At 49.1% G+C, this 71,257-nt stretch overlaps 1 protein-coding gene across 2 annotated transcripts; it reads right to left on the reverse strand.

Annotated features, from left to right (window-relative positions):
* Nucleotides 1-6,080: 6,080 nt before the first annotated feature.
* RSPO4 (R-spondin 4) lies at nucleotides 6,081-47,638 on the reverse strand. Of its 2 annotated transcripts, XM_025400437.1 has the most exons (5): nucleotides 47,482-47,560; nucleotides 14,043-14,231; nucleotides 13,269-13,409; nucleotides 10,126-10,311; nucleotides 6,181-6,290 (listed from the first exon to the last, which is right to left on the reverse strand). In XM_025400437.1, the coding sequence occupies exons 1-5, from the start codon at nucleotides 47,558-47,560 to the stop codon at nucleotides 6,181-6,183; spliced, it is 705 nt and encodes a 234-aa protein (XP_025256222.1). The 2 variants fall into 2 exon arrangements, with proteins under 2 accessions (XP_025256223.1, XP_025256222.1); XM_025400438.1 differs by lacking the exon at nucleotides 10,126-10,311 and having other exon boundaries at nucleotides 6,081-6,290; nucleotides 47,482-47,638.
* Nucleotides 47,639-71,257: the final 23,619 nt, after the last annotated feature.

Raw genomic sequence — 71,257 nt, forward strand, 5'->3', positions numbered from 1 at the left:
CTGAGGAAGGTAGGGGAGGGTGGCAGCTTATCCCCACCCAGCCAAGGCCCTGTGGTTTCATTTTCTTTGTTTTTCTTTCTTTTGTATTTTTTTTTCTTTTTGCCTCTTAGCCAATCAGATAGGTGGAAAATGGTAGCTCTGTGTGGCTTATTGTCATCTAATTTGAGTAAGGGTGAGTGACTGTTTGGAGTTCCTTTTCTGATGAAGCATGTTTGCCACACGGGGACAGTGTTGAGCTGATGACATGGCAGTGCCACTCTGGACACGCTGATTCCCCTTGACGCTCATCTTCTCGGGCTGAGTGGCACGTGTACCCGTGGAGGCCTGCTCATGGAGTGGTCGCCTGGTGGAGGGCAAGGTTTTTGAGTTCCCATTGCACTACTTACTTTCTGAGCCTCAGATTCCCCTTCTGTAAAAAAGTGGAAAGAATAATAGAACCCACTTCAGATGGCTCTGAGGAGGATGAATTTAAGTTTTTAATGTGAAATGCCTGGCACAGTTCCTGGCTCAGAGTTAGTGCTTAGGAAATGTTTGTTGAATGAAGAAATGAAAGAGATATAATCATCTTAAGAACTTTTATTGAGACCTTATTATGAAGGCTTTCTCATGTATTCATATATTTAAACCTCACAGTGACACCACGAGGGGTACTTTTCTTATCCTCCTTTAAAGATGAGAAAACTGAGGCACAGAGAAAGATACAGGATCTCGCCTAAAGGCTCATAGCTGGTCATTGGTGGCGACGGGACTTGTGATCTTCTTTCTGCTCTTACCCATCTCACTTCCCTGCCTCCCACTCTAGGAGAGAGGTACCACCGTAAACCCCATTCCAGCTGTCCATTGCACGAAACAACCTCCCCAACCTCAGAGGCATAAACAAACAACCATTTTATCATGTTCCTGGGTTCTGAGGATCAGGAGTTCAGACAGGATAAGGTGGGCAGCTTATCTCTGCTGGGCCTTAGATGGGAGAGCTCTGTGGCTGGGAGGATTCTGCAGTGGAGGGGGGGGGGGTAGGACAGCAAGGACTAGAAGATCCACTAATGTGAAGGCTTCTTCGGCTGCAAGTCTGGCTGCAGGATCCATTCCACCTTGGGGATGGTAGGTTGGCTATGGCTATGGGAGTCGTGGGGGGCTGAGTGGGAGCCATCAGACCCCGGGCTGAGTCCACATGTTCCAAGTCTGACAGTTTAGGAGACTTAGAAATTCCAGGGCTAGCGCCCCAATCAGTAGCTTCTCCAGAATTTTGCAAGTGCTGTTTGCTCCCCCTCCCTACCCATCTCATTAACACCTCGCACTCTTTAGTTCTCAGCTCGGCTATCTGGTCCTGGAGGAGGAGCTCCCTAACCCCTGTATGCCTTAGATGGAACATGCTAGATCCTGAACTCATGGAAGGTCTTATCACATTGTTGGGATTGACTGTCTGCAGATTGAATGCTTGGAGGACAAGGCAGGGTCTTTATCACCAGCACCCAGCACAGTACCAGGCACACAGTAGGCACTTGATGCATATTCACTGAATGAATGAATGGGTGAGACTGATGGATTTCGAATGACTTGAACTTGAGCCTGTTTTTCCTCCTAGAAGTTAGCTGGCAATGTAGCTGCGAAGGTGGCAGGAGATAGGTGGGAAATGCGAGGTTAGTAGGAGGAATTGGTAGAAAAATGGTAGTCATGATTTATGCTGAGGAGAGAAAAGCAAAGGAAAGTAGATACTGCACCTGAAATACTTAGCAATGTTTGGTGCATAATAGGTGCTCCATAAATATAAGATGATGTCATCATCCTCATCCTCATCATTACTATTATTTATATTATAAGAATGCACATTTCCTGAGTTAGAAGGTCCACATAGGATGGCTTGAAATATTCCTCTGGGCTGGGTGCGGTGGCTCACACCTGTCATCCCAGTACTTTGGGAGGCTGAAGCAGGAGGATCGCTTGAGCCCAGGAGTTCAAGACCAGTCTAAGCAACATAGCAAGACTCTGTCTCTACAAATAATTTTAAAAATAGCTGGGTGTTGTGGTGTGCATCTGTAGTCCCAGTTACTCGGGAGGCTGAGGTGGGAGGATCACCTGATCCCTGGATATCGAGGCTGCAGTGAGCCGGGATCATGTCACTGACCTCGTCTGGGCGACAGAGCTATTATCTATCTTAAAAAAAAAAAAAAAAAAAAAAAAAAGACAGAAAAAAGAAATTTTCTTCCAAGTGAAAATGGAGAGGTGTAATCTCCACAGGTCACCTGGGCCAGATGTCTGGGCAGGAGGTCATGTTGCGGTGACTCACTCGGGGATGCTGGGCTTGGGTCATCCTCTGAGCAAATTTCCCTTCTGTGCAAGGAAGGGCCTGAGACAGGGACCTGTGAGTCTGACACTCTCTACACAGCTGAGAAGGCAATTCAGCTGAAGTCCTCATTGCAACTATTGTCCTTCAGCCTGAGGCAGTCAGTCCTTCGGTCTGAGGCAGCCTGTCCCCCGCCCTCCGCTGCCCTCCACCCTGCTCCAGTCCTGCTAGGAGAGAACAGCAACAAGTCCCCCTTTCAGAAATGCGCTCCTTTACAAGCCTGGCTGCGACCTGTTCCTGATTGATTGGCGCCGTCCAGTGGCAGAATGTGGGAATGACATGCAGGGCTGGGGTGAGGGGTCAGGCAAGGATGAGGATGGAGTGAGCAGGTGGGGGGATCTGCAGAGAGGGCCCTAGTGTGGCCCAGTTGGAAGCGGTGACAGGAAGAACCCAGCAGGGATTCCTCATCTCTGGCCAAGGGGTTGTTCTCTCCCGCTGGCATAGCATCCGGAAGGTCCATAGCAGCGGAACCTCCCCCTGGGCTCTGCCCAGAATGCCTTTCTTTGGCTGTGTGACCCCACCCTGTTTCTGAGCTTCTCTGTGAACTTCTCCAAGCTTGGCTTGTAAGAAGGGAGTGGATGACGCCCACCTGACAGCAGGGTTTCCTTCCCAGAGAGGTGCCTCAATCCTCCAGAGAACGTGGGAGAGGCTGGGATTTGAAAGAATTGGAGCTGGGGGACAGGGACTGTCTAAGATGGAAAGGTTATAGGAGGGGCTTGGGCCCTGAAGATATTTCATCTTGTAATCTGAAAATATTAAAAAACCACCACAGCCCCCAGCTAAGGACAGAGGACCAGGCCCCCCGAGGGGAAAGAACATGGCCAGGGGATTGCAGGACTGGAAACTTCCACTCTTATCCTGGTCTTTTAGAATTGTGAAAATTAGAATGCTCAGCATCGTACAATTGGAATCTTAACAGGAAACACTATATAGTGTATGTATATGTGTGTGTGTGTGTGTGTGTATATATATATTTATTTATATATGGGCTGGACATGGTGGCTCATGCCTGTAATCCCAGCACTTTGGGAGGCTCAGGTGGGAAGATCATTTGAGGCCGGGAGTTCAAAACCAGCCTGGGCAACATATCGAGACCCCATCTCTACAAAAAAATTAAAAATTAGCTGAGTGTGGTGGTGTATGCCTGTAGTCCCAGCTACTTGGGAGGCTGACGCAGGAGGCTTGCTTGAGGCCAGGAGTTTGAGGCTACAGTGAGTTGTGATTGCACTACTGCACTCCAACCTGGGTGACAGACCAAGATCCTGCCTCAAAATAAAGATAAAAATTAAAAAATACATATACATACACACACACACATACACACTAAACTCTATAGCATCAGATCGTTGAGCCTTGAGGTCAGAATCAGAATTGCAGGCACAAATCTAGACTCAGCTCTCTGAGCTGGAAGTCATCTGAGAGCCACTTCTCCCCTCAGCTTGTCCTTGAATGAATGTTTGCTCCTAAACGTGTTCGCAATGAATAGATCTGGGGGAGGGCCCTAAAATCTGAATTTCCAAAAAGCTCTCCAGGGGATGCTGTTGCTGGGTCTTCCAGATTTTGGCAACAGATTCAATTTAATCATGCTTCCTCTTCAACACATGGGGAAACTGAGGCCCGGGAAGTGGAAGTGACTTGACCTAGACCCTACCAGATAGCTGGTGACAGGCTGGAGCTCCCAACTGTGCCTCCCAATGCCAAGGCCACTCTCACTAGCAGCCCAGGGTGTTTAGATGGCCCCGTGGGACTGTCAACCTCCTAGGTGCCCCTGGTCCCTGAGACATGTGGCTCGTGAGACTGCGAGGTTCTGGGGCTCGAGGTGTTACCCTCTTCTGCCTCTGGCTGAACCTGCTTCTTGAGAGTGGCCTGGAGGGGCTAAGGGCCCGTCCTCTTTTGTCAGCTCCCCCCAAGCTGAAACCCCACCCCATCCCCAATACACCCTGACCCCTCTCAGCCCCAAGCATTCCTGCAAAAACCACTGCACATGTTTTAAATTCTGCTACTCCAAACTCATCAGTATCATGGTTTTGCAACACTCTCTTGATGCTCAAGAAGCATTTGCAAATTTCTTTTCCCTTTATTAAAAAAATTTAAAAAAAATGTTAGGGTCTTGAAACAATAACAACAGAGCATTTCAGAGGCACAAACTGTTGCAGAAGAGAAGCCGGTGGCCTGGCCAGGCGAAGGAGGGGCTCTAACTATTCTCAGGGAGGTGAGAGGAGGGAAGTCACAGAGAGGGTGGGCCTGGGGAGGGTCAGCCAGGGGCTCCCCAGCTGCCAGGTGGAGGGCAGGTTTGAGGGTGGGTGCTCTCTTGGGGTAGGGGATGTAATATTTAGCCACCTAGAGCCTCTCCCCCAGCCTGCTGACCACCTTCCTTCCCCAGGCCACTCCTGGGCCCCTTGGAGCTCCGACTCTGGCTTCTCCTGCCCATTCCTGTCCCAGCCACAGAGCCCTATGTGTTCAGGCCAGCCAGTCACAGCAAATACAAATCCCCTTTCTGAAGATTCCGGGCAGCAGAGCAGGAAGGGGGTGTTATGATGGCAGAGGGACAGGCAGGGAGGACAGACTTGCTTCCAAGCTGGGTCTGACCTGGAGACTCCTCCCAGCCTCGTTCCTGACTAGGGCGAGGGGCATCACAGTGAAGCACAGATGCTCAAGTCACTGGTGATGGGTGCGGGCGAGTGCGGTGGTGGGTGTGGGCGAGTGCGGTGGTGGTGGTGGGTATGGGTGAGTGTGCGGATTTTGCCTTGCTCCCAACCCACAATTTCCTATATTCCCCCCTCAAATGACCTCCAAAGTCTCCTCTCGGCCGTGAATGTGCTGAGCAGAGCCGTCAAGTAGAAGCAGAGCCTGAAGGCTTCCTGTGTGACCCTGGGCAAGCCCCTTCCTTCTCAGGCCTGTTTCCCCATATGGGCAGGAGGTGCTGAAGTGGGGAACGGAGCTGCTGGATAATCTCAGCTTTCCTTTCCATTTCAATGGCCTCTTCTGGGCTGGGCAGGTGGATCCCCCAGCAGTGACAGTTCACCTGATCCAGCTTAGGAGAAAGGGGCATGGGACCCATGAGAGGGAGGCCTGTGGGGGAGTGCTGATGAGGGTGGCAGGCAGCGTGCAGAGGATGACCTGGCTGGCCCAGGGCTGGCAGCCCAGCCAGAGGCCAGGTCGTGGCCCCCATGGCCAGCTGGGGGAAGTGTCCAGGCCAGGCCTCTGGAAGCCCTGGAGCCTTGCCCAGCCAGTTCCTCGGGGTGGCTGGTGGCTGAGGGCTGTGGAAACTGTCCAGAGAACCAGGTGCTCACAGCTCAGGGTCCTGGAGCCTCCCCCAGAGCAGAAGCAAGGCCCTCAGGACTCACCCTTGCTGTGCCCCAGCTTTGCCCTCTGGAAACCCTTTCTCTGCAAAGATGGGGTCAGGGAAAGTCCTGGGAAAAGATGTTTGCTTTCTTTAAGTTGTAGTTAGAGAGAGCTGCAGGGGAGGGCACAGGCTCATGGTCCCTCTTAAAGTGTGTGTGAGAGGGAGAGAAGAGGAGGGAGAGAGAGAAGAACGTGGTGGAGGACAGGAAGAAACACAGGAAGAAAAAGAAACATAAAAGATAAGTGAGAAAGAAGAGGAAAGACGGGAAGGAGGGAGGGAGAAAGGAGAGGAGAATGCAGGTGGAAGAAATAAAGTAAATAAAAAAGAAAAAGAAAGGGAAGGTAGATTGACAGAAAAATGATAGAAGGGTGGAAAGAAAGAGAGGACAAATGGAGGAGACGGAGGAGGAAGGGTAAGAGGAGAGGAGGAGGAGCAGGAGGAGGTGTGCAGGGGCCGAGGACTAGGACCAGAGAGCCGGGAGAGCCGGCGGTCAGGGCTGCAGGCCGGGCTGGCGCGGCCTCACGTCCAGCCTGCGGTCCAGCTTCCTGTCCTTGCGTGGGCGCCGGTCCTTCCTGCCCTTCTTCTGGTCGGAGCTCCTCTCTGCAACGAGAGCACAGGGCCTGGTGACCAAGGCTGCAGGGCCAGTTAGGTCCTGGGAGCCTCCTCAGTCCTCAAAGACAAGGGTGCCCCACTCACTCCTCAACAACGAGGCTCAGAAGAACATTTAGGCACTGACCTTGCAGTCCCTCCTGTTGAGAGTTTGGACCGCGGGCTAAGTTACCCCAAACTGAACCTTTCTCTCTAGTTCTTCAGGGAGTGCTGAGGACCACTAACTTGCTCAGGGCCCTTTTGTGCTGGAGATCTGGCTTGGCCAGGCCTGCAGGTTCACCTGGGGCCCCCCAGTCAGCACGTAGGGTGGCCTCACGGGAGTCCCATGGCTTTCCCCAGCACACTCCTTCCATAGCCAACCAGGCTCTGTGCTGGACACTGGGCACCTTTCATCTGTGTCCCTGCACCAACTTCTCCATAACACTGTGGCAAAAATACTTGAGCATTTAGCAAATGCTCACCGTATGCAGGTCACAGCCCCAAGCACTTTATGTATATGAAACTCACAACAGCCGGGAGAGGCAGGCAGGGTCTGAGCCGCACCCAGTCCCGTCTTCTACAATTGTCCTCTCTTTCTCTCCACCCTTCTATCATTTTTCTGTGCCAGTCTACCTTTCCTTTCTTCTTCTTCTTTATTTCCTTTATTCCTTCCACCTCCATTCTGGCTGTGCCTGCTGCCCGGGGAGTTCTTCTGAGCAGTTGCTTGTCATTGTTTTTTTTTTTTTTTTTTTGAGACGGAGTCTCGCTCTGTCGCCCAGGCTGGAGTGCAGTGGCCGGATCTCAGCTCACTGCAAGCTCCGCCTCCCGGGTTCACGCCATTCTCCTGCCTCAGCCTCCCGAGCAGCTGGGACTACAGGCGCCCGCCACCTCGCCCGGCTAGTTTTTTGTATTTTTAGTAGAGACGGGGTTTCACCATGTTAGCCAGGATGGTCTCGATCTCCTGACCTAGTGATCCGCCCGTCTCGGCCTCCCAAAGTGCTGGGATTACAGGCTTGAGCCACCGCGCCCGGCCGTTTGTCATTGTTATTGACAGGTGAGAAGACCGCAGCATGGTTGGGAGCAAGGTCAGCCCTAAGTTTCTGCTTTACAAAGTGTCTCCACACCCAGGACATTCTTCTACATTGCTTGGGCCCCCTTCAGTTCCCCGCAAGGAGCTGTGTGTCCATTTGAACACGATGAACCTGAGGCTCCACAAGTCACTTTCTGAAGGTGTGCAGCTAGGCCGCTAGAGACCCTCCCAGCCTAGTGGCAAGGGAAGGGCAGTTTTATTCCTTAGGTGTCAACTGTGTACCTGTCTCCCCAAGAGTCAGGACTGTGGCTCCAGTCCTGGCTCCTTCCTCTACAGAGCAGAGTCAAGGAGCTAAGGCCAGGCTGCCCACTTTCGGGACTCCCCATGCCCACTCTGAGCCTTTGGGGAGCACTGAAGCCAACTCCCATTCTGCGCTGCGGAGCTGACTCTGCAGGCCTCGGGTAGGACTGCATCTGGAGATGGGGTGTGGGTGCTGCCTGAGTGGCCCTGCCAGCTCTGATGTGGGGGTGTGGGGGCCAGTGGCTTTGTGTCCCTACCCCTTCCCTAGGCCTGCCTGACAGCTGCTCATGTGCCCATACAGTCACCCACCCATCCCTCCACTTATTTACCCACCTACCCGATTGCCATCCACTGAATTGCCGTCCACCTGTTAACTCATCTGCTTACCTCCATATCCACCTCCATACCCAATGACCCATCCATCCACCTAGGCACCCATCCATCACCCATCCATCCACCTGTTCACCTACCGACCTACCTACCCACCCACCTAATCATCCACCTACCTACTCATCCACCCATCTACCCTCCCATCTACCCTCCTATCCACCCATCTACCTACCCACTCAGCCACCTGTGCACTCAGCCATCTACCCTCCCACCCACCCATCCATCCACTCATCCAACAAGTATTAACTGGACACCGACTATGTGCCAGACTCTGTTAGAGGCACTAGATAGACAGTTGTGAATAAGGCAGACAAAGCCCTTGCCCTCACTGGAGATCACACTCTAGGAAGGAAAACAACCACTGAACAAAGCAAACGCGAGAATGAGCAGGCTCGTTTCAGAAGGGTGCAAGTGCTACCATGTGATACGATGGAAAATGACTCCTGGGAGGGGGACTCATGGGAAGCCTCTCTGAGGAGGAGCCGCTGCAGCCAAGACCCGGATGATGCAGGGAGCTACAGTGGGGTTGTTGCAAGGATTAGAGTCACGTCTTACAGCACTGAGCACAGCCAGCACATAGTAGGTGCTTTACGAATGTTTGCTGTTGTTGCGATTATTATTATCCGGGGGAAGAGTTTTCCCCTCATGACCCCCCCACAGCCATTCACCCCCAGCTCTTGGAGCCATGAGAGGTGCGACGTGGTAATGAGTGCAGGAGAACTGTCTGCCTCCTGTGTGAGTGCTTCCCTGGCTCTGGGGTCCCTTAGGTTCTCTGGTTCCATCTCAACCTCACTCCGTCCTCACCTGCCCAGTATGACTCCCAAAGGCTCCCATCTCTGCTATCTGCACTCCCAACCCAAACAGCACAAGTCCTTCTGAAAGAGGAGTGTCCCTGAGTTCAAATCCTGGCTCCACTACATCCCACCTGGGTGCCCCGGGTGGCCTGGCTCCAGGTCCCTCATCCTTCATCATGACTTTAGATTCCTGTTTGCATGACAAGTTATGTTTGAATTCTAGGTCCACAGCTCCCTGGCTTTGTGACCCTTAGGTGAATGACTCAACCTCTCTGGGCCTCAGTCCCCTCATCTGTAAAATGGGGATAATGTTAGTAACACCTACCGCACAGCATCATTGTGAAGATTACGTGAGTTAACGATTATAGAGAATTTGGCACAGTGCCCAGTCAACACTGCCAATTCCGCGTAATTACTACTCACCATTCACATCTTACCAGACACACCCTGTGGCTTCTCTTCTATGTAAATCAGTGGTCCTTAATAGCTCCCAGACATTTCGGAAATACGTGTAGTGGTCTTGGATGCCACAGTGAAGGGGGTTCCTGTGGCATTCAGTGGACAGCAATCGGGATGCAGTGTGGGACAGTCCCCCGCAAAGACGAGTTGTCCCCCATTCCATCCAGTTCTCTCACACCGTGCCCCACCCTCATGTAGCTGAAAAGTCTGCTTGCTGGGAGCTGAATTCTGTTTTACTCATGACTGCCAAGTGATTTCGAACACTTGCATTCACTGAAGACTCTAGGGCACTGTGAGTGTGGTGTCAATCAGAGATCAATTTGGTTGGACCTTACTAACGCTTGGTCACTTTTGGGAAATCGCATCTCTGATGGCAATGCGGCCACGCACTTGGGGCGCTGACCACGGCTGCGGTCTTCGTTGGGATTGTGCTTCCCTAAGTGTCTGCTGGTATGTTGGGCCAAGCGCTTCCATCATGAAATTTCTTTTCTTTCTCCTCTATATTACAGTTAGGGCACTATACTGATAAAAAAATTTACCTTTGCAAGTAGGCTACATTCTCCATGAACTTCATTAAGAATGGTATAGAAGGTATTCCCAAATCCTTCTTATTAAAAGGGGGGTGTTCAGTTTGAGAGGGTTGGGAACTCCTGGCCAGCTCAATTTCCCTAATGTATTTGGGACTGAACCCAGCAAGGAAGGTCCTCCTTTGAAAGGACACCAGGGGAGACGATGTGTACTCCGCATGATGGCATGGCTAATGGTGGCCTTTCAGGCAGTCTCATAGGTACTATTTGTGGGGCAGTGTCCTGAGTCCACTCTGTCCCTGTGGGCCTTTCCCACCACAGCCTCATGTGCCTGTCCTGGGGCTCACCTCCTGGGCAGGGCCTCTGGATGGGACATTTCCTTGACTCAGAAAGCACCTGGCAGGTGGTTGTCTCCTCATGCCCAGCCCGGCCAGCCTCTCGTACCCGGGTCTCCAGGCCCCAAGCTGAGCCGCAGGTCTTTCCATTGTACGCGCAGGGGCTCCAGCCGCCCCAGGGACCCGGTTCACACTGCCCTGTGGAGTGAAAGGAGAGACAGACAGACAGGGTCAGCCGGCAGTGAGGGTCCTTCAGTAGGCACAGAATAAGGGCAGGGTTTGAGGGGTTCAGCTCTCTGAAGACTGAAGACACCACTTCCACCTGCTAGGAGCAGAGGGGGGACATTTAAAAGTTATTTATAAGAGCCTGGAATGAGAGCTAAACTAATGCATGCACAGACTAATATGGGCCTGAAGACAGAGTGGCCGACTGCCTAGCTTTAAAGGGGAAGGCTTCCTGGAGGAGGTGATGTATGAGTGAAAGGGAGAGAGGGGAGCTCATCAGGTGAGAAGAAGGAAGCCCATTCCAGGCAAGTATGTAAAGCCATGGGAGCCTGGCCCACCATGTTTGGGAGATGGGGCAGCATGAGTTGGCAGTGAAGTCTCAGAAAGTGGGGGCAGGAGAGGAGGCTGGAAGGTCACCTGGGAAGTCCTCAGGACCCAGACACAGGTTTTAAACTTGATCATGTGTCTTTAATCAACTTTGGAAGGAGGAAAAAGGAGGCCATGGACATAAAAGTTCTTCATAGGGGGTAATTAAAATACACACACACACACACACACACACACACACACACACATATATATGTGTGTGTGTGTGTGTGTGTATACTTTGATTATTTTAAAAGTCCATGAGAAGTAGGCACAGAATATGAGTAGCTGTGAATACTCCTATTTTGTAGATCTGGACACTGAGGCCTAGAGCAGGGATTTGCTAAGGGAACGCAGCAAGAGGCTCACACAGCAGACACAGCAAGTTGAAGACGCAGTGGGGCCCAGACCTTGTTAGATGCACACATTTGACAAGTAAAGACTGAGCACCCAGTGTGTGCTAGGCGCTATTCTGAGTGCTGAGGGAGCAGCAGCAGACAAGACAGACCAGGGTCTGCAGGCCTCCTGGAATTCACCATCTGGACACCGCCGTGATGAGGGAAGCGCAGGCACTGTGGGAGCCCAGAGGCGGCATGGGTTGGGTTGTAGGGGAGGAAACTCCTGGACTGGGTCTTGAAGTGGGGGTGGGATGGCAGGGAAGGGGAGCCTAGTCAGGCTCAGGGAGGGACAGGAGGTGCTCTGGGTGAAGGCATAACCCCAGCACAGTCCCCAAGATGATTTGGCCCGGAACTGGGCAGGCCAGAGAATGAGCTCAAATGGAGGAGGAAAAAAATGTTGGGGGTGGAAAGACTGGCAGATGGGACAGATTGCCCAGGTCCTGGGTGAACTCCGCCCGAGGGCAGTGGGAGCCACTGAAGGGTCCTGGGAGGAAAAGAAATTGAGTAGACTGTCATTTTGAAATACTCCCTCTGCTGTTGAGTGGAGAGTGGGTTGGAGGGACTGAGAGCTGAGGCAGGAGACGGGCAGGAGCTGTGGCCAGAATCCTGGCGATAGGCAGGGGGTGGTGAGAAGGCGGGAAGAGCGGGGCACAGAGGAGAGAAACAAATGGGTGGGGCTGGGGTGGGGAGAAAGGGATGAGCTGGATGGTGTGGGTTTGGGAGCTTTGTGCTGCTTCTTTTCCCCCCCAAAGTTCCTCCTGCCACCCGAAATATTATGCATTTGTTCTCGGGTGTCGCTTCTGTCTCTCCACTGAAATGCCAAGTCCATGAGTGCAGAGGCTTTGTTTGGTTCTCTAACATGTCTCCAGCACCTAGGAAAGTGCCTGGCCATAGCAGATGCTCCAGTAGATATTTTCAGAGTGAATAAATGAACAGACTGGACTGAATAGAGGGTGAGGGAGACAGAAGAGTCAACAGTGATGTCTGCATCTCAGGCATGGCCACCCAGGGATCAGGGAGCTGGTTATTGAAACCCAGAGGAAACCCAGAGGAAGCGTTAGGCGGTGGACGGTGGCGGTGGGAGTGGAAAGAAGGAACCCAGGGGGCAGTGGAGGTAAGGGTCTGCTGCTCAGGGAGGCTGGAGACACGGAGTCAGGGGCCATCAGCAGCTGGAATGACCATGAATGTGAGCCCGGAGGGAATGCGTGGGCAGAGATGCACAGTTTAGATGAGAATGCCAAGGAGCAGCCTAGTGCAGGGACAGAAGAGGGCTCACAGGCAGGAGTATGACAAGGAGCTGTCAGGAAATAATCAGAGCAGTAATAACACTGATACTGACATGTACTGAGCACCTACTGTGTGCTGGCTGCTGTACTGAGCACTTTAAATTGTACTAATTCACTTAATCCTCATAACAATTCCTCCCCACGAGGTAGGCTCTATGTTCTATTGTCTTTTTTTTTTTTTTTTTAACGTTTGGAGAAACTGAAGGACAGAGAGCTGAGGTGGTTTGCTTAAGATCACTAAAGGGTAAGGTTTAGAGCTAGGATTGGACCCCAGGCCCGTCCTTTTCCAAAATCAGTGCTCAGCCAGTGTGGTGGCTCATACCTGTACTCCCAGTGCTTTGGGAGACTGAGGTGGGAAGACTGCTTGAGTCCCAGGGGCAGCCTGAGCAACATAGCAAGAGCCTGTCTTTGCAAAAACATAAACGCATCACCAGCTGTTGTGGTACATGCCTGTGGTCCCAGTTACTCGGGAGGCTGAGGCAGGAGGATTCCCTGAGCCTAGGAGTTTGGGGCTTCAGTGAGCTATGATCATGCCACTGCACTCCAGCTGGGCGACAGAGCAAGACCCTATCTCAAACAAAACAAGCAAACAAAGAAACAAACAAAAATCAGTGCTCTTCTTCTGCACTCTGCTGATTTCCTTGGCATTAACAACGGTGCCAGTGTTGGCTGCAGTAGTAATCATAGTAATGGTGGTTACGTTGGCTCTAGTGTAACACAGTTACTAGGTGTAGGTATCTGGTGTACCTGACACGGTGGTGCTCGGCCTCCCCTAACCATATGGCATTCTACTGGGATTTCTTCCAGGCCCCCAACACCTCTCACCAAGCCCCCACTCCAGGGAGGTGGGGGGCAGGGTCAGGGCGGGGAGGTCACTCACCCTGGCATTCCCGTGTGTTCTGGTGGGCCAAAGTGCCTGGCGGGCAGGTGGGCAGACACTTCCCCTTGTACAAGTAAAATCGCCTCTTGCACCGGATGCAGAAGTCCTGGCTGAAGCAGCTCTCACAAGTGGCCCCACATTCTGTAACAGAGCCAGGGATACCCTGGGTGAGGGAGATTGCCAAGGATGGGGCCCACTGGGTCTGCCCGAGGTGGGAGGGCCTCTGGGTAGTTCCAGGCTTGGTAGCATTTGTGTCAGGACTCAGTATCTCCTTTGAAGCCCAGACTTGGCCAAGGTCAAACTGGGCTGTATGTGAAGAGAACTCGCTTTCTCATTTGAGGGGAGGCTCAGAGAGAGTGAGTGACTTGCTTGAAGTCACCGGTAAACCAGGGCTGGAGTGAGGACTCCCTGCTTCTTTTTCACATCAGAAATAGTGATGATTTGCCCAAAGTTACAGCAAAAATTAGAGCCTGGAATTAGGACTCCTTTTCCTATTTGGGCTAGGACCAGAGAAGGTGAGTTACATGACTAAGGCCACACTACAAACTAGGGTAGAAGTGAAAGTTCCCCGCTCTATTAGTGCTAATTAAGGCTGAGAGGGGACAGACTTGCCTTAGGCTGCAGAGCCAGCCTGGATGCAGGCACGTATCTCAGCGTCTGGGCTTAAACATGCATCTACTTCCCTGCTGTCTGTGTTGAGATGAGAGGGCGGGATCTAAGCCGGCGGTGTCTAGGAGCCCAGCACTAGCATAGAACAAGGGAGAAGCCACGTACTTTTGCACCTGTTGACCTCCTGGCCGCGGATGCCGAAGTAGCCAGGGGGACAGTCGTGCAGGCACTTGCCATACTGGCGGATGCCTTCTCGGCGGATGAACAGGAAGAGCCTCTGCTGGCAGGTGGAACAGCCATTCTCCTCTGAGCAGATGATACAGCCTGTGCAGTTGCCCCCCAGGCCAGTGCCCACTGCCCGCCAGACCAGGACAGAAGGAGGGAGAAAGGGAGAGAGAGATGGTCAAACCATATATATGAACAGCTGAGATGGTCTCATTGGGATAGCAACTGGGCACACGGCCACCCAAACAAAAGACTACATTTCCCAGCTTCCCTTACAACTAAATATGGTCATGTGACAAAAATCTGGCCCATCAGATGTAAGGTAAAGTAGCATGTGCCACTTCAAGAAAGCTGCCTTAAAGGGCAGGGGTGTGCCCCTTGTCATCCCCTCATCCTTTCTGTTGGGTGGAATGTGAACAATGACTGGAGCACAAGCAGCCATTTTAGATCATGAGGTGGAAACTGTGTCCTGTGAGGCGGTGGAAAAATCAGATAAAAAACACCTGGGTCCCTGAGGAAGGCAGAACTGCTGTACTAGCCCTAGCCGGCCTGTGTAGACTGTTACATGAGAGAGAAATCAACATCTACCTTGCTTAAATCACTGTTATTTGGAGTTTTCCATTACTCACAAGCAAACTTAACCTTTACCAAAGTAAAGTGTGAGTGTGTGTGGGTGCACATGCATGAGCGGGGTGGGGTGAGACCCTCACCCTCTTGCTGGATTCCTGAACAATACTCAACAATACTCCATTTCTCACTGTCACCATCAGCAAGGGCTCCCACTATCATCAGGAATAGCAATGGGATAAATGTATTTAAGGAGAAAAATTTTTGTTGTCCCAGAATTGGTACTCAGGAGCCAAAGCTGGGGAAAAAGAGGTGGAAAGTGCTCTAGAATCTTAAGTGAGCCTTTCCCAGGCTCATAAGGAGTCTCTGTAACCCTGACCATCACCCCAGGACGCTGATTAAGCTGAACACTTGCAGGGAGGAACTCATGGGAGTTAGGAATTGACAGCCCGGCCAGGCACAGTGGCTCATGCCTGTAACCCCAGCACTTTGGGAGGCCAAGGTGGGAGGATTGCTTGAGTCTAGGAGTTTGAGACCAGCCTGGGCAATATGGCGAGACCCTGTCTCTACAAGAAAAATACAAAAATTAGCCAGGTATGGTGGCACACACCTGTAGTCCTAGCTACTTGGGAGGCTAAGGTAGGAGGATCACTTGAGCTGGGAAGGCCGCAGTGAGCTGTGTTTGTGCAACTGTACTCGAGTCTGAGAGACAGAATGAAGCCATGCTTCCAAAAAAGAAGAAAATAAAAAGAAGTGAGCTGTGGTGCTGTGACTTTTCCTCTGTTCCCAACCCTCCCAATGAAGTGAGGAGATGCCAGAGAAACTTACAAAGACAAGAGGTGCTAGCGAGAAGGTGCCAGCATCTCGTGTCTTGCTTGGACATAAACTCATGTCCATAGTCCTGTCAATCTGCCCCCTTCCCATTCCTCTTTGAGCAGACAAAGGAGACCGGGAGACAGAAGGGCAGAGCTGAGGGGGAGAGTGTGGTAGAAGAGGCTGCACATCCTTCCCGGCACGCGTGAGGGGTTTCTCAGTGGTAAGGGGCACCTTGGGAGTAGCCGGGCTTAGGTGGTATTCCTGCTGCCTGGCACAAGAGGGCTGGTTGCTGGGACGTGCCCCAGCAGTATGAGGCATCAGGGGAGACCACTGGGAGTAGGAGGTGGGGGAGAGTTAGAAAATGACCAGGTGTCATTAAGTGACAGGAAAGGATAGTGCAGCTTTTGAGAGGTGGCAATTGGGGAAACAGTAAATGGTTTCATGTTTATATGTCATTAGGGTCAGACTGGTTAATAATCCGGTTAGTGCCTTGATTCATCTGAGCCCCAAGACCACCCAGCAGGAAACATTCTTAGCTCTCCAGCTCCCAGGTGCTCCCCTCTTCCTATTGGTGCCCCATCTCCCTTTTAGAGGAATTCCCCATTGTGCGAGGTCCTGATGGGGAACGCATCCTGGCACCTTCCCCTGGAACAGAAACCAAAAGAGGTCTGGCCTTTCTTTAAGTTGGCAGCAGGTGAGAGCTAGCGAAAGCCTGGCCAGATACACATTCTGGTGACTCCAGTCCTGGGAGTGGGACTCAAGAGTGAGGGTCACACAGAAATGGGGTTCATGGTGGAGGCAGAGCAGGCTCTCTGCCTAGCCCTGGCTGAGGCCTTTCTCTCACCCTCCCATCCCTCAGTCCCTCTGTTCCTTCCTTCCTGCTCCAGCTCTCGGATGAGTACTGCTACGTCCCCAAACCTCATCTTCCGTTCCTTGGATTCGGGGAGGCCCCATATTTCTGTGGCTTATAACTCAGGAGCCTGACTGATCCAGGGTACTAACGTGTACCCTGGGATCCTGTTCCCAGCCAAAGTTGGCAATGCCCTCAATTTTCTTGCCCTGGGATGAGAAACTGCAACAGGAAAGCAGAATAAAGATTTTTGTGTTCTGGAGCTGCACACCTGGCAGGCACCTGAGGGCAGACAGCAAGTGTGATGTTGTAAGGGGGATTCCCAGAGTCAGAGAGAGAAGAACATCCACTGAGAATTTAGCAGAGTCCAGACTTCTCACTCAGCAAAAGATTCAGATTCTGATACTACCAAGAGCTGGCAAGAATGAGAGGAAACCTTCACCTTTTCACCTTAGATAAGAGTGTCAACTTTGGGGAAAAATCTAGCAGTATCTAATAAATCTGAAGATGTCTCTTTTCTTTTTTGTGTTAAATTATTATTATTATTATTATTTTTTGACAGGATCTCGCTGTGTCACCCAGGCTCCAGTGCAGTGGCATGATCCTAGCTCACTGCAGCCTCAAACTCCTGGACTCAAGCAATCTTCCTGCCTCAGCCTCCTAAGTAGCTAGGACTACAGGCATGTGCCACCACACCCAGATAATTTAAAAAATTTTTTGTACAGATGATCTCTCTCTGTTTCCCAGGTTGGTCTTGAAATCTGGCCCCAAGTGATCTTCCTGCCTCAGGGTCCCAAAGTGTTGGGATTATAGATGTGAGCCACGACGCCTGGCCTAATGTCTCTTTTCTAAATGTAGCAAATTAGCTTCTGGTGTATACCCTAGAGCAGCAGTTCTCAAACTCTGGTGCACAACAGCAGCTCCTAGAGAGCTTGTTGGAGTATAGGTCACTGCGTTCCACCACTGGTACGTCTGATTCAGTAGGTCTGAGAATTTGTATTTCTAACAGGTTCCCAGGTGATATTGATGCTGCTGGTCCAGGGATCACGCTCTCAGAACCACTGACCTAGAGAAACCCTTGTATATGTGTAGAAAGAGACAAAGATATTTATTGCAGCATTATTTAATAGCAAACAACTGCAAAAAGCTAACGCTCTGCCAAAGGAATAAATACATTGTGGTATATTCATACACCACTGCCAGATACCACATACACAATCCAGCCATGATAAATGACTGAGGTAGCTACAGTTATCATTGTGGACACAGCTCAAAGATGGGGCTGAGAGGAAAAAAGCAAGGTGCGCGGTGAATCATATAGTAAGAGCCATTTATATAAAGTTCAAGGACCTGCAAAGCAATATTTTGTAGCATTTGTTACTTGTAAATATGTATTCAGAGCAGAAGACATGAGACTAACCAACACTGAATTCAGGATCGTGGCACACAAATGTTTATTGTATTATTTTAAATTCTTGACTTTAGGTTTGAAATAGTTCACCCTAAAAATGCATAAAGAACAAAAGAATTTAGCCTCTACTGTGTCCTGGGGCAGGAGGAGGTCTACATTCTTTCTTCTCCTTCTCCACTAGCTCCCCTCCCAAGCCCTGTCCCATCTTCAAGCTGAGGTCTTGAGCAGGGGAAGGTGACAAATTCTGAAGACAGGGGACTTGGGTTCCAAGAGCATTGGAGACTCGTGCCTCTGCACACTTTGTTAGTCATCCCCTCGTCCACTCTCCCCTCGTCCTCAGTAGTGGAACCCTGATTTTTATTTTATTTTTTGAGGCAAGGTCTTGCTCTGTTCCCCAGGCTGGAGTGCAGTAGCGCGACCTTGGTTCACTGAAGCCTGGACTTCCCGGGCTCAAGCAATCCTCCCTCCTCAGTCTCCCTAGTAGCTAGGACTACAGGTGTGCATCACCATGCCCGGCTAATTTGCATATTTTTTTGGTAGAGAAATGGTTTCGCCATGTTTCCCAGGTTGGTCTCAAACTCCCGGGCTCAAGCAATCCTCCTGTCTGAGGCTCCCAAAGTGCTGGGATTACAGGCCTGAGCCACAGCGCCTGGCCAGAACCCTGATATTAAGCGGAGTTTACGTCCTCTAAGACTACATTTCCCAGGCCCTTTGCAGCTATATGTGGTCATGTGCCTATGCTCTGACCAATGGGATGTGAGCGGGCATGCCCTGCGTAGCCCCTTGGGAAATGCTGGCACTGTTCTCCTCCCATTTTCCCTTCCACCTGCAGGACTGCAGGCTTGAGAGTGGAGCCATGGCAGATCCAGGAGGCAGAGGGATCTTACAGAAAGATAGCTTGGTGTGGCTGTATTAACCCAGGACTGCCCACCGCTGAGATTCTTTCCTGGGGAAGGAAGGAAAGCATTGCCCATTTGTTTAGGTCACTGGGCCTTGCTGACGCACACACTGACTGATGATGTCAGGTCTTCTGCCACGCAAGTCAGCACAGAGTCACATCAGTGGAGACCAAGGTGCCCTGCTCTGTGCCTCGGCACTGTGGAAGCCCACTGGACCTGAGATGCGACCCCACTACCAAAGAGCAAGGGGACCCTCAGTTGACTTGCGGTGATCTCTACCACCTGACAGAATAGGACTTCAAATTACAAATTTTGTTAAATTACAGAAAAACAAAGTAGCATTTCCTGCAAAATGAATCTGTGGACAGAGACTCACACCCTGACATGGTGTTGCCGCCCATTTTGCAGCTGAGAAAAACCAAGAATCAAGGAGGTGAAATGACATGTCCAGGGTCACACAGAATCGGCAGGGGTGGACCCACATCACTCTGCCCCACGCTGCCCTCTTAGAGCAACTGTCCAGGGCCTCCTGTGTCAGGCAGAGCCTGGGGCCATGGGGGTGAGCCACACATGGTCCCTACCCCTATAGGACAAACAGCCTGGTGGGAGGAATTGAAGTCCACAGAAGTGACAGCAAAGCAGGATGAGATAACGGGTCAAGATGGAGACAAAGCAAAGCTCTTACTGCTCTTAGAAGAGCTTAGAGGTCACTCAGCATGACTCCTGCAGTTTCAACTGGGGACACTGAGGCCAGAAGGGGTGGAGATTTCCCCAAAGGCAGGCAGCCAAACTGCAAAGAAGCCTCAGTCCTCTGTTAGAGTTACAGTACTATTTGTTTTTGTTGTTGTTGTTTGTTTGTTTGTTTGTTTTTGAGCTGGAATCTCACTCTGTTGCCCAGACTGGAGTGTAGTGGTACGATCTCAGCTCATTGCAAACTCCGTCTCCCAGGTTCAAATGATTCTTGTGCCTCAGCCTCCCGAGTAGCTGGAATTACAGGCACCCGCCACCAAGTCCAGCTAATTTTTTTTTTTTGTATTTTTAGTAGAGATGGGGTTTCACCACGTTGGCCAGGCTGGTCTCGAACTCCTGACCTCAAAAAGCTTGGGTATATGCTGAAGGCCAAAGAACCCAACAAAGACCCTCCCAGACCTCAAAGAGTGTTGGCTCGCAGGATGGTGTTTAGCATCCTTCAACACCCCAGTCTTTGAAGGGCAGTGGCTCTTTCCGGCCTCATCCTTGACCCTGGCAGTTGGCTAGGATGCCCTCTTGTGCCTCTATGTTGTAATGGCACCTCTTGCTTTTCGACTTCTGACAGCCTGTCTGGTGTTTCATCATGTCTCTGTAACTCATTAGAAAAGCAGTGCTATTGCCTCTCTCTACCCCCTACCCTAAAGTCATGGGTGTAGGCACTTGAATGTTCACTTTGTGAATCATCAGTGATGACAAGAGTCTGTACAGCGTTGCTCTAGAAAGATCCAAACGATGGTTCTTAAACTTGACTGTGCATAACGATCTCCAGAGAGGCTTGTAAAGTGTCTGCTTTGGGCCAGGAATGTGCACTTTAACAAGTCCAAAATAAATGTAACAGGAATTTTGGAAGTGTCTTCCCTGTTCACAGTCTCCTTTCCCTGAGAACTGGCCCCAGTAATCATGTTTGTAGGGCATGACTCTGACCCTAGCCAATGGCTGTCTTTTCCAGGATGGACCAATTAGACCTTCCCTCTCCTGGCTGATGGACAATGGTCTGGGCTGGCCTTGACCTAAGGCTATCTGCAGGTGGGAGGGTAGTGTGTTCCGATGCATATGTGTGACAAGCCTTGGTAGGCACTAGCTAACAGAGGCCCCACTCCTCTGCACTGTCTGGCTTTGAGGTTCATGTGTTGCCATCTCCACCCAGATGCACTTAACCTGGGCTTGGACAATCAGAGCATCAGGTCCCCTTGACTACAGTGGTTGTAGGTTCAGACACAGGTGCGCATCCCCACGAGAGCTAGTCTTGGGGTTTTTGCTGAGGTCAACAGATGTGTGTGGAGATGTGTGTTTTCCTTTCCTATCTTTGGATCTAGGAGGATATAGATCAGAGCTGGTGGGTGCCACATGAGGGAAGAGCTTCTGGAGAATGGAGACCACACAGCAGAAGCAGAGCCAGGAGACACAGACAAAGACCAAAAAGAGTCATCTGTGCATGTGGATCCACCCTGGGGATCCATAAATTCTCTTCTTTTCTCAAGTCACATTGAGTTAGGTTTTCCGTCACTTGCAACCAAATGATTCCCGACTAATATAGAAGTAGAGAGAGACAAATAAATCAGATGCAGAGAGAGAAGCGGCAACCAGAACCTCATGGGCTCCTTAAGACAGAAAAAGTTTCTCACTGCCTCCCAGTCCTTCCCAAAGCTTGGCTGGTCCCATAGCTCCAAATAAAGTGACTTTTTCACTTGAGCTAGTTTTCTTCTGTCAAACTACAATAAAAATGGATGTAGCTCACTAGATAGCAAACAGATCACGGTAGAGCAGCTCTGCTTTGGCACGAATGAGGAGCCTGGAGCACCACCTACCCAACCTGATCACCCTGGTGCTCCAGGGGACACTGAGGCTCCAGGAAGCACACTTTGAAACCCCCTGGGTCCTTCTACACATCTCGGCCTCCATCGCTGTCCTCTCCCAGCCGAGATGCACATTTTAAAAGCATTTAAGCTCTAATTGCAACCTCCCCAAGTTTTCTTGGGACATCACAGTGGATGGCAGGCACCCCATGTAATTTCCATTAACAAACGTCTCCCATAATCAAGACCATCCTCCCTCAGTCAAAACACCAGTAGGCCACAAAAGCATGGCCCTGTGTTGCTCCAGCAGCTGGAGAGGCTTAGAATGAAATCTGAGTCACTCCATGTTTCCCCAAGCACCCGAGGGATAAGTCCAGACTTAGATGTCCATTTTATGGAGAATGACAGTGGAATCAAACACACCAGATTTGACAGTTTGCAAAGTGATAAAGGCTTATGACAACTCTGAATGCATGCATTAACCCATGGTTCAGTGATCCATTCATTCATTCACTCATTCATTCAACAAACAATTACTGAACCCCTATTCTGGGTCAGGTCCATTGCTGGGACTCAATGGTTATGAGCTTTGGGGGAGCTGTGTGACATTGGGCAAGGTACTTTACCTCTACAAGTCTCAGTTTTTCCAGCTGTAAATGGGAATAATAATGCCTATTTTGCAGGGCTGTTGTGATTAAAGGAGATGGTACATGAAAAACTGTTAGCTCAGACCACCTGCAGCAGGCATCTCATAAATAATACCATTATTATATTGAGAATGATGTGTTTTCTGCCCTCACGGGACTTAAAAATCTAAAGATGTGTAATGATGCAGGTTCCCAGATTGATATCCTGGCCCCATCACTCATTGAACAAGTCCCCTCCTCTCTGTGGGACTCAGTTTCCCCATCTGAAAAATTGTGGCAGCAATTCCTACCTCCACGTGACTTGTTATGAGGGATGTGCAAACCAGCAAGTGCTGGCACATAGTAGGTGCTCCTCTGTAAACCTAGGTTCCCTCCCCGTTCCCTCACCATCGTGACACATAGTGGGACTGTCAACCAACATCTGGACCCTTCTCCTCTTTCCCAGGTGAGCAAAAAGAAGGCAGAGATGTTGGTGAGGCTGGAAGGAGGCCAGCAGGCTCCAGGGACATGGTCTTTTGCCCTCTGGATGGTGACGTGCTCAGGGCAGAGATATTAGCCAGCAGCTTTGGTCCTAGGTGAAGGGCAGGCTTATTCTTTCTTTTGGGAACAGGGAATAACCTGTGTTCTTCAAACAAGGGTCCCTAAGCTCAGAGTCACCCATATCCTCAAAACTGCCCTAAGCACCTTGTTTCAACAGGAGTCAATGGCTCAACATGTGCAAGTGATTGCTGTATTTTTTTTTCCATTTCAGGGTTTTGAGTGAATTTAGGGTCATCTCTGCCATATCATATCTTCCATCTGCCTTCACTCTGCAGAACTTCCCTGAGGGGGTCAAAAAGTGCAGGGTGACATCTGGGGCCCTGAAAATGTCACGTTCTCCTATGCAAGCTCGTGTCCTCAGCAGCCCACAGTGTGACTCTCATTGAAATTTCCTTAATACCCAAGCCAGAAACTCTAGCCCCATACATTTTTAAAAACAAGACTAATTTGGATAGATTTCTAGCATTTAAAAAAATCAAGAGATTTCACATTAAAAAGCGGGAATTTGAACTTCCTTGGAAAAAGTCAGAACATCTGCCAACGCTGGGTCTGCTGTCACAGGGCAGCGAGTGGTTAGAGGTACATCAATAAGGCACATGCTCCCCAGGTTACTGCAGACCCTACCCCTCTCCATTGTATTCCAGATAGTGAGGGCAAAGGTCAGCTGCCCTGCGTTCTCTTCCTTGAGCTACCTCTTAACACCCACTTCCCTCACTCACAGTAGAACACAATGTAGAGCAGGGGTTCTCAAACTTGGACATGCATCAGATTCACCTAGAGGGCCTGTTAAAAACACAGGCTGCTGGGCCTTACCTTAGAGTTGCTGATTGAGTAGGTCTAGGCAGGGCCTGAGAATCCACATTGCTAACAGGTTCCCAGGTGATGCTGACCTTTGCTGGCCCTGGGCCCACACTTTGAGAACTACTAGTGTGAAATAGCGTTAAGAGCCAGACTGGTTGGATTGAAATTTCAGCTTTGCCCCTTACCCTTGCCATGTGACCTTGAACCAGTGCCTTAACCTCTCTGTGCTTCAGTTTTCTCATCTGTAAAACAGGAATCCTCCTGGCTGACCTCCCAGATGTGCTGTGGGGGCCTGGGCAGGGCTGACACTCAAGCGGGTCTCCATGACATCACTGTTACTACCATTATGATCACCACCCACCCTGCCTGTGTTGGCATTTGTGATCCTGGAACTGCTTTGACAATCAGTGCAGAGCTTTTGGTTTTGATGCCAACATTTTTGGGGGTAGAGTTTCTTCATAATTGGGGTGTGCCCCGGGAAGTATGTCTTGCATGAGAACATCATGTCATGGTGAACTAAGGATTTAATACAGCTGTCCTGGAGGACTCCCGGGGCGTAAGAAGGATGGGGAAGGACAGCAAGACACCACTGCCCCCTGCCCCAAGGCAGTGAGACTGAGGCGGGCCAGACCCTGCTGAGGACCCTGCTCTGTCCTTGGGAAGGACCCAGAACCATGCAGGAGGGCCCCACACAGACAGTGCTGGGCAGTTCATCCTCTGATGCCCGCCTGGCAGTGCAGGATGCATGTTACCGATGACCAAGGGAAATAAACAACATCTGGGCACCCGCCTGCCCACTCAGGCCTCCACATATGGGAGGCAATCGCCACCACTGGAGGCTTGCTCAGAAGATCCCCCAGCACATTTCTGCCTGGGGGTGGATTGCACCATCCCTAGCAAGGGGGTGGGCCGTGGAGATGACTCCCAGCTTAGAGACTCCCTGGGATCAGGGCTAGAGGTTGCTAGCCCACTGGACCCTTCTCAGCACTCAGGAGGTGGGGGGACCAGCAGGGCCGAGCATTCAGCTGAATGTTGTGGTTGCCTTGGCTTTGGGGCCGGACAAACCACCACTTCCTAGCTGGGTGATATTGGGCCAGTGGCTTTACTATTCTGAGCTTTGGTCTTCTCTTCTGTGAAATGGGGACAATAGTAGCAACCACCTCCCAGGCAGTTGTGGGGATGCCATGAACTCATCCATGCAAAGTGCTTAGCACAGCTCACAGCAGATGAACGAGCACTCCGTTACTACTTGATTCATGCGAGATGCTCCCTTGAGAGCTGGGCCCAGCTTGCCTTGCTCACCTTTAAATTCCCACAGCCCTGCACATTGTAGGTGCCCATTAACTACCCATTTGTGATTATACCCATTATGCCTATTCATTATTTCTTAAATGAATGAATGAATGGTGGCTCAATAAAGGTTCTCAAAAACTGCTCTTAGGGTGCTCACAGCCTATTTGGGAGGACCAGGCCCATACAAATGTGGAGAAAGCCAATGACCTCCACCGAGCAGGGCTCAGAGCCAAGTGAAGGACCCAGGCAGGGTGGGAGTGAGAGTCCAGAGACTGGAGACATCAGGGGTGGTTTTCTAGGCAGGCAGATGTAGGGACAGAAGCTGAGACCAGGGGCGGGACTGGTTTGTGTAGACGGAGGAAAGGTTTCTAAGAGAGGTGAGTACAAGATGACATTGTACTCAATTGGTAGAAAGGGCGGGGCTTGAGCAAGGAGCAGACGGCAAATCCCTGCTAAGGTGCCAATACAGGACAACTAAGGGGCTGATAGATAAGACTCTCAAAATACAGTAAGAATAGGCACACATCCAATATGGAAACTTTTCATCCTTTGCCCTCCAAACCTGCTTCTCCTGTCCATTTCAGTCAGTGGCTACTCTACTCAGGGCTGAAGACTTCAGTGGCATCCTTGTCTCTTCTCTCTTCTTCATATCCTACTATTGGCACATCAGGAATCCGGTCAGTTCTACTTCTGAAATATGTCCGGGAATACTTCTCTCCACCCTCCCTGCCCCCACCCCCTTCCCTGCTCCTGCCCTCTTTCCCCACCACTCACCTTCTCTGGCTATGCTGGCCTCATCCTCCATGTTCCCCATCTGCCAAGACCACTCCCACCACAGGGCCTTTGCACTTGCTCTTCCTTTTGTCTGGAAGGCCCTTCCCACATTCACCCACAAAGCTCCCTTCCTCAAATGTCTCCTTGTGGGGACAAGAGTGATTCCTTCTTAGATGCTAATCTGCCACGTCGACTCTTGACTAACCTTGAGTCCAGTAATGCCTCCAAGATGTCTAGCTGAAGCATTAGTCTGTATGCAGAAACACTTATTTGCTGCGGGTTTCACTTTTCCTCCAAAACAAACCTTGATGCCGCTGCAGGAATCATAGGCTACGACGCCCATAGCACAGTGCCAGTTACCTGTGCACTCCTCTCAGAGCACGCAGACCTTTCTCCCCAAGATATATAAGCCCTGGGTCTGGGGGGTTATAGCTCGGAGATCTACCTATCTTGAGGCTGCCCAAGATCTTGCTCTGTTCATAAGTTCCCCAACTAATAACCCTTTACCAACAAATTGGAATTGTCTGCCTCATTCTTTGGTTTCTCAGCTCCTTCTGCATTTGGGGTCACCTTACGTATACAGCCCTTTCACAGAACACCCCTTCCCTGTGATCCCCCCAGACCTCCTGCCTGCAGCAGCATCACACCCACACCCCACTCCTCTCCTACGTTGCTATGTTCTTCATGCCATTTATCCCCACCTGATAGGGTCTACATTTGGCAAGTGCTGTTGTCTCTTTCCCACCAGTGAAAGATGAGTTCCAGGAAGGCAGAGATGAGCCACGGCACACAGGACCAAGTATGCAGCTCCTGCCTTCTCACTTAAGCAATTATTTCTTTTATAGCTGCTTACCATTCCGCATAGAGGGGCTGCAAAACTGGTTCAAGCACTATTATCACACCCATTTCAGAGAGGAGGAAACTGAGGTTCAGAGTAATTATGCTGCTTGCCTGAGGTCACTTAATAAGAAGTGGAGCAGATATTCAAACCCAGGCAGTGTGACTCTGAACCTGAGGGTTATCCTTGAGGCTACACTGCAGTCTGGATACTCGACATATCCCCGTGCGCCTCCTCAGTCCTCCATGCAGAGTCCCTTATCTACTGAGGCCTTGCTAAGTTGCCAGTGCTGTGCTGAGGCCTTCTTCAGCGTCCACTTGACCTCACCTGAGACAGGAAATTGGCCAAATGGTGGCAGTGCAGGCTGCCCCAGGACTGACCCTGCCCCCTCTGCATTCCTCATCCATCCTCCCCTCACACCCAATAGACAGTGAGCAGATCAATAGGTGTGTGTTCAATCAGGGGATGAAATGCCCACTCCATCTCTCAAATTCTTCAGGAGTGAGTCTCTTGCCTCACAACTGGGACTTGGGGAGGATGTAGAAAAATTACCTGCTAAGTTGCAGCCACTGCTGGACATTCTGGCCAGAATCCTCTTTAGACATTGACCTATATGGGCTGGTCGCAGGGGTGGAGAGCGTGGTGGTAAAACCGGGGTTCAAACTCACATTTGTTGATTTCATGGCCAGTGGTGATCTCAGATTTCAACCCACATCAGAATCACCTGAGGCTGCTTATGAAAAACAAGAGGTGCTGTCGCCTCTCGACACATGCAGTTGTTTTAACGTGAATGGTGTGCCCAGGGTTGTACGTGCATGAACTCGGAGATCTTCAAAAACTGCCCTGTGAGGTCAGCCAGGGCTTCCCAAACTGTAATATGCACACAAAGGGATTTAACTCAGGGATCTTGGGTTAAAATGTGGATTTTGATGCTAAAGTTCTGGAATGGGGCCGGGGTGCTGGCCCAAGAACTCACTTTAAGAAGCGAGGAGGGAGATGCTGTTATCATTCCTCATTTTACAGCTCAGGAAGCGAAGGCTCAGAGACCAACAACTCTAAGTGGTGGAGTTAGATTTAAAACCACAGCTGATGAAGACCCCAGACTCATTCTACTGTGTCACACTGCCTTACCCTGTTGGTCTGATGGTGAACGTGGAGGGGGACAATGGGAGTGATACTCAAAAGGGGCAACCTGACTGGGCACAGTGGCTCACGCCTGTAATCCCAGCACTTTGGGAGGCTAAGGCAGGTAGATCATAGGAGGGTCAGAGTTCGAGACCAGTCTGGCCAACATGGCAAAACCCCATCTCTACTAAAAATACAAAAATTAGCTGGGCATGGTGGTGCACACCTGTAATCCCAGCTACTCAGGAGGCTGAGGCTTGAGAATCACTTGAATCCAGGAGGCGGAGGTTGCATAAGCCAAGATTGCACCACTGCACTCCAGCCTGGGCGACAGAGTTGGACTCTGTCTCAAAAAAGATAAGATAAAATAAAATAAATAAAAAATAAAATAAAATAAAATATCAAAGGGGCAACCTGACTCCTTTCGCCATGCATAGGAGGGGCATTTCCCCAAGTAGCCTGAGTTAGGGACAGTCCCGCCAGGCCCAGCATGACAGAAAAAAAGGGGCTGGGTTTGTGTGTGTGTGATGTGTGTGATTGGGGGACAGGGGCAAGTGTGTGCTGACGCATGAGACCCCTGTCTAAAGGGGTTTGCCTGTCCCCAGGTTAAAGCATGGAGAAGGCCCGAGCCCCTGCTCCATGCTGGTCCTGCAGGGCTCAGCTGGGGCCCAAATCGGGGGTTGACACAGTGGAACAGGCTGCTTGTGCCTGGCATTCCCCACTTCCTGACCCATATCAACCAAATCTCTGCTTCCCCATCCTTATGGACCTGCCCTGGACCACATTTATTCTGCCCTCCATTAGCTACTCATTAAGAGAAATTGCATTTGTGTTTTTGGTGGGAGCCCTGGGGGTGCTGAGCAACCCAGAGCAACCACTAGTGACCTTCAGAAAAATAATATTAAAGAAAAAAGGGTTGTTTTTGGATTCCTCATCATTCGGCAAGCTGCGCTGAGGGTAGAGCAGCCAGCTGAGTTCGGGACCGGGGCAGAGAGTTTACCCTCCAGCTGGCTTCTCCAGACCCATCGGTCCAGAACTAGTGCCATTAGCTGTGAACACAGAACTGTCACAAAGCTGTCCTGAGCATGAAACTGTTACCAACCAATCTGTCTGTGGAGTTGTTACAAAACTGTCTTGTGTGTGAATGTGTCACAATGTTGTCAAGTATGTGACTTTGTATAAGAAATGGTCGTGCAGTTGTCCTCTAGGTAAAACTGCCAAGAAGTTGTCAAGTATACGCAGTTGCCGCTCATTTGAAAAACTACTGGGAAAAAGTTTCTTTTCTTTTCATGTATGAGGGACAGGTTGCTGTATGTGTGACCTTGAGCAACTTGCCGACAGGCACTGTGCGTGGCTGCTGCTTCTGCAATAACACTGCCTGGCACACAGTAGGTGCTCAATGAGTACTTGCCAAATGTCTCCTCAGGGCTGCAAAGTGGACTCAGATAGGTTCTGGTTCTTTCAGGTGCCGGCTTTGTCCCACAGTGGAATGGGCTGGGTGCCTCGGGTAGGTCTGCTGCCTTTTGCATCCTCTCTGAGCCTGCTTGGGTTGTTGTAAAGTGCAGAGGCCTGTGTATGACGTGCCCAGCAATACTGGGGAAAATAAATGCTGGCTGCTAATTCCCTCTCTCCCTCTTGTGGGGGGTTTATGATTCCTCAGGGCTCTTCAGGGTAGCAGAGGCCTCTCGTGGCTCTTTGGGAGGCTGTGGAAGCTTCAGCTTTGGCTGAGTAGGACATTTGCTGTGGTTAGGACTCTGGCAGGACACCTCCAGTCAATCAGGATGCTCAGTGTCACAAGGATTGGGGGCAATGCCCACTGCTCCAAACCCAGGAGGCCTCCTCTGGGGAGGATGTGAGCTCCAGGATTCCAGGAAGGGTGGGAGGAAACCTAAGGAGAGCTGAAAGCTCGTAATTCCTAAGATAAGGCCGAGTGAGAAAGGTACCAGCTTTTGAAGTTTGTTCTGCAAACGACCTTCTTCACTTTTTTGCGTTGAAGCCCTGCAATCAGCAGAGCTCAGGGCTAGGAATTAGGGCCTTTACTCCTGTCCCAGCTTGGACTCAGATTCATTGTATGACCATTGGCAGGGCACCTCATTGCCCCCTGCCTCAGTTTCCCTATCGGAAAAACAGAGGCTTGGTCTTAATAAAGAACTTTTGAACTTTTTCTTAGCCAAAGGAGCCTTCTTTTTTCCAAGATGAAATGTGATATGAGAGATCGATTCCTAAAATGAATGAGTTGAACTGTTTTGGCTGAGGCCAGGATGGGGGTGAGGGTGAGGATCTCGAGCTGTCTTTTCGGTTTCCTTTGCCTACTTCTAGAGGCAGGCTCTGAGGGCTTGGATACTCCTTAAGGACCCTTTGAACCCCAGACTTCCACAGGGCTAATGGCTGTAAGGAAGGTGATATAACTTTGTGGGACTCTGGAGCCTGGGTTCACTCCCACACTAGCTTCTCTGAGCATTAGTTTTCCCATCTGTAAATGGGGATAATGACTATGCTCACATGTTGTTGTGACAGTTCAGTAAGCTGGTTTTGTGTGTGGCATGCCAAAACAGGGTTTGGCTGACATGGGTTGCACAGCAAAGCGGGAGCTGCTAGCAGTTGTGGATCTCTTCTCTCACAAGCGAGACTGCCTCAACAACTCTGCAATAATGGGTAGCGTTATCTGGTCTTGCAGACAAGGAAGCTAAGGCACAGAGAAGGTAAGTAAGTTGCCCAGATCACATAGCTGGTGAGTGGCAAACTCAAAGCCAGGCAGTCTTAGTAACAGATAGTTACTGTTATTTTAAGTACTGGGGAGAGACTAGGCCCCAGAATAGGTCCAAAATAAATACCCTCCTCACCTCATATAATTAAGCCCTAAGAAAGCTTAGAAATAGGCCAGGCATGGTGGTTCATGCCTGCAGTCCCAGCATTTTGGGAGGCTGAGGCGGGTGGATCACGAGGTCAGAGTTCAAGACCAGCCTGACCAAGATGGTGAAACCCTGTCTCTACTAAAAATACAAAACACCTGCACTGGGTGCGGTGGCAGGCACCTGTAATCCCATTACTTGTGAGGCTAAGGCAGGAGAATCGCGTGAACCTGGGCAGCAGAGGTTGCAGTGAGCCGAGATCGTGCCACTGCACTCCACCCTGGGTGACAGAGTGAGACTCTGTCTCAGAAAAAAAGAAAGCTTAGAAATATAACCAGCTCCCAGTGCTGAGAAGACTTGGGGCCCTGCTGCCAGTGAGCATCAGGAAAGGGGGCAGGTCTAAAAGTCAGGGCTGACTGAGGCAGGCCCTTGGTCAATGTGTCCCTGCCAGTGTTCCTGGGACAGCCCCAGTTCTTCTCAGCCAGCAACCTGGGTACCTGGAGCTTCCAAGAGCTGGCGGAGAGTTGGGAATGCAGTTTGGGCCTCCAGCCACCTGGCACAAAGTAAGCATCTTCAGGGACCCTATTCTGGGTTTGGTCTCTCCCCATGGGCCTTCTTCAACACTCAAATCCTAGTACAAGGGAGAGAGCCCCAGATGTGGACTCTTGTCTAGTTCTGCAAGTCCTCAGGCAAGTGTCTCTGTCTCTGGGCTTCAGTTTCTCCATCTGTTAAATGGATGTTTAAACTCGGTGTTTCTAAAGGCCCACTGTTCACCCATCCATCCACCCGCCCACCCACCTACCCATCCGCCTACCCATCTGCCCACCCATCTATCCATCCATCCATTCATCCATCCTTCCACCCACCCACCCATCTATCCATTCATCCATCCACTCACCCACCCATCTATCCATCCATCCATCCACCCACCCACTCATCTATCCATTCATCCATCTATCCATCCACCCACCCATCATCCACCCAACCATCTATCCATCCATCCATCCATTCAGCAGATATTTCTTGAATACCATCTATGTGCCAGGATCCTTTATTTATTAAAGTTAAAAGACAAATCACAGACCTGTAGAAACATTTTAGGAAGACACACAAAATCATACTGGATTGGAAATGTAAATTTCCCAGACCCTTTTATTCACCAGTGACTCTCCAGCGCCATGCATAGGGCCACATGTCTACTAGGTGCTCTGTAAAATACTTGTTGGATGTAAGAATGAATAGGACATATTTTGCTGTTCTAAAGAGAGCTGCCTCCTGAATCTGAGAGTGGAGTCAGACATCCTCTCTAGGACTTATTAATAGCTGAAAGTTACCAGAAAGCTTTGAGATCTGCCCAAAGTTATTAAGGATTGGAGTTTAAAAATATGACTGTGTATTGGGGGTGGGGGATCGGGGATGTGTGGAAAGCATGTCATGTTTGTAACCCTCTGTTACAACTTCAGTATCATCATTAAGCCAGTTACACACAAAGTAGCCAAGAATATCCTTAATATACAAAGAGCTCCTATAAATCAATAAGAAAAAGGGGAATTATCCAAGTGTGTTGAGGGAGAATGGGCAAAGACATTACAAGTAATTTAAAAAAGGAAGACAAACGGGACAATAACCATATGCAAAGCTGTTCTACTTCCCTAAGAATTTTCAAATTGAAGATGAGAACAAGAATGAAATACTACCATGACCTACAAGATACGGAAACTGTAAAAGACTCTGGTACCTTATTTTGAGAAGGCAATTTAGGCAGAGTCTATTATCTGTAGCATGAGGTAGTAACAGCATTTGACAGGCAGTGTCCTGAGTTCAGAGACGGGTAGGCACTTGTTAGGAGCCACACAGTGAGTCATGGGAGGGGAGGAGCTAGAACTCAGACCTCTGAATGGGCACCTTTGACTCTTTATCTCCAGCCAGTTGGTCCTCTCTATCTGGGCTAGTGTACAGCCTGGCCCCTGGCCCCTGACTGGGTAGCCCGGGTCTGCTATATCCATTGCTGCACCCTGCTCTGGGCCTGAGGATGGCTGGGACACTGCTATTCCAAATGACACGTCTCTCATGGTTACCCTGTCCTTCCCAGAGATGAATCTTTCAATTAGTCCTGCTGGGCAGCAGCCTTAGAGGGTAGAGGTAGGACTCCAAGTCTGGGGATGAGATAAACCTGTTCTCAAATCCCAGCCCTACCTTTACTCCCTGGGACAGTTACTTAACCTCAGTTTGCTCATTTGTAAAATAAACACTGTCCAGGTGTGGTGGCTGACACCTGTAATCCCAGCACTTTGGGAGGCTGAGGTGGGAAGATCACTTAAGGCCAGGAATTTGAGACCAGCCTGGGCAACACAGTGAGACCCTTATCTCTATGAAAATAAAATTTAAAACAATTAGCCAGGCATGGTGATGCATACCGATAGTCCCGACTACACAGGAGGCTGAGGTGGGAGGATTGCTTGAGCCCTAGAGGTCAAGGCTGCAATGAGCTATGATCATGCTACTGTCTTCCAGTCTGGGTGACAGAGAGAGACCCTTTCTCAAAAACAAACAAACAAGATTAAAATGAACACAATCACCCACCCACTGAAAAGCTTGTTCCTTCTAGCCAGGCACTTTTCAAGGCACTGCGGATACATCAGTGAATGAGACAGACCTTCCCCTTATGAAGTTTACATCCTAAGTGGGAGAGGGAGATCATTTCAGAGAATGACAGGGAATTGAATTTGGGTACACAGAGTGGCAGGAGGGAGGGCCTGGGTGGCCTAGAAGGGCATCTCTGAGATATACAAGAAAGCACTCTTGGTGGAGGGACCAGTGGGTACAAAAGCCCAGAAGCAGGAAAGAACGTGGTGTGGAAGAGAGCAGCGAGGCCAGAGTGCAGTGACCGAGGGGAGAGTGGTGGTTGGTGAGGTCTGGAGGCAGAGGGGCCAGACCCTCAGGACACATGGACGAGTTTGGATGGTGCTGGGTTTTCTGGGAATTGAGTCAGGAAACACTGTGGGTTGCAAGCCGAGGAGTGTCTGCCACCTTGAAAGTTTCTCTGGTGCTGAGGGGAATGGACTGTGGGGCAGGAGTAGAAGCTGGGAGCTCAGGGTGTAGGGGTTCTGGTCATTCTAATGGCCTAGACGAGGCTGGCAGCTATGAGAAGCGGGTGGATCCAGGGAGGATGGACAGACAAGCTCTGCTCATGGGTTATTATGAAAATTAAAGGGTAAGTGACTTAGTCCACAGTGCAGCACATAGCACATGCTAGACAGATCTTAGTTTTTTTATTTATATATTTATTTATTTTTGAGACAGAGTCTTGCTATGTCACTCAGGCTGGAGTGCAGTGGTGTGATCTCAACTCACTGCAACCTCCGCCTCCCAGGTTCAAGCAATTCTCCTGCCTCAGCCTCCCTAGTAGCTGGGATTACAGGTGCCCGCCACCATGCCTGGCTAGTTTTCATAATTTTAGTAGAGATCGGGTTTCACCATGTTGGTCAGGCTGGTCTCGAACTCCTGACCTCAAGTGATCCACCTGACTCAGCCTCCCAAAGTGCTCGGATTACAGGTGAGAGCCACTATGCCCAGGCAGATCTCAGCTTTTAAGAGACCTAGACCTAGAATCTGAGACATACAAGAAATCACTCTTGGCGGAGGGACTAGTGGGTACAAAAGCCCAGAAGCAGGAGAGAACGTGGTGCCTCCTCCATAAATGTCCCAAATCGCTTCTGCCTCTCCTGGTCATTGGTTCAAATTGTGATTCCTTGACCTCTTGTTGCCTCTTGACTTTTGCAGCCTGCTGGGATGAGGTACTTGTTCGGAGTTCCTCTAGTTGTTATTCTAAGCAGACTGAATATCCTCCGGCCCCCATCTCCCAAGCTGGTGCAAAACCCAAGGCAGTATCTGGGTGGCTCCCTAAGTCATTTTCCAAGTTGAGAATAGGTAGTAAAGTCACCTATTCTCAGAACCGTGACATCCACCCAGTCCAGGTTCCCAGACTAACTGACCAGCCCCCAGAAGTAGAGAGATGGGAGGCAGTGCCAGGCAGGAGGGAACCCAGGTTGCATACACAGGTTTGAGTCCCAGCTCTGCCACCTTGGCCCTAGGAAAGCCCTCTGAACTCTCTGAGTCTCTGCACCTCATCTGCAAAATAGGAATGATGTTATTAAAGGATTGCTTGCAGGGTAAAGTGAGGTAATAACCTGCAGAGCACCTGGCTGTGTGCCTAGCTCATACGGCAAATGCTCACCAGGTAGGATCCTAAGGTTGTGGGCAATGCATACAAAGCCTCTGGTGCATTGTAGGTGCTCAGTAAATAGTAGGATGCCAGTAGGGAGGAGTTGAATGAAAGAAGGGGAAAGAGACCCAGTGCATGGTGGGGGAGGCAGGAACACAGGGAGTTGGGGGCTCCACCTTGGAAACCTCTCCTGGCCCTGGGGGCACTGTTTCCACCAAATCCAAATCCAGGCAGCTAGAGGGACCTGGGCCTACACAGGCATGGAAATTCGGCACTCACTATTAGTGGATCTCGGTTTCCTCATCTGCGAAGTGGGAACCATAACCCTTCTTACCCAGTTATAACCTAGATTCTGGGCTGGAAACAAGATGAGCAGCTACAACCTGTCCTACACCACCCCCAGCTGGAGCTGCGGGCCTCTGGGAGCTCTGGCCGATTTTCAAAGGGACTAGAACTGCAAAGAGCAGAACCAAGCTAATGTGGCTGAGTGTTCACAGTGTGCCAGGACCTGTGCTACTCAGCTCCTTGTACTAAATCATTAAAACTTGCCATAACCCCACAAGGGGGGGACTACTCTTACTCCATTTGCAGGGATGAGAAAACTGAGGCTCAGAGAGGTGAAGGGGTTGGCCCAAGCATTCACAGGAGGTGCCAGGTGGAATGCAAACCTGAGCCCAGCTCCTAACCACTGGGGAGGAGCCTGCCTTGTGGCCTGTCACCCCTCCTTGCCGACTCCTGCCAGCTGGGCCTCCAAAGGCCAACAAATGCCATTTAAAGCCATACCTCTCTCAGGGCACACCAGGGATGAGCCCCAAACTGTGGGGGCAGACAGGAGGAGTTATATCAGCCAAGTGAAGGCAGGAGGGAGAGGGCTACTCCAAGTGCCTTTATTCTGGAACTGTTTGCATTGCAGGGATGGAGCCCTTAGCAGCAACCCCTAGACCATCAAAAAAGCTGGCTATGCACACAAACGTCCTGAGCGTATGTTTCCCTTCATTCTCTCTCTTTCTCTTTTCTCCTTCCTTCCTTCCTTCCTTCCTTCCTTCTTTCCTTCCTTCCTTCCTTCCTTCCTTCCTTCCTTCCTTCCTTCCTTCCTTCCTTCCTTCCTTCCTTCCTTCTCTCCCTCCCTCCTTCCTTTCTTCCTTTCTCTCTCTCTCTTTTTCAATCTCTCTCTCTCTTTCTTTCTCTCTCTCTCTCTTTCTTCCTGGTGTGGGGAGTTGTTGATGCAAGAGAATAAGATGATCCACAAACTGAACTGATTCAGCCAAAGCAGCCCTCAGCCAGAGGCAAGCGGGAAGTGTAATCTGTTGGCTGGGGATACTCCTTGTGGGGGACTTTGAACCCCTGTGGAGTGTTGTTCAAGCCAATGTCACTCGCCTTCAACGGCAGGAAGTCTCCAGCTGATGTCTCTTTTACAAGAAAACTCACTGCTGCTGAGGCTACTACCTCCATCAGAGTAGCGGGGAGGGGGACCCCAAGGACAGGGTCTGGTTTGCAGCATATGCGTGCCAACTGCAGGCAGTGATCCAAGGGCACAGTCAGGAAGGAGGGTGGACAGAGGAGCATCACCGCAATTGAGCGTCCCAGTAGCGTGCTCAGGAAGGCCTGAGGGCTGCTGCAGCAGCACTAACACTTGTCGGAAGAATCCCTCGCAGGAAGGGTGGTCCAATGGCGAGCCGTAGTGGATCCAAGCTCACACTTTGAAGTGTGACTTTGCTTGTTTATTTTAAGAGAAGGGGTCTCACTGCGTTGCCCAGGATGGCCTCAGACTCCTGGACTCAAGCCATCCTCCCTCTTCAGCTCTGTGAGTAGCTGGGATTTCAGGTGAGAGTCAATGCACCTGGCTCTGGAGTGTGACTTCTTGTAAGACCTTCTTATACAGACTTTTTTGTTATTGTTTTTGAGACGGAGTCTCACTCTGTCACCGTTGGAGTGCAGTGGCACGATCTTGGCTCACTGCAAGCTCCACCTCCCAGGTTCATGCCATTCTCCTGCCTCAGCCTCCCAAGCAGCTGGGACTATAGGCGCCTGCCACCATGCCTGGCTAATTTTTTGTATTTTTTAGTAGAGATGAGGTTTCGCTGTGTTAGCCAGGATAGTCTCGATCTCCTGACCTCGTGATCCGCCCACCTCGGCCTCCCAAAGTGCTGGGATTACAGGCGTGAGACATTGAGCCCGGCCCAGACTTTTTAATAAGATCAGAAAACCCAGACCATAAGGCAGAACAATCCCCCTCTCCCCTGTCAAAAACCAGTGGATTTGACCACATTGACAGCATGGTAAGTAATGGTTTCTACTCTCCGAAGGTGAGGACTCTACAAAGTCAGATTTAAAAAGGTATTCTTTGTGTCAAAATCAACACAGGATTGATATCTAGGTAATACAAGGAAGCCCTATAAGTTGACAAGGAAACTTCAGGAAATCCAATTTTAAAAGTGGGAAAAATAAAAATAAAATGTTTAAAAAGTGAAAAAATAAAATTTAAAATTAAAAATCAGGTGAATAAGAACTACATAATTAAAACAAATAAAAAAGTGAAAATAACATTCAAAAATAAAATTAAATAACAAAATAAAAATTTAAAAATAAGGTATAAAAATAAAGTGTAAAAATCCATTCAAACAAAAAATACATTTGTAAAATAATTTAAATGCATTAAAGTTAATAAAAACAAAATATTAAGAATAAAAGTAACACGTTTAAGTGAAATAAAATTTAAAAATGTAAAAATACATGAAAGAATTTTTACAAGTAAAATTAAAAATCAGCTATTTTTAACAATATAAAGAATAAAGAAAAAAAATAGAAACGTCAAAGGAGAGCAAGGTCTTGCTAGACTGATGCTGATGATGTGCTGTGAATTAAAGAGTCTGATTGGCTCAAATGCCTGCAGGGAGGCGGGGGAAGTGAATGAGGAGGGTGGTGTAGGGGTGAGAGGGGAGGAGGAAGGAAAAGCATGCCCTTAGGCAGCATCTGACTCGGTTTTTCCAGCCTGCTGTGGGCAGAGGGCAGGATGTCAGGCCTCACCATGGCCTCACCCCAAAATAGCCATCACATCATTTATGCATTGGTAATGTGCTGGCAACACACACACACACACACATACACACACGCATGCATGTTACATCATCCCATTCTCACTGCCGTCCTCTGAGGTCCACTTTCATAGAGGAGTGAACAGAGACTCAGAGAGGATGGGTCACTGTGCCACAGTCACATAGCACTTAGGACCACCCTATCCTCTGAATCTGGCATCCTCAACACGACCTTCTTTGGATGAGTTAGGTCTGCTGAGGACTTTCAAACAGAGGCAGGGCCATCTCTGACATCAGGCTTGAACTTCTGTACGCTAGGAAGAGCCCACCCCCCATGACGCATGACAGTTATCACCATTAAAGAAGCACTGACTGTCTTCCAGGGGGTCACATGCATAGTCATCTTGACAACCATATGAGGTAGATGCTCTTATTGTCCCCATTGTATTGACAGACAACATAGAGATTCAGGAGTCAGATACTGTCACCCAAGCACAGCAGTAACAGAACTGGGAGCTGAGCCCAAGACTGTCACAGCCCAAATCTCACACTCCCTGCATGTCACCAGGCCCTTTTAACCATCACTGATGAGCACTCCCTATATGCTAGCAATGTGTTTGTCTATGTTTCATGCCTCATTTTGCAAATTAGCCAACAGGAGCACAGAAGGGAGAGATGACCTGCCCAAGGTCACTCAGCCAGTAAGTGGTAGAGCCCACAGCCTTCGTGACAGCCTGCCAAGCCCCCAGTGCTCATCTGAGACTTGCTAGAGACAGCGGTGCCCACTGGCCAACCCCAGAGCAGGCTCAGACGGGCAGCTGTGACATTCCTTCTCTTCATGTCTCCACCCTGGCGGATGTGGGCTCTGCCATCGGGCTCCAGGGAAAGTGGAGATTTCCAGCGAAAGGGAGTGGTTTTCCCAAGTGGCCTGGGTCCTCTGGGCTTGGGAATGCCTCTGTTTTGAGTTGGTGAAACAGAACCTCCCACCCTGTGCGCAATGGCACATCAGAGCCCCCACTATGGGCCACAGGGCAAGGGCCCTATGAATCATGTTGTTACTGCAAGAAATCATTCCAGGGCAGGCAGTGGCGGCCCAGCATGGGACAGCAGTGTCCGGGTGGAGCTGGCGTCACCCATCCGGAGATGGGAAGCAGACTATTCCCGACGGGATCTGGAAGAAACTCCGAGGGCGGGGCTGAGGGCACATGTGTCCTGGATGTTGCTATTACACAGGGTTAGGAAAAAAGGCTCCAGCCCACAGAGACCTGGGAGCACATCACCACCTTTCCCCAGCCTGGCTGTGTGTCCTTGGCAAGTTGATTCCCCTCCCTGAATGTGGAAGGTCTCGTCTGTAGAAGAGGGAGAATAATAGGGTCAAGCCACTTCATGGGGCTATAATGTGGGTAGCCTGGGAGGAGGGCTGCCGTGGTGGTTATGGACTCAGGCTTTGGAATCAATCGTCTGGATGGAATCCTGGTTTTTGCCAAACTTACTCTGCCAAGCTATGGGGTAGAAACATGAAATTGCTAATATTTGGCTGTTTATGACCTACACAAATGGCAACTGCACATACTTCAATGAATGTGCCTCTCTTTTAACGGCTTCCTCCGCTACAAAATGTGGGTAACGACAGGCCCCTCAGAGGGGTGCTGTGAGGATGAAATAAGGCTGGGAGGCAATTAAGTTCAGTAGTTAGAGCTGGGCTCTGGGGCAAGGAAGGATTTGAACCTTGGCTGAGTGGCCTTGGGCAGTTACTTAACCTCCCTGTGCCTCAGTTTTCTCGTCTATAAAATAGGAATACTACTACCCACTGTACAGGTTTATGAAGATACTTTAATCAATGAATACATACAAAGTACTAGAACAGTGTCTGAAATTGTTAAATAAAATCAAGGAATGCAGGCTACATCTGGCATCTCCTGCACCCTCACGTCTACTCACATAAATGCTCAACCACAAAACCAAATCCAAAGTGACTTTTGTCAACCTTTGATGCCAATGAAAGTGAAGTCTTTTTAAAGAAAAAATATGGTTTGGGGAACATATATGTGTGTAGAGATGTAGGTGAGGAGTGTGTTCCCTGATGTCCACCCCCAGGGCTGTTCTACGTCCTGATGGTGCCTATAGCCCAGTACTCTAAGGACAGGACTAGCCTTGAAACCATGATGGCTCCGTGGCTTGGTCCCTTTCATGAAATCACACAGCCAAGCCTCGGACCCTATGGAGAGGCTCACGTTGCCCAGGTAACTCTGGAGGCCCTTAAGAGGCACCCAGCCCTGGGCTGGCCTCTGGTTATTAAGAAATTTCTGGCCGGGCGCGGTGGCTCAAGCCTGTAATCCCAGCACTTTGGGAGGCTGAGACGGGCGGATCACGAGGTCAGGAGATTGAGACCATCCTGGCTAACACGGTGAAACCCCGTCTCTACTAAAAAAAATACAAAAAACTAGCCAGGCGTGGTGGCGGGCGCCTGTAGTCCCAGCTACTCAGGAGGCTGAGGCAGGAAAATGGCGTGAACCCGGGAGGTGGAGCTTGCANAAAAAAAAAAAAAAAAAAAAGAAGCAAGAAATTCCTGCAGACAGCCTTGGATGTGTGAAAGCCCTCCAGATTCCATCCTGTCTTAACTTTTTTTGAGACAGAGTCTTGTTCTGTCACCCAGGCTGGAGTGCAGTGGTGCAATCTCAGCTCACTGCAACCTTTGCTTCCCAGGTTCAAGTGATTCTCATGCCTCAGCCTCCTGAGTAGTTGGGATTACAGGTGTGCACCAACACACCTAGCTAATTTTTGTATTTTTAGTAGAGATGGGGTTTCACCATGTTGGCCAGGCTGGTCTTGAACTCCTGGCCTCAGGTATTCTGCCTGCCTGCCTCAGCCTCCCAAAGTGCTGGGATTACAGGTGTGAGCCACTGCGCCTGGCTCCATCCTGTCTTCTGACATTTGTCCTAGCCCTGGGAAAAAAGGCAAAGCACACTGAGCATTTCCAAGTCACATGGGGGGAAACTGAGGCTCTGAGAGGCTCTCAACCTATCAGGCTCTGGAGCAGGCTGCCTTCCTCTACCAATTCAAGTTTTGCCTTCACCGCTGGTTGCCTGCACCCTCACTTCTACTCATGGCTGGGTGACCTTGGGTAAGGTGCTTCCCCCCTTGAGTCTCCAATTTTACAAGGATTGGTCTCAAAGATCTCACTTGACCTTTTTGGCCTTAACACTTCATTATTCTAGAACCCTTCTCCAGAATTTCAGAGAGAAAATGAAAGCTGAACTGCTCTGCAAACTATAAAGTGCTATACAAACAAGAAGGTGGTTAATGGCAGCATTAGATGGGTTTTCAGGAGAAGTCTACCGTAGGCAGGATTTGCTGTGGGTTTTGGAATTAAGAAGACCCAGCTCACACATGTATTTGCGATGTGACTTTGGATAAGCCAGCCCCCCTCTCTGAACCAACTTCCCTCTTCTGTAAGCTGGCAGTGGGGGCATATCCACCAGGCAGGGCTGGGGTGGACCAAAGGAAAGGAGCGCGCAATGTCTGCCACCCCCTGGCCACGCAGAGGTGTTGATGCAGGAGGAGATTTAGGGCCCCAACACATGATTCCACCTTCCAGGAGCTAAAGTCCACACACCTGGGGAATGATGTTGCTGTCAGATTCAGGGTGATTAGAAACAAGCATCTGAACTAAGGCAATTGTTTGGAGCTCCAGAGACAGACTCTCTGGGCTTACATCCCAGCACCCCTGTCTGTTGCTGTACCACCCACTGGGCCTCAGTCTCCTCAACTGTAATATAAAGATCCTCCTGGAATCTGCCCCTTACAGCTGTCAGGAGGGCCTTCATTAGGCCATAACTGAAAGGGCCTGAGCACAGAAGATGGGCTCAGCTGGTCCAGCAGCCTCCACACTATTTTGACAACGGTAAGAAATACACTTTTATATCAGTACACTAGTACACACATGCACATGCATGCACACACTCACATACATCCACATATATGGGCATGCACACTCACCCACTCATACACACATTCACATATGTGTGTAAACTGAAACACATTCCTTAAATAGTTTTCACACTTGCAATGCACTCTGATATATTCTAAAAAGGAGGTTGGCAAAAACCATAGCCTCTGGACCAAATTTGGATGTTTTTGTGTGGCCGGTGAGTCAAGAAGAGTGGAGTATGTGACAGATCATATGTGGCTTGCAAGGCCTAAAGTATTTACTATCTGACCCTTCGCAAAAAATGTTTGCTGACCCCACTCTATTTTATTCAGTTATATTCCATTCTGTTCTGTTCTGTTCCGTTCCGTTCCATTCCATTTCATTCAAAAATGCTGGCTATAGTTAAATTTATTGCCCTCACCTGCTGATGCATCATAACCCTCAGTTTGGAAAACTTTAAACTAATGGGAGCTTCAGTTTTTTCACCAGACGGGAGGACGGATGAATAAACCCTATCCATGTGACACCTTAGCCAAGCAACGTCCCCTCTTTGTCTCGGATTCCTCAGCTGAGGCTGGGACCACCACCAGCCTGCTCTCAAGGGTGTGTTGAGGTGCAGCCTCAGAAGTCTTGTCCATGATGTTCTCATTGGTGGATCTTAAGATCCCAATAGTAAATATTTTAGGCTTTTTGTGCCACATACGATCTGTTGCATATTCCAATATTCTTAGCTTGAAGGCCATGTAAAAATAGTCCTCTGGCCGCAGAAATGGAGGCACATCCATCTCTGCTGTCCTTTTCAACACCTAGCCCAGGGCCTGGCCTAGAGGAAGGACCCAATAAGTATTTCTTCATGATGATGGTGACCGGAGAATGGCACCCAATGCCTTCCATGATGGGACTCTGGCCCAATCTGCAATCAGAACTTCACTTCCTTTGGCCATGTGGTCCCTTGTGCCCTTCCCACCTGGCCACACTCTCCCATCATCCTGCAGAGGTCCTTACCCTACTGCCACCTCTGCCTGACAGAATCCTAAATCCTACTCCCCCCGATGGGGTTCCTCTCAGACGCTTCCACCTTGCAGTCCTGGCAAATCACTGACATGATTCATTTCTATATCTATTGCACAGGCTTCGGAGCCTCCAAAACTCTGGGTCCAGGTCCTGGCTCTGCAGCTGTGAGCTCCTGGGTAGGCCATTGATACTTTTTGAGCCTCAGTTCCTGTGTCTGGGAAACAGGCATAACACAAGGCAGTGGCAGAGTGAGGATGCGAAGCCCCACCTGCACAGTTCCCGGCACGTGGCTCGCCTCCCTCCTTGCTCCGTGGCCTCAATCTCAGTGGCCTGAATCTCCTTCGGTGGCCAGGCAGGGGGGTTGGATAGTTTCCATCCACAGGAGAGGGAGGTGGGGCAATGGGATGGAAAAGCAGCATCTCTTTTGCACCCAGGCTTGGCTTCAGAATGCTGAGTGGAAGAAGGATGGCAAATAAAACTCGATTGACCACCTACTATGTGCCAAGAATTCAGCTTTCCATTTCTCAGCCAGCCCCTATGTTATGAAGAAACCCAAGCCGAGAGGCCCAAGGTTACGTTCTATTAAGACTCAGCACCATTCCCTCAGTCCTCAATGTCCAGTCATTACCCACCCCCGCCCTGTAGGAATCCCCTTCAGAACTACGCCTGCATGTAAACCTGGCTTCACCTGGATGCCAGCACTCAGGGGACATACCTTGTTCTGTGCCCAGCGATGGCTCCTGCTTGCCCAGGGCTTGGTGCATCTGTCTGTGTACAGGAGACAGTGCTGCCTGCCTGGCCCTCCGCACGGGGCTTTGCAATTTAAACGGAAGTGTCATATTCACGCCACATAATGGGCCTCTGGAGTGGGCACCGCCACAGTCAATTTACAATAAAGAAAAACAAGCCCAGAGAGAGGAGAAGATTTGCTTTAGATACATCACAAGCAAGAGGCGGAGGTGAGCTTAACCCACGTGAGACCCCACTCCCTTCTGGTCCAGGGCATGTCTGCTCTGCTGTACAATGGGAAGGGAAAGTGGTCAAATCCTTATGAAGCCCCTACTGTGTGCCTTCGGCCCCCTTCCCTCTTGGACTGTGGTACATCTTCCCAATTGCTCAGAGGTAGGTGCAAGTTTTCCCATTTCACAGATGGGGAAGCATGGATGGGAGAAGGCATGTGGCCTGCTTAATGTCACATATCTAGGGCAGGAGAGCGCTCAAGGTTTGAATCCAGGACTCTTCACTTTGCCCCTTGCTTGCTCAGGTCTAGAAAGATCCAGAAACTCCATGTGAATGTGGGGGTCCCTCCCCAGCAGGCCTTGGATGTCAGGGAAAGTCAGTCACAGGCTGGCACCTCCTCCTTGTCTAAATGGACCTCCAGATCTAGGGATGCGAACCAGAGCCCCCTCACTCTGCCGGACTGTCCCATTGCCAGGACACCCCAGCATGTTTCAAAAAAATGCCCCCATCTGGTTCTGATTCATTTATACTTAATTAATCAAAATGTTGTTTTGTAAGAGACACTTGAGATCCAAGAATCTTTCTCAAGTCTTTTATTTCATTCTTTCTTAGAAACAGAAAAATTGGGCTTCATTAAGAAGCAGTTATGCCGGAGCCTGAGGAAGGACGGGTCTGTGGGAACCAGGCCTCAAGGGGGCTCAGACAGGGCAGATGCCAGCCCAGCAGATCATTCCTCGGGATCGTGCAGACCTGGCCAAACGCTAAGGCCAAAGACTCAGGCACCGGGGAGACTGGAGAAAGGTGGGAAAGGGTCATCCCTCTGTGTTGGCCGTTCCCCAAGGACAGGCCCAGGGCTGCTCACCTGGGTATCTCCAAGGTCCCCGACACAGAACCTGGCACAGAGGCTGCCCTGTGAAACTTGTTAAATGAGCAAGTAAATGAATAAATGAATGAAGTACTGCCAACAGCCAGGTGTTTTCAGGACACATTCTCCTGCCAAAGTTAGATAAGGTCAAAGTTGGTAGGACCCTCAGGGATTGTGTACAGAATTTTCCAAGCAGATGCCTTATGAGAAATGGTCTCTGATGTGTAATATATTTGGGAAAGGTCACTCTCTCGCTTTCCTTTTTTTTTTTTTTTTTTTTTTTTTTTTGAGACAGCGTCTGTTCTGTCACCCAGGCTGGGGTGCAGTGGCACAATTACAGCTCGCTGCAGCCTTGATGTCCTTCCTGGATTGAAGTGATCCTCCCACCTCGGCTTCCTAAGTAGCTGGGACTACAGGTGGGCACCACCACCACCATGCCTGGCTATTTTTTGTATTTTTTATAGAGACAAAAAATGTATTTTTTGTAGAGTTTTGCCATGCTGCCCAGGCTGGTCTCGAACTCCTGGACTCAAGCTATCCTCCCATCTTGGCCTCCCAAAGTGCCGGGATTATAGGCTTGAGCCATCACACCTGGGTTACACTGTCTATCTCCACCTCTTCAGCATGCTCTAATAAGTCTCACCGCCAAGAAATCTGCTAAACCCAGCATTTCCCAATCTATTTGACCAGAATAGATCCTGTGGCTGCCTTGCAAAAGATGCTACAGGAAGGGTTTATCTAGCTCTGGTCCCCACTCCAGTGCCAATGGGCAACTGAGGCTATGGGTGGGGGACGGAGAAAATCTACTCACCCAAGGTCACATGACACAACTGGGTCAGGGGTGTGACTGAAATCCAAGGCTATCTCCGTCGTATCCAACAAATAAAAGGAGCCCTAAGCCTCTTCTGAAGATGCTAGGCAGGTGTGTGTCCCAGAGGCAAGAGATCAGGTACTGGAGGAGGGATGCCGAGAGCCCCTCACCAAATTGCAGCCATAGCCCTACCTCCTCACTGAGCTCCTGGGGAGGTGGTGGTGAGCTGTAGATGGGGTGGGGGGCAAAAGGGGCAGGATAGAAATTTATCATTTTTCTTTTCTTTTTTTTTTTTTTTTTGTCTTTTTTGAGCTGAGAAGCATCTTAAAGTCTTCTAAACCAGCTCTTTTTTGTTGTTGTCATTGTTGTTGTTGAGACAGAGTCTCACTCTGACACCCAGGCTGTAGTGCAGTGGCAAGATCTTGGCTCACTGCGACCTCTGCCACCTGGGTTCAAGCGATTCTCCTGCTTCAGCCTCCCAAGTAGCTGGAATTACAGGCGCCCGCCACCACACCCAGCTAATCTTTGTATTTTTAGTAGAGACAGGGTTTCACCTTGTTAGCCAGGCTGGTCTCAAACTTCTGACCTCAAGTGATCTGCCTGCCTTGGCTTCCTGAAGTGCTGGTATTACAGGCATGAGCCACCACACCTGGCCTAAACCAGCTCCTCTTTAGATGAGGAAACCGAGGCTCTGAGAAGGGAAGACCAGCACACCTCAGAAGATATCTTCTCAGCATTATGTCAGGCAGATTGGGATTCGAGCCTGCTTTGCTACTCACCTACTGTGCAACCTTGGACAAGTCAGTTTCCTTCTCTGAACCTCGGTTCCCTCATCCAGAAAACAAGCGTCTCTCCCCTCCCTCCACTAGGCCATTGTGAGTAGCCAAGGACACAGTGGACAGGAAATGAGAATGATTAATACTTACCAGCACCCGTTAGGAGCCTGTGTCCTCAGCTACTCATTTCCCATACACACTCAGTCTTGCCCACAATCGTCCTTATGAGCAGGATACTTAAGTAAAAGATGGGTTAATGAAGGGAAAGGGGGTTTGTTTGATTTTTTGGTATTGTTTAGAATGGAGAAGGATCTCAGATATCTTCTAAAGGACCCTCAGATGGGTGAAGTGAGAATTGGAGACGCAAAGTGACTTATCCAAGGTCACTCAGTTGGTAAATGGCGAAGCTGGGATTTGAACTCAGTTGACCTGGCTCCAGAGCCCATGCCCCTAACTACTAAACAAAGGCCATTCACAAACGAGTGTCCCCATAGAGTCCCAAACTCACCCCAGCTCAGCTGAAAACCACATGCCTCTCCATTCCCTTGTCACAGCAAGAACTGGAGCCTCTTGGGCCACAGTCTCCCTGACCCCATCCAATCCCACCTCCCAATTCTCCTACAGCCTCTGTCTGCTTTCTGCTCTGTTTCAGGAGTGACTGTCACTGTAGAGCTTTCACACAAATGGAAGGCCCCAGAGGGCAAGCCATTCTCTCTCATTTTCTCTCCCCTTTATCCTTGCTCACACCCAATGCCAGGGCTGGAAAGAGAGAAGACACCAGCTGGACAATTCAGCAGTTATTTAAACCAGTCTGAGCCTTGGAATCCCAGGCTTTATTAAAACTGGATGACCCCTGTGTCATGAGGATATAGTTGGGATTTGATGAGCTAGGACATGAAAAACCCCTGGCACAGTGGCTGGCATTCGGCTGCTGATCTTAAGAGTGGCACCTGGAGGCCAAAGGGCTGCCCAGCTCAGGCAGGCGATTTGCTCATTTGCTCACCTGCTTACCCTTCTCTGAGGCACAGTCTCTACCAATTCCTGCTCTGCAGGGACAGCCTCCAACCCACCTTCTGAGGATGTTCTGACCCTCACAGCGAGGCTGTGGCATAGGACTCCCAGGTGAGAGTGCATGGGGCCCCTGGTACATTTGTGATCTGAACCTTGGCTCATCTTCCTAGCGGCCTGGGAGGTCAAGATGGAAAAACTAAGGCTCTCTGAGGGGCTGGGCTTCTTCTAGGCCATCCCCTATTAGAATAAATGAACCTGAACTCAGGTCTCAGGTCTGGCTGAACTCAACAGAGGGGGCCACGGAGGATCACTGCCCTCTGGGAGGTGACACCAGGGGTCAGGGTGAGTGATGAGGCTGGGACTGGGGCCTCTGGACTCCCAGCCCAGGGCTCTCAATGTCACTTCCTGGCCCAGTGTGGATGCTTGGGATGACTTCTAAGCCACTGAGTCTGTCTCCTAGTCCCTGTGCCCCCTAGTCTGGCTCTTGAGGCTTCTGTCTCTGCACGGAGCCGTCCTCCTTTCTGCCAACCATGTGGCTACTACAGAGAGCCCTGCTACCCTCTACCTTCTGGGAGAGTCTCCTTGGCCCACCCTGGCTCAATGGCTTGCTCACTGGGTGCCCCGGGCCTTAGTCTCCCCATTTAAAGTGAGGCTGAGACTCATCTGGAGGAGCGAATGATCCAGGGCGCCAGGCACCAGGCAGATGCCCCCTAAGCCGCCACCCCCGGCCTCCCGGCCCCCGGTCTGCCCAGCAGCGCCTGCCCGGCCGCCCTGTCCTGTCACCCCCCGTACCTTGCTTCTTCCTTCGGTTCAGGGCGAGCATGTCCACGGCGTGGGCGACGAGCAGGAGCAGGCAGAGTGGCGCCCGCATCTGGGCAGCCTGGTCCGGGCTGGCGCTCCCCGGGCGGCCCGACGGCCCGGCGGCGGCGCGGAGGGCGCGGGGGCTGCTGTGGGCGCGCCGGGCGCATCCGCCAGTCGCGGGTCAGTACGGACGCCAGGGACCCGCGGTCCGCCCAGAGGCCGGCAGCCAGGTTGAGTGAGGGCGTTGGCGGAGCAGGGGCACTGCCCTGGCGGGGAGGAGCCGGCGCGGCGGGGGCGGCGCGTTAACCAACTCGGGGCCCGGGAGCGCGGGGGGAGGGGCCGGGGGTCGCCCGGGTCAGGGTGCTCGAGTTCGATCTGTCCCGCAGCGCGCGGTCTCGCGTCTTTCCCGCCCCCGGCACTGCCCCAGAGCACGTGTACATGCCCACCGCCAGGCACAGGTACGCAAGCGCGCGCAGGTACAGATGCACGGACACCCGGAGACCCTTACCGTCTCCCGCGCCCTCTCCGCGTCTGTGGTTTTCTTTCCCTCCCCCCAGCCCCCTTTCTCTGTTTGTTCCTCCCTCTAGCCCTTAAGGACCACTCCTTGGCTCCTGCTTTCTCGGTCTTTCCGCGGCCCGCGCTCCCCCGCTCTGCCCCGGACCCTGCCTGGCTGTTCCTGCATCCTTTACTCTTGCTGATGGTCTCTCTCTCAGGCTCACTGTCTCCTCCTAGCTGGGCCTCTGGTTCTCCCTTTTCTCTGTCTCTCCCTTCAACCCCATCTCTCCCCTTCTCTCCTCCTGCAGGGTGGGGTGTTTGCGGGGCTCCTGCTGCCTGGTTTTCTCTCTTTCTCTCGACCCTGTCTCATTCTTTTAACAGAGTCCTGAGCCCCTTCTGGCCACTAACCCTGAATGTTTCCTGCGTAGCCTGCGGGGATCATCTACTCTGACTCAAAGTGACCAGCACCTCATAAATCCGCTTGTGACAGGGCTGGGGACCTGGACTGTGTTTCCTCCAACCTTATCACCAGGACTGGGAGCAGCTGATTCAGTTTAACCCTTTCAAAGCAAATTCCTCCTTCAACCCAACAGCACGCTTACCTCTCCTGTCACTATACCCACCAAAAACAACAACAATAATGCCAGCTGTCATTTGTGAGGCATATATGGTGGGCATTGCTAAGAACTTTACATATAATAGAGTCTTCAAAACAACCCAATGGGTTGGGTTTCTATTCTGAGTAACCCCACTTTTCTGGGGAGCAAAGGGAAGCTCAGAGAGGCCAAGTGACTTGCCCCAAGGCCACACAGCAGGTCAGTGGCCATTCTGGTCCAGTGCCTGTCCCTCTTAGCCACTTCTCAGGCACAGACTCATCAGAATGGAAGGGGCCTTGCGGAGGCCCCAGAAAGGAGGCCCAGCGGAGCTTACATTTGACACTCTCTTGTTGAACAATTGTCCTTCCTTTTTTCTTTTCTTTCTTTGTTTCTTTCTTTCTTTCTTTAGATGGATTTTTCACTCTGTCACCCAGGCTGGAGTGCAATGGCATGATCTCAGCTCACTGCAACCTCTGCCTCCTGGGTTCAAGCGATTCTCCTGCCTCAGCCTCCCAAGTAGCTGGGATTACAGGCGCCTGTCACCACACCCAGCTACTTTTTGTAGTTTTTAGTAGAGACAGGGTTTCACCATGTTAGACAGGCTGGTCTCAAACTCCTGACCTCAAGTGATCTGCCTCCCTCAGCCTCCCAAAGTGCTGAGAGTACAGGCGTGAGCCACCCTGCACAGCCTGTCCTCTTTTTTACTACGTGTGAAGTTTGCCCCAAAAGAAATGGAAGGTAAATGCTGGTACCTCCTCTAGCTCCTTCTCCCAGTGCAATGAGGGACACTTGAAGGCATAGCAGGGGCAGGAGAAACACACAGAGAGTGTGGCAGCTGAAGGTACAGCCCTGGCCTGGCCATTCTTTCTGTGGGGCTCCGAGAACACTGGCAGACAACATGGAGATCTTGGTGGAATGTCAGAGTCAGCCCACCCAAACTGCTCCGTTTCACAGATGAGGCCACTGAGGCTTCAGGACTGGGGGTGCCTAGATTAGGCCACCCAGTGAGTCAAGGACAGAGCTGACATGGGCATCCAGGTATCCCATTATGGTCACCACCATGGCCTGCAAGGCCCTCTTGTTCTGATATCTCTGATCTCAATCTTTCCCACTGCCCCACCCCTCTCTCTTTAGCCTTAGAGATTTCAACTCTTGATTGTTTCACAAACACCACAGGCCTCTCACACCTCTGAGCTTTTCATGTTGTGGGGCCTCTCCATGGAATACCGTCCTATATCCTACCTCCTTCTTCGCTGCCTCTGCTCCAGGAAGCCTTCCCTGATTCTCAGGCCAGGTCCAGTGCCTCCTCTGGGCATCCACAATCCCTTTATCACAGCTCTGATCACATCAGGTGGTAACAGTGGATGTGTCTGTTCTTCCCTCTAAACTGTCATCTCTTTCAAGCCAGAGCCAGACACACAGCGGTGCTCAGAATGTTTGCATAATGAATGCATAAATAAATGAATGGTGAATGAATGAATTCTCCAGATGCACAAGTCTCCCAGCCTGTACGTGGAATGCAGGTACTTGGAGAAACGAGGTGACCCCAGAAGATCAAGCTGTAGGAAAGCGGAGGTCATCCTCTGCCGCACTACCCCCAGTACTAGAGTCTCCAAAGTCCAAAGGGGACAGCTTCCATATGGCAGGGCCAGAGAGGACCCATGTGCACTGTGAATTGACAGCCAGCCACATGGCTCTGCAGGACGAAGCTGCTCACCCCTTTTGAATTTCTTCCCCTATTCATTCCCCACTGCCTTTGCTCTAGCTAGCCTCATGTTTCTCAGACTCTTGTCACTCACCCTGCGGTTTTTGCCATTCTCTCTGCCTGGAAAATCTTGCCCCAGATATGCTTGGGGCTTGTTTCCCCTCGATGTTGCCTCCTCAGAGAGGCCCCCTGTGACCACTCCAGTAAAACGGACCACTATTCACTTTATCCTCTTGTCTTGCTTTACCTTCCATAGTACCTGTTCATGTCTATCAGTTCCTGTTTGCTTGTTTGTGAGTTCCATGAGGACAGGAATCTTCTATTTTGTCCCTATGTGCCCTATACTGCAGTGATTAAGACATACTTGTGGAATGGATTTTTTAAAAAAATGAATGAATGAATAAGCACTCATTCATCCATAGATTCATTGCGGGGCCTCAAGTACTTTCTGCTCTCTTAGGCTCAGTTTCCCCAGTTGTTCAATGGCACAGATGGGATTTTGTGTTCTGTGAGAGCCCCTTTAGTGCTTCCAGAATCGAATATTTCTAGGGTTCTAAGGCCCAGAACTCGGGGCCCTTTCTTGCCCCAAGATGCTCAAAGGATGTTTGGTTCTCTTTAACTATGGGGGCTATCTGAGCATCTCAGCCTGTTATCCAGTTCCCCTACCCCAATACAGGTGCCCAGGGAGGCTAGTGATGCTGATGGCATGCTCCGGGGGGTATGCACACAAGGGGTGTCAGTTAAGGCACCATTGTCACAAATAGATGAAGACAGCTATAATGGCTGAAACACACTAAGCTCATAGCATGTGTTCCTGATCAGCAGATCCTTCTCTGTGGGATAGCAGGAGCTCAGATTCCTTTCAGCTTGTGTTCTGCCCTGTTCAGTACCTGGTTTAAAGCTCATCAAGAAGGGGCAGGGCTTATGGGAAGTACAGAGACTGTCTACCTATGTCCCATTGGCCAGAACTCAGACACATGGCCACACCTACCTGCAAGGGTGGCTGGGAAATGTACTCCAACCATGTGCTAGACAACACACAAGAGGAAAAGCAAGAGTTTGGTGAACATCCGGCCCATTGACCAACGTTGGGCCACCCTCATTTCTTGCCCTAGTCATGCAGTAGCTCCTTCCTGTGTCTGCTCTGACCCCTACAAGCTCTTCTTCTTAAGCAGCCAGAGGACCTGTATCATGCACTGGGTGAAGCCCAAATTTCTCCTCAGAAATGCAAGGGCTGCCTGATGGCCCCTACTAGGGGGCCATCTGCTAGGGTGACCAGCTGTCAGGTTTGCCAGGGATTGAGGGGCTTCCTAGGATGCAACATTGACCTGTGTGTAGCCTTGTAGAACACAACCACAATCAAGATACTTAAATGTAACATCATCACAAAACTCCTTCATGCTATCCATTTATGGCTCCGCCCTCCCTCTCCACTTCCAGTCCTAACCCCTAGCAACCTCTAAGCTGTTCTCCATCTCTGCAATTTTTTATTTTTTTTGAGACAGGGTCTCGCTCTGTCACCCAGGCTGGAGTGCAGTGGCACGATCACGGCTCATTGCAGCCTCGACCTCCTGGGCTAATGCTATCCTCCTGCCTCAGCTGAGTAGCCTGGACTATAGGTGTGTGCCACCATACCTGGCTAATTTTTTACTTTTTGTAGAGGTGAGGTTTCGCCATTTTTCCCAGGCTGGTCTTGAACTGCTGGGCTCCGGTGATCCTTCCACCTTGGCTTCCCAGAGTGCTGGGATTATAGGAGTGAATCACCACGCCTGGCCTCCCATCTCTATAATTGTTTTCGCATAAATATTGTATAATGGAATCATGCAGTATGTGTCTTTTTGAGATTGGCTTTCTTCACTCAGCACAATTTGTTTGGAGATTCATTTTAGTTTTGCATGTATTAGTTATTTGCTTTATACTGCTGAGTAGTATTCTGCAGTATGAATGTAATATAGTTTGTTTAGCCATTCACCCACTGAAGGACACTTGGGTATTTTCCAGTTTTTCATTATTAAGAGTAAAGGTGCCATGCTCACTTGGGTATAGGTTTTTGTGTATCCTCTTTGGTGAAATGTCTGTGCATATCTTTCACACATTTTAAATTGGATTTTTAAATCACTATTGTGTTTTAAGAGTTCTATGTATATTCTAGATAGAAGTTCTTTGTTGGTTATGTGATTTGCAAAGTGTGAGGTTTATGTCAAGGTTCATTTTGTATTTTTGTTTATGTTTTTTGTGTTTATGTTTGTTTATGTTCATTTTTAATTTTTGTTTATTAAGAGGTTCATTTTTTAATTTTTGGTCTGTGGATGTCCAGTTGCTCCAGTATGCTTTGACATAAAAGCTTTTAATTGCTTTTACTCCTTTATCAAAAATTAATTGGGCATATTGGTATGGATTTCCTTGGAGCTGTCTCCTGTATTCCATGGACTGTGTGTCTTTCTGTCTTCCAATACTATACTGTATTAATTACTATAACTGTATAATAAATCTTGAAATTGGTAGATGAATCCTTCTAACTTTATTCTTCTTTTTCAAAATTATTTTAGCCATTCTAGTTCCTCTGCCTTTTCATACATATTTTAGAATAATCTTGTTTATCTCTACTGAGAATCTTGCTGTGAGTTTGATTAGAATTGCATTAAACATGTATGTGAATTTGGGAAGAATTCACATCTTTACTATATTGAGTCTTCCAATCCAAAAATGTAGTATGTCTCTCCATTTGTTTAGATGTTCTTTGATTTTTTTAAATAAATGTTTTGTCATTTTCAGCATACAACTCCTGTGCATGTTTTGTTAGATTTCTACCTATTTCCTTTTTTCTCTCTTAGAAATTATAAACAGTATTCTATTTTAAATTTTGCTGTCCGTGTGTTCATTGCTAGTAGATAGAAATACAATTGATGTTTGTGTATTGATCTTGTATCCTAGCACCTTGCTGAACTCATATATTAGTTCTAGGAGTATTTTTGTAGATTTCTTGGGTTTTTCAACATTGACAATCGTATCAACTGCAAATAGGGACAGTTTTATTTATTTCCTTCTGATCTTTGTGTCTTTTGTCTCCTTTACCTGCCTTATCAAACTTGCTAGAACTTCTAGCACTATGCCGAGTAAGTGTGATGAGCATAGTCATCCTTGCTCCCAATCTTGCCTTGTTCCCAATCTTAGTGGGAAGGCATTCAGTCTTTCACCATCACATTAGATTGTAAGACTTTCGTAGATACTCTTTATCACCTTGAGGAAGATCCTCTCTGTGGCTACTTTTCTGAGCATTTTTTGAAATTATGAATGGTTGTTGAATTTTGTCAAATGTTTTTCCTGCACATTGGTATAATCATTTAATGTTTATTCTTTAGTCTACGGATATGGTATATTACACTGACTGATTTTTAAGTATTAAACCAACCTTTCTTCAATGGAATAAGCCCCACTCGGCCATTCTCCATTATATAATGCTGAATTCTACCTACTAATATTTTGCTGAGGATTTTTGTGTCTAAATCCATGAAGAATATTGGTCTATATTTCTCTTTTTTGTTCTGTCTTTTGTCTGGTTTTGGTAGCAGGGTAAATACCAGCCCCAGGAGCACCAGAAGAACAAGGCTTACCAGAATAGAATTGCAAGGGTTCCAGGCCAAGTGCAGTGGCCTATGCCTGTAATCTCAGCACTTTTAGAGGCTGAGGTGGGCAGATCACCTGAGGTCAGGAGTTCGAGACCAGCCTGGCCAACATGGTGAAACCCCATCTTTACTAAAAATACAAAAATTGCCGCTGTGGTGATGCATGCCTGTAATCCCAGCTACTTGGGAGGCTGAGGCAGGAGAATCGCTTGAACCCTGGAGGCAGAGGTTGCAGTGAGCCAAGATCGCTCCATTGCATTCCAGCCTGGGCGACAAGAGCAAGACTCCGTCTCAAAAACAGAAACAAAAAAGAATTGCAAGAGTTCCAACAATTTTACTGTCATTGGACCTAAAGCCCACAAAAGCAAATGAGGACTCATACGCTACATTTAAACAGGGAAACTGCCGCCTGCTAAAGTAAAGTATGAAATAGGACTTGAAGTCTCAACTGACGCTAATACCAAAATGACTCAGATGTTGAAATTGTCTGACAAGGATTTTAAAGCAGCCATCATAAAAATGCTTTGGCAAGAAATTATGAAATCTCTTGAAACAAATGAAAACACAAAATCTCAGCAAAGACATGGAAGTTATATAAAAGGACCAAATAGAAATTTTAGAAATGAAAAATACCGTAATTGGGGAAAGAAAACTTTGCTAATGGACTCATTAGTACAGTGGAGATGTTCAGTGATGGACAAATACCCCAACTCTCTATTGAATGGCCAGGATGGCCGGACGCCTAAAACATGCCATGCTGTCTCGTGCCATGCTGTCTCCGAGAATTCCCCAGCCCTGCCATGCTGACTTCAGAGGGACTGAGCTTCAGTTGCCCACGGTGCTGTCTGGCTAACCTGTCCTTCATGGGCTGCCTGCCCTTCCTGTTTCACTCCTTATGCTCCACGCTATGTTTCTTGGGATCAATTCCCAAATCAATTTCTTGAACTCAAATCCTTGCCTCAGGGTTGGCTTCTGGCAATCCCAAACCAAGACTCACTCTTACTAATTCTCATGACAACCTATAAGGTTTTGCAGGTAAAACATGGAACAGCACCTAACCCAGAGTGAGTTCTCACTCGTAACTTTCATTATCGGTGCCTCAGTTTTGTTATGTCGAATAACAAACAGAGACGTCGAATCCCCCACCCTCTTCCTCTGGACTTCTTCTTGTTCTCCTTTTAAATAAAAATCTCTACAAACCCACCTTTGTTCTTTGTTTTACCTGTTCTTTCCCGAGGGAAGGCAAACAGCCTCATCCCCGTGGGATGCTCAGGCAGACAAAGGAACTGCTTCAAGCCAGCCACCCCTCCTTCACCAACCCCAGTGGAATCCCAGCCTCCACAGTCAGTTGGGCTGTTGTTTTTTATAATACCAGTGTGAAATAAATTGAAAAATTACCCATAAAATACAGGTTTTCAGCAGCTGGCCTGAAATTTCTTTCCATAAACAAACAAGTTTAAAGAGATGCCTGATGCCACCCGCCAATCCCTCCCCCAGACTTTTATGTCCCCATGTGGCAGTGGAGTCTGCCGGGAGATTTGGCCTCCTGGGCAAAGGCAGGCTGCTGGGGGCCACAAGTCACCCCTAGGTCTTTGGGACTGACTTGTATTTCTCATCTGTGTCTGTTTGCTCCATGAAGAATCCCCCAGACTCACCCCCCAGCTCCTACACTCAGCATAGACTTGGGAGCCAAACTGCCTGGATTTGAATCAGAGATTTCCACTTATTCAGTGTGACTTCAAGCAAGTTACTTAAACCTATCTCTGCCTCAGTTTCCCCCACTGATAATACTGATAATATTAGTACCTACTTCATAGGATTGTTTGTGGATTAAATTAGTTAAATATACATGAAGTTCTTAGGACGTGGCACAAGGCCATGCTGTATAACTGTTAGCTATTATTAGCTGTCCAGGCGGAAGAAAAACTAGGATAGAAGCTGCAGTAGGAGGCCTAGTGACATTCTGATTTTCTCACAATAAGCTTTCTCTGGAGTTTCCTTCAGGTCGTTCACATAAATGCTTGTCCAACACTCTGCAGTTTGCAAAGCATGCTACATCTGCTATCTCGTTTGGATTAACATTTAAGCCATGGAAGGAGTCAGGACAGGGGTTGTGATTATCCCCATTACCCCTAGTTTACAGAAGAGGAAACTGAGGCCCAGTAGGTGAATTGACTTGCCCATGGTCTCAAGAAGGGGTAGAGCCAGGACCCCATTTCTGTAACTTGAGGATCCAGGACGCATCTTGATTTTGTCACACACTGAGAGCAGGTCAGAGCCCTCCTGATCCTGCATTGCACACTGAAGCTTGAACCTCATCCTAGACCACAACATAACCCTGGTGTCAGATGGGGCTCTGACTCCGTGCTTGATCACAGGCTGAAGCCCAGATGAAGCCTCAGTTTCGGTTTGAGTCAGAATTCTGAATCTTGCTTCACACTAGGCCCTGACTCCAGCGTCAGACTGATTCCTGATCTTTGTTATAGACTGAGTCCTAATCCAGGTCCCATATTGACTCACGATCCTGATTCCACACTGTGCCCTAACTCTGGCCCCAGACTGAGCCCCCAGTGGGAGCCTCTAACTTGGAACTCCATCTCTAGCCCCATCCTGAATCTGTTGTATAAATCCAATTGCCCATCTTCCCCAGGCTTTGGTCCATCTACCTGAAAAACAGAGTGGTGAAGAAAGTGCTCAGCACCCTTTGGAGAAAGCCCAGGCACCAGAGCAGAATTTACAATCCACCGCAGGAAGCAAGACCCTCATCTCATCTCCTGTGTTTGCAACTTCCTCCAACTCCACCCCAGCTGGGACAGCCTCAAAGACCCCAGTCCTCCTGACGCCAGAACTCTGAGGAGTTCTATTATTTAGGTGGTTTTCGGTTTTGATTACTTAATACAGTCATTTCTGGTTTTATATTCACAGCTTTGGTCAGCTGGGATAGCGTTTTTCTTCTTCCTGTGGTTAAAGTTGTAACACTATTTCAGACAAAGGAAAAATCTTAAAAACAACAGTGAAAATGTTTTCAAAATATGTTCACAATCAAGTTAATACCTTGGTAATTGGCTGGGGAAGAGAAGGGAAGGACAAAGAGAGATTTTTCATAATGAAGGGACAGCAGGGTGGGGGCCAGCCTTGGGTCTCAGTCTACACAAAGGTGGTAATGGGCTGGGGGAGATAGGGATTGGGAGTTGGACCCAGGGCAGTGGAGGAGAAAAGCTAAGGTCAGGCCTCTAAATGTCCCACTCTGGAGGGAGTTAGCACCTGGAACCTATTATTCGCTGTGTGCCCTTAATTCTGGGCCTCACTTTTTTCGTCTGTGAAATAGATTCAATAACACCTGCCCAAAGAGGACTCTTGACATTAAAAGACAAGGTGGCTGCAAAGCACCCAGCACAAGGCCTGACATTGGGGTGTACAAGTAATAGTAGTTGATGCCATCTTTATTATTTGTATTCATGGTTTGCCAGCCCAGAGGCCGTAGAACCTGGTGGTACAGGGAAGCCTGAGTCAGACAACCTGGATTCAAGCCCCAGTTCTGCCACTTACTACTTATGTGACCTCCAGCAAGTTGCTGAGCCTCTCTGAGCTTTGGTTTTCTCCATAAAATGGTTTGGTTATCCCCATAAAATGGGGATAGTAACTGAGTTGTTGTGAGGATCAAATGTGTGAATGCGTGCAAACACTTAGAACTGTGCCTAGCGCATAGTCAGTGCCCAGTAAGTGTCAGCTACTATTATCTGCTCAAAAATATTTCATGCATACCTACTACGTGCAGGTTGTGAATTGGTTGATTGGTTCTTTTTTCATTACTAAGCACTAACTGTGTGCCAGAGAGCAGTGAGAACCGAAGACACAGTAGCTTCTATCAAGGCCCTCGTCGCCTGGTGGGAGACGGAGAAGGAAAGAAGGCAATGACAACAAGGTCAGGTAAGTTATAAACTACAGGCACAGGGGAGGAGCTGTGGGAGCCTAGGGGCAAGGCCAGAGAAGGGTTCACAGGAGTTAAACATTCATTCATTCAACAAGGATCTACTGAGCACTGGCCCAAGGCTGAGGATTCAGCCAACACCACCACAGGTCCACATCTGGACTTCCTGGAGCTTGCAGCCTAGTGGAGGAGACAGGAACAATGAACACACACACACACATAGATAACATGATGGTGGTGATGGTGAGTGATACGATGAAAACCAAAGCCAGGGAAGGGGATAGAGATGGAGAGACGTGATCAGGGAAGGCTTCTCTGCAAGGTGATGCTGAGCAGAGATTTGAATAAAGTGGGGGAACGAGTCCTGTGGAGGTCTGGGGAGGGCATTCCAGGTGGAGGAGCAGCAGATGCAGAGGCCCAGAGGTGGGCGTGAACCTGGGGTGATGAGGGAGGCAGAGGGAGAGAGTGGAGGGGGCAAGGGTATGTGCAGGAGGGAAGCAGGGCAGGAGTGGGAGCGCAGTGACAAGCCTGCATGTATTCCTAAGGAGATGGGAAGGAGAGGCGGGCAGAGGAGTGAAGGAGAGAAACCAGGAGCTGCCACCTTTGAGAAGCACTGAGAAGAGAAGCAGAGGTGGGTGGGGAGGGGGATGAAGGGCCAAGACTGGTTGGGAGGGGCCCTGCTTGCTGGAAGAGGAGAAGACTGGGGGAGGTGTTCCAACCTTCACAAGCCACAGGCAGCCACTGAGGGACATTAGACAGGGAAGGGATGAGATCAGACCCTGGCATTAGAAAGGCTGGAGTTCTGGGTCCTTCATGCCCTTTGCCTTAATTCTCACAACAACCCATTTCACAGGTGGGGAAAATGGAGATCCAAGAGAGGTTCAGTGACTTGCCCCATGTCACTCTGAAAGGATGCAGATCTGGCTGCTTCCAGCTCCCCCTGCTCCTTGAGTTCCCTGCTGTCTTCCCTGGCCTCTGTTTCTGGGCCCAAGAACTCCCAGCCCTCAGCACCCACGGCCTCCCCCTGGCCTACCAAGTCCTCAGTCACCTCCTTCCTAGAGGGCTCAGCCAAAATCAGACTAAGGAGGAAGTAGTGGGCACCCACCTTCTGGCTTTCCTCAGCCCCTTATTCCTGGGACCAGTTCCCATCTGAGGATCCTTACTGCCTTCCTGCAGTCCCTTGAAACTTCTGATCATTCAGCTCCTGGGAGTTCCTGGGCAAAGTTATCCAGGCCCAGGTCCCCAGCTCTTGACTCTCCTCTCATTCCCTCAGTGGGTGCCCTGCCCACACCAGGATGGCATTCACTGTCCAGGTGCTTGCTGACTTGGGGGGCAGGCTGAGTGCTGATGAGTTAATGCCCCCCAGGAGCACCCCTGAGTGGAAGAGGATGGGAGTTGGTGGAAAAAACTTTTCAGTTCCCTCGCCCCTTGGGTGGGACAGTTCTGTTGCCAGAGTTCCCAGTGGGAGGGATGCCCGGTTGCCAACTTGATCCTTATCCCACCCTGTGCTTGCTTCTTTGGAATTGGCTTCCAGGTAATCCATTTGGATGGAAATTCTTATTTCCAGGTCTGCCAAGATAACCACCAAGCCTAGTCCATTCTACCTGCAAAATAGCCCTCCAACCCTTGCCTCTGTGACTGCCAGTTTTGCCACAGCCTCCTGCATCTCCTGTTTGTACTCATGTAAAGGCCTCCCAAGTTGTCCTTTTATTTTGCCCTTGTGGTCTACTCCTCCTCCCTCCCAAGGAGCCAAAGGGGTTGGGTTTTAAGGAAAACCTGACCATGGCTGCCTGCTGTTCCCAGGCTAAATAGCACCCCTGCAAGGCCCACAGGCAGCCTCCCTGACCGTTTCTCTACATCTCTTCCCCAAGCCACACTGGTCACCTTCCCATTCTTCAAACACACCTACTTATCACCTTCTCAGGGCCTTTGCACTTGCTGTCTCCTCTGGATGAAACACTCCCAGTCTCCCATGGTTAGCTCATTCCAGGCTTCAGCTCAAATGTCACCTCCTCAAAGAGGCCTTCCCTGACCATGCGATGGAAACGCCCATCCTTCACCACCACTCTTGACCCTCTTAGCTTTGCTTCGTCTCCTTTGAACTGTTTCCCATGATCCGAACTAGCCTTGTTTGTTTGTTGTGATGATGATTGAGCCCCCAAAAGCAGACACCTCGTCTGCACACACTGGGCATCTTGCTGGCTGTGGGTGTTGAGCTGTGAGATGGGCTATGTTCTTGCCCTGCGGGAGTTGGTAGACTGGTTGGACAGAGACTGGAGGGATGAACCAGTTGTGGAAAATGCCACAAAGGAAGAGGAGTGACCGGCTGCAGGGAGAGTGGGAGGGCACACTCACTTGGGTGGGTGGATTCTGTGTAAGAACAGAGACCTACCAAGGTGGGCGGATCACTTGAGGTCAGGAGTTCAAGACCACTCTAGCCAACATGGTGAAACCCCATCTCTACTAAAAATACAAAAAAAATTAGCTAAGCGTGGTGGGGCACGCCTGTTATCCCAGCTACACAGGAGACTGAGGCAGGAGAATCACTTGAACCTGGAAGGCGGAGGTTGCAGTGAACCGAGATCATACCACTGCCCTCCAGCCTGGGTGACAAGAGTGAAACTCCATCTCAAGTAAATAAATAAATAAATAAATAAATAAATAAATAAATAAATAAGCTAAAATAAAGTGCAGCTGCATTTGCCTCCCAGGGCAGCCCAGGTGTAAGCTGTGCAGCTTGGTAGAATGTCTCCATGGCTCCTAGGGGGTGGACCAAGAGAGCTGCAAACACTCATACTCCAGCAGATGGAACTGGTCAGCCCACAGCCACATGGCCATGTCCAGCTGCAAGAGGCTGGGAAATGTAATATTCTGCAGGCCACCCATGTGCTCAGATAAAAACTGGGGGAATATTATTCAAGAGAAAGGGAGATAGAGTGTGGGGGATGGCTGGTGATCCTTGCCATAGGCATCAGCAGGAAACCACCAGCCCCTACTCCCCTGTTTCTGCGTGTCTGTTTCTTGGTCCTTCCTGTGTGTGATGGAGGGAAAGATGGCTGTGTGTGATGGAAAGAAAGATGGTCCTGAATGAGCCTGATTCCACTTCTGGGTTCCCACACCCTCTGGTAATTCCCTCCTTCCCCCGGTTTCTGCCCTCTATCTCCTATAGCATCTCCAGTCCTCCTTTGCTCCATTTCTCCCTCTCATCATAGACTATCTTGGAAGTTCTGCCTACAAATGTGGCGGCTGCTGCCTCGCTCCTCTCTCCATCCCCTCTGGAAGCCTGGTCTCTCCCCAACTTCCTGATCTGTTGTGTAGCTCACTCATCGGGGACCAGTCTCTCTGTCATGAGATCCACTTTTTCTCTCCAACCTCCCTGTGGACCTCTGTCCTGTCAACATCCCTCCTAACACTATCTGTGACATTTGACCACTTGCTGGAATCAAAGAATGTGGGCTCTGCAGTCAGGCAGGACAGAAATGAGGATGCTTCCCCTCTCTCAGCCTCAATGATCTCATCTGTAAAATGGTGTGAAGAATGTCCACTAACTAATTGAAACAAATTTTTATTTGTAGCCATAACGTACGATGCATTTAAGTAAGCCAATACACGCACATCTGAAGGCAGTGATAACACAATCAGTAATACTACTGGGAGTGCTTAGCTCTTACTGGGTGCTAAGCTCTTCACATCAGCTCAGAAATGTGGCCCCTCCCATGGCCCCGCCTGCACTCTTTTCTCCTTTTTTGCTTAACTTCCCTTTTGTTGCTTCTTTCTTGAGTCCATTTGTGGCTCTGTTCTCTCTTCATCTCTGCAGCTATCCCAAATTCTTTTTTAAATTTTTATTTATGTATGTATGTATTTATTTTGAGACTCAGTTTCACTCTTGTTGGCCAGGCTGGAGTGCAATAGCACGATCTCGGCTCACTGCAACCTCCACCTCCCAGGTTCAAGCGATTCTTCTGCTTCAGCCTCCCAAGTAGCTGGGATTACAGGTGCACACCACCCCACCCAGCTTATTATTGTATTTTTAGTAGAGAGAGGGTTTCATCATGTTGGCCAGGCTGGTCTCGAACTCCTAACCTCAGGTGATCCACTCGCCTCAACCTCCCAAAGTGCTGGGATTACAGGCATGAAACACGGCATCCAGCCAGCTCTCCCAAATCCTTTTCCCAGCTCTGACATGTTGCCACACTTCATCTACCTAACTGGACAGCTCCGCTTGAAGTCCTGTGGACATCTCAAACCCAGGGTGTCTAAAATCAAACTCAGCCTCTTCCCTTGCAGGCTTCCAACTCTGGAAAGGGCCCAACCACCTACTCGATGGATCTGTGAGCCAGGTCCTCCTCTCAGGCCTTTTCTCTCTTCCCCAGCCCCAGCCTTCTTCCCCACTTCCCCACCCTTCCCCACCCCAACGCACACACAGTTTTCTCAATTGTTATTTCTCACATACTGCATAGTGTCACCCCACCTGGTCATTGTCCTGCCCATGTCCTCTCAGCACTCAGCTTTCCATGTCCAAGGAGTCTTCTGCAAACACCTGCAGCTCTGCCTGAAGCCAAGGTGCTGGAGAACTAAGAGTCCCCAAGCAGCCCTCAGCCAATGACTAATGGGAGGTGGTGGATAAATGCCAGCCCCCTGCCCTGAGTTGGGAGACCTGAGGTGTGCTCTTCACTGTCTCAAGAGGATCTCAATGGGGCTGAGCTCCCGTTGCCCGTATCAGCAACTCACTTACTATGCGTCAGTGGCTTCAGTGGCTTACTGCAGTTTCTTCATTGTCTCTGGGTCACATAATTTTATGGAAGTCATAGCTCTTCTCCCTAGAGTCCATCTATGAAGCCACTTTACCTCTGTTTGAGAAGCACTGGTCTCCAGGATGACATCTAAGCCCGTTACCTGACATTCAGCATGCTGACCCCACCGTGTGTCTACCCTTCCATGCTTTGCTCATGCTCTTCACTCCTGCCTGAAATAATCATCACTTTGCTTAATGCTTATCTGAGTTGTACCTACCCTTCAAAACTCAGCTCAAGTTCACTTACTCCAGGAAGTCTTCCAGACCACATTAATCCTTCGAGTGTTCCCCACACAGCCCCAAGAATCTGCTCCCTACATGTGGCACAAATAGTGCCTTGGGTCTTACCTGGTTTGTTCCTCCAGCAAACAAAGGTTAGGTTAGCATTTTCTCTGTGCAAGGCCCTGAGAGCTGGGAGAGCTGGAGACATGGGGGTGAGTCAACACAGACCCTGCTCTGAGGTCTGGGCAGTCCAATGGAAAGACGTCCAGGACATGGGGTTGGGCATTCCAAGCAAGACCATCAACTCCACGAGGAAAGGGACCATTTTAATTCACTATGAGAAATGAGCGAATCATTTATTTTCTTAGCTTAAAACAGGGGGTGGACAAGAGACTGACTCTGGCCCACTTCTGTTTTTATAAATAAAGTTTTATTGAAACACAGCTATATTTCTTCATGTATCACCTATGGCCTTTACACTACAATGTAGGAGTAATTGTGAAAGAGACCACATGGACCACAAACACTAAAATATTTACTATTTGGACCTTTATAGAAGTTCCCTGGCCCCTAGCTTGAAACACCAATACTTGTTTATTATTTCACACAGTTTCTGAAGGCCAGAAATTTGGGAGTGGTTTAGCTGGGTGGTTCTGGCTGAGGGTGTCTCAGAAGGTTGCAGTCCCCAGGGCTGTCTGAGTCTCATCACAACACAGCAGCTGGTTTCCCCAGTGAAGGCTTCCATGCTAGGCACCTCACACACAGCCTCATTTAATCCTCATAAATATCCTTAAAGGACAGCTATGATTATTACCTACATTTCTCAGCTGAGGAAACCAGAGCTCAGAGAGAGGAAGTTATTTCCCTAAGGCAAGGACAGAGCTAGGACTGGATCTCAGATTCCTTTGCCTCCAAAACCCTGCTCCTAACCACTGGGCTGTCTTTCTGAGCACTGTGGGGTCCCAGCAAATGATCTGTGGCTGGGGATCCAGGATCATTTTGATTTGACTCAGATCTCCCTCTGCTGGGGGCATGGTCCTACTCTCCTTCCAGTTACTAGCTCCACATGTGGGGTCCTCCTTCTTTCAGACCCTCTATCAAGTAAGTCAATGGTACTGTCCAATTCCTTCCCAATATCTTTGCCATCCACCCGTGCTCTTTTCCAGCCCCAGTGCTTCAGTCTTACCTCTGGCCCACCTAGAGACAAAGTCAGGGGAGGCAATGCTCTGCTGATATTCCTTGATTTTGCCCACCCAATGCACTCTCGCTGTCCTGTGCCCATCCTCTCAGAAGATGGATATGCAAAGAATGACCCCAGAGCCATAGGAAGGCCCCAAATGCATTCCAGAGTACTACAGATGATACCTCCTGATCAAGCCCTATTGCTAATCAATCAATAGAATTCATATAATTATACAATTTCATTTGTTCAGCCCTCCGCATTCACAAATGCCTGGACCTTGGTTTCAGGTAAACTGGCTCAAATTCCTGCTTGGTCTTTGCCAACATGTGTCCATGGGCAGGTCTCAGTCTCTCTTTTGGCCTCAGCCTCATCTCGGGATTGCTAGAGGGGGTTAAAGGACATTGCATTGTAATTTGTTTGTTATCACACTTGGTATATAATACTTGCTAGACCCATGATGCAAAGAGCAGTCAGTCCACATGCTTATAAGAGAAGCAAAGATGTTCGATATTATAGAATGCATGGCTAACATGGCCCCAAGATCGTCCAATGGAAAACTCTTCTTCTAATCAAATAGTGAACAATCCAGGAATAACCAAAGAAAAAGTTTATCTTATTGCTTGGTCTTCACAGCAGCTCCATGAGGCAGAATTCATTTTGTGTGTTTTGCAGATATGGGAAGAGTAGGTGAGAGCATGAGTAACTCAGCTCAGATCACACAATGGGTGGGAGGGAACTAGAACAAGAACCCAGTGCTCTTTCTGCTCTAACCACTGACCCATCCTCTCACCCATCATGCACCCACACTCCCATCCACCCACCTTCCCATTCATTTATTCACCCATTCACCTACCTTCCATCCATCTACCATCCACCATCTACCCACATTCCCATCCACCATCCACCCACATTTCCATTCACCCATCCTCCCATCCTTCCATCCATCAACCCTCCAATCCAGCACCCACCAACCTTCCCATCCATTCATTTACCCATCCACCCATTCACCCACCCTCCCATTCATCCATCTACTATCCATCATCTACCCACTTTCCCATCCACCGTTCACCCCCACCCTCCTATCCATTCATCCATCCAACCATCCACCCACTCTCCCATCCAACCATCCACTGTCCCAACCATCCACCATCCACCCACCTATCCACCACCCACCCTTCCTTTCATTCACCCATCCTCCCATCCTCCCATCCACCATCCACCCTCCACTCATTTATTTGACATTTGCTGAGAGCCTACTAACCACCAATCACTATTCCAGGCATTGAGACACGACTTTGAGCTAAACAAAATCCTGCTTCATGGAGCTCGCATTCTGGCTGTGAATGGCAGCGACAGACAAATAAATATGCAGTTTACATGAGGCATAAGTACTACAAAGAAAAATAAAGCAGGGGAGTGATGTCAGGAGTAACTAAGGCAGGATAGTAGTCAGGGAAGTCTTCTCTGAAAGGGGATATTTGAGCAGAAGCCTGAAGGAAGTGAGTTCCGTGACAGCTTGGGAGAAGAGAATTCCAGGCAGAAGGAACAGTTGTACAAAGGTCCAGTGGTAGAAATAGAAACAGCTTGATGGGATTAAGAATAAAAAAAAGGCCATTATGGATGAAGCAGAATGAGGGAGGAAACCCAAGCCAGCTCGGGCTTGATCATGGCAGGCTTTTTCAGTCACCGTGAGTAACCAGATTTTATTTCAAGTGAGTTGGCCAACACGATCTCTCCAATAGTAGAGTGATTTCTCATCTGCCTAAAAAGGGGCACAGAGCTCTGGACATCAATACTTCCCCGTCTTTCCTTCATCAGTCACCCAACCCTGGTAACAGTTTCAATTACACTTGTGAAAACTTGTGGGTTAAACAGCTGAGATCCGTACCTTAGCTTCTATAGGTGATGAGCCTGTCCTTCCTTAGGTAAAGAAGGGAAGGGACCATCTGTCACTGGGCACCATTCACGTACCTTAGCCGGTTCAGCTTCACCACCCTCTAAAGGTGCCATCAGCAACTCCCTTTTACCGAAGAGTAAGCGGAAGCCCAGAGAGGGCATGCGGTGTGCTTGAGGTCACATGGCTGGGAGGTGGCACCGGATTTGCCCAACTCTCAAGTCCCATAGTCTAACGTTTCACTCCACTCAGATTCAATCTCCCAAGAAATTATTTGTTTGAGTACCTACTAGGCACCAGGCTCAGAGAGAGAGGCAGTTGCAGATTCACTCAAGGCCAGTTTTGGAGGGCAGCTTCACAATCATCCAGTGCTGTCCATCTTTCTACCTGTGAGGAAACAGAGGCTCAGTGAAGGAATGCCCTTCAGATCACGGAGAGGATGAAGATGGGATATTCAAACCCAGCTTATTTTAATACAACTCTACATGGTAGGAAAGAGAAAAGCACCCATACAATTTCAGTGGTTTGACATGGAGTCTGGCAACATATGTGTTCTTGGACTATTGGCTATAAGACAAACCAACTTTCCCCATTAACTGTCACCGCATTTTGGGAGACAGAGCCCAGGACTTTGGTGTGTCCGCTGTGGGCTAATAACTGCCCCCAAACAGGCATATCTAGCAAAAGTGGGGGTTTATTAATTCATTAATCAGTTTCTTGATGGATCAATTGATTTATACATCCCTGTTGGACAAAGGGTTTGAGGCAGACTGGGAAGGAAGTGAAGTGTGGAAACTGGTCATCTTCTGTGCTGCTTACATTCCACTCATTGGGAGCATCAAAAAATGAAAAAAAAAAATCCAGCTGCTACATAGCTGGGGAACAAATCTTGGTATGGAAGTAATTCTGCTAAGGCTAGCCTCCTCAGAGGACATTCCAAATGCTTTTCCTATTTTCAGATTTAATTAGGAGACATTTCTGTAGTGTGAGTCATCATTTAATAATGGAGGGTGTTTATTAGGGAATGAGTGGAAAGAGAACAGGACAGTTGGATAATTCAAATCCCAGTTCTTCAAGTCTCTGGCTGTGTGATCTTGGGTGAGCCACTTCACCTCTCTGAACATCAGTTTTCTTGTCTTTAAATTGATATTTACCTGGCAAGGTTTGGGGAAGGTCTCAACTAGATTATGCACATAACAAGCTTGCCAGTGTTAGTACATAGTAGGTGTTTAATAAATATTCACTTCCTTCTCTTCCCATTTATTTTCTTATTTAGTCTTCTGAACAACCTTGGGGACCGTAATAGGTATGTTGTTTGCCTTCTCTAGCATAAAAATAGCCTCCCAGAAACTACTCAGCCACTCCTCTGAAATGGCATTTCAGGTCAGATCTGATGCACCTTCTGAGACTTTTTTTTGTCTTTTCCAGTAAAGCCAAGCACATAGTCATTGTTCGTTTTTTAAAAAAATGTCTTTGGATGGGGTGTGAAGTTCGGAAGAGAAAGGCATCCCCGGTTGGGGTATTCAAGCAAGGATCCCTGGAGAAGAGATGCCAGCATTTGGCTAGGTGATAGGAAGGGGACAGGAAACAGCAAAAGGCAGAGTGTGGAGGCAGGATGAGCTGAAAGATCCTGTTATTGAAGGTGATGGTGGTAGTTTAGCCCTGAAAGCCACTAACAGCTCAAGAGCAGGAAGGAAGAAGATGAGTTTCTATTGAAGAAAGACCAAAGTCACTCACTGGCTGATTTGTGCTTGGGAGGAGCATCTCTTTCCCCCGCTGCTTGGGAGTCCTTTGTTCCCCTGGGACAATAGGCACTGGTCACTAAAGAGAGTGTCTGTCCACCATACTTTCCCAGGTTTCTATCTCTGGGGAACTCCTCCCTGATCCCACGAGACAGGACGGAGTTGTCAGTCAAGATGTCTGTCACTCTGCCTGCCAGGGGAGGACTTTCCAAGGGGGGCCAGTCGGAATCCTGTTTTTCTGTTGGGGCTATAGGGGAGGGTCTCCATCGTCATGTGTCAGGATGCAGCCTTGGGGCTGCTGGTGTCATATTTATGCCACATGGAATGAAGCTCTCTGAAGCAGGAAAAAATGATATTACCAAGCAAAAAGAGATGCAAAGCTGAGTGTGGATGGAGGCCTGCTTCTGATCCTGTCCATGTGCTTGGATCAAGCCATGCCTGAACTCCATTTGGTTTGCACCTTATGGGGAAATAAGGGAATAAGTAATTCTCTTTGTTTATTTAATAGAATTCCTGTCACTTGGCAATTCTGATTAATACAGAATTCTGATTAATACAGTTGGCAAATGAGAGACAGGAGATCTCTTCAGAAATTGACAGAGCAGGGAAGGAACCCACTAGGCATGGAGAGGTTGAATGAGAGTCTCTTCTTCTCCACTGACTCCTGCAGCCCTGGCTCAAGTTGCTGCCCTTCTCCCGGGACTCAGTTTTATGGCTGTAGTGAGTAGGAAATAAAACCATTTATTTATGCCCCCACCTTGTTGCAAAAATGATTTAAGACAGCTTACAAATGTATTAAAGCCAGAGGTTAGGAAAAGAAAGAGATAATGAAATTGTGAGAAGGGGGGAAAAAGGTGAACTCAAGGATGAGGTTAGGTTATTGAATGCCTGCTGTAAAGTTCTGGACAGTTGCTAGAGGTGAACAGACAAGTTTGTTCTGAGATTCTTTGTAGCCAAAGCAAGAAAAGGAAACTGCAGTTACATGGATTTGCAGGGGGAAACAAAAAGGAAAACAAAAACAAAAACAAAAAAACCCCAGTTCCTGAGAAGAAGCCCAACTTTTCTTAGAATAAAAGTCTGAAATAATTTTCCTTGTGGTTCCCCATCAAAAGGACTTTGTGAAACACCATGAACAAATATAAAAACCAGACAGGTTGAGTATCCCTTATCTGGAGTGCTTGGGACCAGAGGTGTTTCAGATATCAGATTCTTTTGGATTATGGAATATTTGCTTATACTGTCTTATCTTGGACATAGGACCCAAGTCTAAACACAAAATTCATTTATATTTCATATACATCTTATACATGTTACCTGAAGGTAACTATTTTTCTGTGTGTTGTGCACCTGCATTTTGACTGTGATCTGTTGCGTGAGATCACGTATAGAGTTCTCTACTTGTGGCATCATGTTGGCACTCAAAAGTTTTGGATTTTGGAGCATTTTGGATTTCAGATTTTCAAGTTACAGGTGCTCAACATCTAACAGGCTGGAGTAAATAGTTGCAACATATTTAATAGTCAGAGGATTAAAATCCACAGTAAATTAAGAGCTCCCACAAATCAGTCGGGAAAAGACAAAGGAAAAACACTCCATCAATAAAATGGGCAAAAAGGGATAAGAACACAATTCACAATAGGGGAAATAACTGTCAAATTAGCAAAAAAATCAGAAAAATGAGTAATATCAGTATTGGCCACAATGTGGGGAAGTAGGCATGCTCAGACACCTTAATTTACTTTTAGCATTTCTCATCATCTGACATATATATATATATGGTCTTTTATCTTTAGTGCAATATTGTATTTACATGTTTTACAATTTTTACTTTTCTATCGATATGTTCTGTACATTTTAAATATTCAAAGAGAATGTATCACTTGTATTCTACCTTTATGATTTGGATAATTGCAAGTTATTAAATCAAATCGATCAACACCAACGGTGTGTGTGATATAGGGGCTATGTCAACATTCTTTGCCTTCACCTAGTACAGCAGGTGGGTTCCCAAGGCTGTGGGATGCTCCTTTCAGACCCCTCATCCCAGAGCAGACAGCTGGAGTCTTGGAACCTGTTTTGTAGGTTTCTCTGGTCTTGGCTGAAGCTTTTACATATATATATATATATATATATATATGTATATATATGTGTGTGTATATATGTGTATATATACACACACACACACACATATATATATATATATATATTAAATATTTTTTTTTTTTTTTTTTTGAGATGGAGTCTCACTGTGTAGTCCAGGCTGGAGTGCAGTGTTGCAATTTCGACTCACTGCAAGCTCCACCTCCCGGGTTCAAGCAATTCTCCTGTGGCTGAGGCTTTTATCAGAGTTGGAGGCTGACAGTGCTTATTTTCCATAATAACAACAGCTTCCCTGTGGTGAGTGCCCCTGGGTGCCAGGCATCCTTGCCACGTGTCTGCAGGGACCAGATCATCCTCACAGAACTCAGAAGGAAGAGGTGACTTGGGGCAGTGAGGTTCAAACTCAAGTCTGTCTAGCTTCAGATCCTGAACACTTAGCCAGTATTTTACAGTTTGGTGGTAAAGGCAAAATGAGCAGCCAAGAAAACAATGAAAATGTGCTAACCTAGACACCTGTGGTTGCAAAGAAGTCCATATCCCAGGAGGCATGGCTGAGCATGGTGTGGGGAGAGATTGGGATGGTAGGAGCTCAGGGCCACTTATGGACTCTATTGTTAATTCAAAAGAAAGGCCTGTATGCTGGGGTGGTGGTGGCTTGGATGTGCAACTGGGGGCCAGCAGGCCGGTGTGCTCATCTAGGACCTTCCAAGCATCTTTGCGTCCTCCTCTGGGGGTAAAGGGACCTCAGTTTCTCCCTCTAGTCAGTGGGACACAGACTGGAACATCCCACTTTCATCTGCCATCTGTGATTCTTTTTATGCATCTCCAGCAGTCGGGGGACAACTGGTAAAAGCCTGACTATAAACTTTAAAGGTAAATGACTTTACCATTTTACTTATTTATGCATGTGTGTTTGCATGTATGCATTTATTATTCCTTCACTTCCTCCTCTTCTTGCTCCTTCTTCTTTCTCTTCCTCTTCCTCTTTCTCCTTTTTCTTCTTTTATTAAAATTTATTATTATTTTTGTAGAGATGGAGACGGGGGGCACTCATTATGTTGATCAGACTGCTCTCAAACTCCTGGCCTCAAGTGAACCTCCCACCTCGGCCTCCCAAAGTGCTGGGATTACAAGTGTGAGCCACCACGCCTGACCATCTTATTCCATTAGGTCAAACACACGTGTTGTACAAAAACAAACGGTACAAAAGTGTCTACTGAGGGAAGTAATGGTCATTTCTTCCTGTCCCTAGCCATCCAGTTCCTCTTACTGAGGAAAGTAATGGTCATTTCTTCCTGTCCCTAGCCATCCAGTTCCTCTTCCGGGAAGCAGCAACTCTCATCAGTTTCTTCCTCGTGTTTCTACTCAGATGTGGTTCACGCATTTATGAGCATATGCACAAATATCCACCCCCACTTTTTTCTTTACTGAATGGTAGCATACTGTGGGGTGTTCTGCACCTCACTTTTTGCAACATA

This window comes from Theropithecus gelada, chromosome 10 (assembly GCF_003255815.1).
Source record: "Theropithecus gelada isolate Dixy chromosome 10, Tgel_1.0, whole genome shotgun sequence".
NCBI classification, from domain to species: Eukaryota; Metazoa; Chordata; class Mammalia; order Primates; family Cercopithecidae; genus Theropithecus; species Theropithecus gelada.

Bases quoted from the DNA above. Each gene is read 5' to 3' on its own strand.
- RSPO4 (XM_025400437.1), bottom strand. From the start codon at position 47,560: ATGCGGGCGCCACTCTGCCTGCTCCTGCTCGTCGCCCACGCCGTGGAC. The intron at 13,410-14,042 runs GTACGTGGCTTC...GCTCTGTTACAG, and splicing joins GGAGGTCAACAGGTGCAAAA to AATGTGGGGCCACTTGTGAG. The intron at 6,291-10,125 runs GTGAGCCCCAGG...CTCTCGTTGCAG, and splicing joins CCAGAGGCCCTGCCCAGGAG to AGAGGAGCTCCGACCAGAAG.